Raw genomic sequence first — 72089 nt, 5'->3', positions numbered from 1 at the left:
AATAAAGTGATTAAATTGATAAGGGTGAATTACCCTCACCTTCCCCATCGTTTCACCTTTTCACTCTCAGATGAAACTTTGATCAAAATGGTGGTCAACCTTCCCTAAGGTTTTGAAAAAATCACAAATTTCCCCCCACCCTCAAGTGATCATCTGATGGGTTGCAAAAATGCACTGAAGTGACCAAACTGCCCTTAAGTGTTAAATTTGCAAGAGTAGTACCCTTCTAGTTGTTTGTAATGACTTATATACCCATTACAATTTGGACCAAAATACCCTCAACTTTTGTTCTGTATGTGGGTGTGTGTGTGCACGTATATCCATTTACTTACCCTTTTACATTTATTAATATACCACTTCATGGAGGTTGATTTTCTTTTTGATTTTTTAATAGATTTAGAAATTAGTTTTGCTTTTAATAAATATATTTATCTCCTTTTATTTACCTTCATATTGCATACAAATATATATTTACATACATATATATAGTTTTTATAATTATTGGTTTCTTGTTTTATGGCAAAACTGTTTCTCTTGAGTCTTGACTCGATATATTTATACATGTATTTCATTCTATTGAGAACTGTGTTTGTTTTGTGTGGTGAAATTATGGAATTCACTCTTTGTTGCAATATAGACACACCAGTAATAAAGGGATGTTTTTGAGTTGCTTTTCCTTTTCTCTTGCATATGATATGACAGTGTCTATGTTTTGAGTAATTTGACAGGGCATCGATAGTTCTCCTAAATCTGCTTTCTTGATTGCATAAGTAAAATAATATTTTCTTGAGCTATTTTGAACGTCTTATGATTGTTGAAGCGTCATTTGTTACGTGTTGTATAGTTATTTTTTCTCTTGAATATGCTTAAATAGCATCCTATTGGAATTGGATTGAAGGATTTGTGTTTGCAGATGTTGATTTTTGAAGAGAGAAAACATTTTATACCTGTCCAATTTTCTACATTTTTACCGTGGGTCTTTCTTAATCTGGTTGATGGTCCTGTTCCAATGAAAAATGATGGGTCTTTAAAGGATGCCGAAAATAAAATTTATAGGCCAGACATTATAAGGTTTCTGAGATAGAGATGAAATGTTATAGAGAGGTGAAGAGTCTAAAGATATGGATAGAGGATAGACATATTTTTGGTTGTGTAAAATTGGTTCAAGGGCATTTTTGTCCTTTTAAATAAAGTTAATTACATCTACAAAATATCAGCAACTTTGTTCTTTATTGTGGGCGTTTATAATTTCTCAGATTTTGTTTGACACAATTAACGGTACCAATTAAGCTGAGAAATTATCTTCTTACTTGTAAAGTCGCTATGGTTTTAGAATGAAAAACTACTGAAAAAGGCTATTGCTTAGCCACTAGGGTAAGGTGCTAGAAAGGCAGATTGGATGCAAATCTAACCTTTCATATTAATAAATAAAGTGGTTACTATTGGCCTTAAAACAGTGGTCACAAGAGAACAGCTTGGCCTTTTACCATTGCACAAAGGATAATGGATCCGAGCTACCGTATTGCCATTGTATTACTTTTAGTGTTGGGTCTGTGCAGTTAAATAATTTTTATTTTATTATTATTATTATTATTTTTTTTTTTTGGGGGGGGGGGGGGGGGGGAGGTTAAGTAGTTCTGTAAAGTTTTACTATGATATAACCTTTAAATGGGACTCATTATTTGGTTAGATATGATTGTAAATTATTAGAACAGAGAAATTTTGCTATAAAGTTGTATTTCTGGCCACTAATTGCAAAGGTAAGACAACAAATCTTATCCCCTTATGTTTTTAACCTTTTAATTGGATTAGGGGGTGGCGTAATTGAATTTTCGAAACATACTTGGTTAAGGGTGAGGTCTGGGAGGCATTTTAGGTTTTGGTCTAATCCATGGTGTGGGGATAGGCCAATAGAAAGTGTTTTCCTGAGGTTTTTCAGGATATCTCTAGATGGTCATGTTTTGGTAGTTGTTTGTTATAGCCTTGATAACAGAAAGATGACATGGGATGTGCAGTTTGTGAGATCTCTCCCCAGGATTAGGAGGTGGAAGACATTGTTGGGTTCTTGGTGGTGTTGTACCATGAGAGGGTGGTAGGTAAGGGGCAGATGTATGGGTTTGGGATGATTCCAGGCAAGGTAGGTTCGAGTTGTGCTCTTTTTACCGGAGGCTTCCAATAACTTGGGGATCTGCCTTTCCTAGTAGGGCAGTTTGGAATACCAAAGGTTTCCTCCAGGTTTTTTTTTGGATGGACGGTTGATTTGGGGAGGATCTTGACAATCGACAAGAACAAGGCTTCAAATTAAATTGGTGCTCATGTGCAAGAGGGATGAGGAATTGATTGATCATCTTCTCTTATATTTTGCAGTGGCTAGGGATGTGTGGTCATGTTTGTTGCCCTTTTTGGTTAGCTGGGTCTTGCCAGGTTCCACGTTGAGCATGCTTAAAGCTTGGAACAGGTGTATATCGGGTCGCTAGCCCAGGATGCATGGAGAGTGATTCGACTTTGTATTTGGTGGGGCTTGTGGTATGAAGGAAAAAGGAATGGAATCTTCTATTTGATATTAAAATCGTCCATTTTTTATTCTCTTTTTTGTTGGGTTAATGGGAGAGATTGTAGAGGCGTTTGTGGATAGTTTGAGGGTATAGGAGAAATTTTGGCTTTGAGCTTATTGTTTTGTACATGTTCTCTTGGCCGCACCTCCCTTTTGAGTCCTTTTAATGAAAACATTACTCAAAAAAAAAAAAAAAAAAAAAAGTGTTAATCTAAGGACATCAATATATTCTCTTTTTGCTATTCCTAAAACCTTGCATGATGCGCTTCGTGGTCTTTCCCTGAGGAATAAACTCAGATCGTTTAAATTTTGTGATGTTCCTAAGCACATTCAAAATCCTTGTACTGGTGGAAGTAAATTTGATAGAGAACTGTTCATTTGAATCCTCCCCCTAGCATGAAGTAAATTTTTTTTCTCATAATTGACAATGAATAGAGATTGAATTAGAATGTGAGTGAGATTTGATAAGATTCAGTCTTTTGTAGCATAGTAAGGAATATTATTTTACGGAGTAGAAACCACCTCAGCTACTAATCTACAATTTCTTTCTAGGAGTCGCTATTATTAGAGTGTTTTGTACCTTCCAAATGGCAGTTAAAGCAATAGGGGACAGTTTCTGCAGGCATATTGAAATTAACCAAATTGTGGTGTTGTTTCCTGATGGATTTTTTATATGGATGATTCCTCATGTTATATCCAATATTGATGACAAATATGTAACTGAGTTTTTGTTATTGTGACATTGCTTTTGGCACAATAGTTTGTAGCATAATCCGGTGGCATTGCGTGAATCATCATTGCAAATTTTTTTTTTTTTTTTTACCTAGTACAGTAGGTTGCTACATTTAGCGGGGTCTGAAAGAGGTGGATGGTAGGCAGCCTTACTCCTACTTCTAGATAGGCTGATTTAGGGACTCGAACCCGCGTAATTGTGGGGAAAAGATGAGCACTTGAATCACCATGGGAATGATAAAACAAGCTCATTTGTTGATTTTCTTAGAAACGTTTTGGTAAATTATTGAGAAAAAAGTTTTTAATTTTTATTGTTAATAGATACAACTGGCATCTTTCAAATTCAGTGCAGAACAACATGCAATTTACTTTTCAACCAAACTTCTTGTGTTAACCGACCATTGTTCTTAGCTTCTAATTCTCTGTGTAATTTTTTCTTATTTATTTTATCTAATCTTCTTGTGTAAACTAGTTGTTGTCTGATCTTCCTCAATGGCAGATGACTATGTTAGTGAATGGTGAACAGGTACTAAAATTACAAGTCTGTATTGGTTTATGAGTTTGTTATATTCTTAACCTTGTCTGCAAATAATGCCTTCTCTTGTGGTGCTGGTCGGTAATAAGGGATGGTCAAATAGATGCTGCAAAAGAGGCGACTAAATGTCATCATCAATGCCTTGAGGTGGTGGAATTAATTGGGTTTGTTGGAAGCAACAGCAGCGAAATTGATCTTGTTATGCACATACTCGAGGTTGCTCCATCATTGGAGAAGATAATAATTGATCTCCGTCCTGAGGTATACATTGAAAATCTAAGGATAGTGAGGAAAATGGAAAGCTGCTAGAGAGCATGCGCGTCAATTAAAAACAAGATTACCTGCGCAACAGTTACATTACCTGCGCAACAGTTACATTAGTGATTCTTTAGTTTAAAAGAAAAAAAATCCGGTTAGTTGCGTATTTTAGGTAACTGTTTTTTGTTAGACAATTTGGAAAGTTTTTTGTTTACAATTTTGTAAATTTTTTGGGAGCTACAATCATGCAATGTATTTATGCCTCAATTGATATCCAAGCGGAAAACTATTACCAACATAAAAGAAATTCTCTTTTCACAGCTTCCGAAGCTCTGTCCCTTTGTGGACGTTCTTTTGTGTTATCCTCTCCCTACGAGTCACCAACTTCCATTTGCCTTTTTCTCATGCATTTGTCAGGTCAAGTTATAGCTTAATGAACAATGCTAATTAGCTACTTCGGCTTTGCTTTTGGAATGCTTTGGTCCCAAGAAAAGCTAATTAGTACCGTCAATTAGTTTGTCTGGTGATGTGGTGGGTCCTAAGTACCTTGGGCCTATAAGATTTTGAAACACAAACTTGTACAAAGTGGAAGGTTCACAAAAGGTATTGCAACACCGTCCCAAATTTAACTTGCCATATTTACGCTTTTTCTCTTTCTTCATTATTTATTTATATGAAAAATCTCTCTCCAAAAGTAAGTTTAATCAAACACCAACATTGAAAAAACTCATTATTAAAAAAAGGCCCGTTATGTGTTCTTCTATATATATATATATATTAAAGGCCATCTTTTATTAAAAAATACAAGGGCAAATTGCATAAAATTTCCTTCTAGTTTCAATTTTTGGCAGAAAACACCCTGCAAATAAAATCCCAACCATTTGAAGGCTTTTTTTTTTTTTTTTGGTTTATTTTTTTCTTAATAATTGAAACAATGTCACTTTATTATTATTATTTTTTAAAAAAATCCTTCAAATGCAATCAGCTAGTGAGTAATTTTTTCCTAATAATTGAAATAAGGTCACTTTAAACCTTTTTTTTTTTTTTTAATAATTGAAACAAGGTCACTTTAAATTATATGTATATAGTTTAAAAAATAAAATTTCTCAAGGGGTTGTTCTTAAAAATTAAAAGTTCTTAGAAACTTTTATGTGATTATGTGAGTAGGGAATTTAAAAAAAAAAAAAAAAAACAGCTATATATGCATATAGTTTAAAGTGACATTGTTTAAATTATTAAGAAAACATTATGTACTAGCTGAAGTTTTTTTTTTTAAAAAAAATATTTAAAGTGACCTTGTTTCAATTACTAGAAAAAATAAAAAAACAAAACCTTCAAAGGCATTTTTGTCTAAGCTAATTGCATTAAAAAAAAAAAAAAAAAAAAAAAAAAAAAAACCTTCAAATGGTTGTGAGGGGCAATTTCGTCTCATAAAAGGATTTTTTTTTTCCTGAGGGGCAGTGTTGCAATATCCAAAATATTTAGGGAGCTTTATGGCAACTTCTTTTTGCAGGGGATTTTCTGCCAAAAATTAAAACTAAGAGGGGTTTTATTGTAATTTCCCCAAAATACAAAGAATAATATACGTGGTATCTTTGTATCCAATTGACGCAAAGTCTCTGACCAAACCAGGATCAACAGGGAAAGATCGCAAAGTCTGATGTGCCGGAAATTTCAGATCGGCATAGAAGAAGATAATATTGGCGAAGGGGAAGACGATATTGAATCGATTCATACTTCATAGTATGATATATCTCTGCACATGTGTGTGCATATATATATATATTGCATGTGAATGTATAATAACTATATATATGTCCGTGTTACAATTTGCTGATTTTTTAACTTCGGAATCATTGTTATTTTTTATTTTATTCTTTTTGTAGGCGAAAGCAAATAAGGGGAGATCTCTGAATGATCGTAGCAAGCAAGCAAGCATATTGTTATCTAAATTGTGAAGGGCCCCAATTTTGTTGGGGCTTGATAAGTTGTAATCTTCGTTTGTTCTTCGCTTATTTTCATAGTTTTATATTTTCTGTTCTTTTAATTTTGTAATTGTGTTGTTGTTTTTGCAGTATTTGTAGTAACATGAATTATCTCCAGTTAAATATCGAATAAGGAACGGTATGGACAACTGTATCATTAAAACGAGGAAGATGGCACGATGTACCTCTTCTGACAAGCAACAAAAGGTGAGTTCTACTCCAAACGCCCGATGAAATTAACTGTTGTCAGGAAAAATTAAATCTTGTCAAAGTGTTTTTTTTTTTTTTTGTCAGCAAAAATTAAATCTTGTCATTCGTAACTATCAAGTTCTTAACTCCACTGGTATCGACTCCTCCTCCTATATGGGAAATTGAGGTTTGAGTCCTAGCAATGGGCGTTTGTCTTACATACCACAAAATAAAAAAGTAAAAAAAAAAAAAAAATCATTGCTTAGTCGAACAACCAGAAACTCTTGTGATGTTCTTTTGGACATTGTTAAGAACTTAGTGTGGTGGTTATTAAATTTTTGACAGATTAGTAGTAATTAATGTATGCTGGTCCTTAATTTTTTTTAGTAGAATAGTGGTTTCCATTTATTTTGTTGTTGATGGTTTATTTTTCTTGTTGTGTTTACTATTATTTGGATGTTCAGAGAGAAGAGCATATGAAGGATGGAATCAGTGGATTGCCTGATGAAATCCTCATTGCCATCTTGTCTCTTTTGACGCATAAGGAAGCTGCATGTACTAGTATTCTCTCACGCAGATAGAGATATTTATGGAGATATATAACTGCTAGTTTGAACTTTGATTCGAAGACATCACTAAGAGCTCCTGCAGATGATGATACTTATTTTGATCAAGCGGGACCTATAGATTACGATGCTTTAGCATCTAAACGCGAAGAAAAGTGTCTACTTATGTAAGATGTGTGAATGAAGTCTTGAAATTGCATCTTGGCTCCTATATAGATGAAATGAGGATTTCTTTTGAATTCCGTGGGCGCTACCCTCGTGATATCGATGATTGGATCAAGTTTGCAATGGAAAAGGGTGTTCAAAGGTTTGAATTAGATTTGTTGGCTGGCATTCACCCCGGAGACTGGATGCAATTTTACAATTTTCCAAGCATGGAAAACTTCAAATTCTCATCCATGACTTCACATAGGAATCATGTGCCACTGACTATTGGTTCTGCAGCTGGCTTTTGTTCCCTAACAGTCCTTCGTCTGCTTGGTGTTAATATCATGGACGAGGTGATTGAGAATTTCCTGTCCAACTGTCCATTTCTTGAACAATTATGCATTGTGGGTACAACATGTCTAGTAAATCTAAAAATTGCTGGTCCATCACTGAAATTGAAGTGCTTAGAGATATCTCACTGCCACTATTTGAAAAATCTGGAAATTTCTGCAATAAATCTTGTTTCATTCACCTACTTTGGACCAGATATAAGTGTCCCTTTTAAAAATGTTCCTCTTCTCTCTGAGCTATCTATCGGGGGACCATTCTGTTCATCCTTTGTTTTTGGATCTTGTAAGCATTCCAGCTACATTCCTCAAATAGAAAAGCTCAAGTTAAAAGTGTTTTCTCAGGTTAGAATACACAATCATTGTTTATTTTTATTTTTATTTTATTTTATTTTTGGGTTATTTTTGTTGTAAACATCATTATCAACTTGTGCTTGCTTTTGGTAGGACTTTCTTCAGTTCCCCAAGTATTTCCCCGAGCTAGGTAATCTCAAGCAAGTGGAATTGTTTATCCTAGGATTTGCTGGTTGCAGCCTTCTAAGTTTCACTTCTGTGATTAAGGCATCTCCTAATTTGTCTAAGTTTTCTGTTCGGGTAAGTATCCTTTCTTTGTAATCTAAGGTATGTATGCTGATGGAAGTATTATTATTGATTTATTTATTTTTTCTAAATTACATGTATGATTTTAAATAGTCTTTTAATGTAGAAAGATAAGAAGAAGAGAGTGAGAGGTGAAAGCGGATAGAGACATAAGATCTTTGTTGAAGAGGCTGAGGAGGTGAAAGAGACCATCACCCTACTATTCTTGCCTCTGCAAGTAAATTCCCATCTACAATTTAAAAGAGGAAACATATCGAACTTGATTTCGTACTAAAAATTTAACCCAAATTAAATTTAAAGAACAAGTTGAAGATGAAAAAGATAACAATTGAAAGTAATGCATTCCTAAAAAATGTCTTTCCAAGCACACGGTTAATTTTGAGAAGGTTGGTTTGTGCTTGTGGAGGGAAAAATCTCCTCCAATAAAGGCCCGACACCTGTACAGCAGCGTCCTCAATCACGATATGACACGTGTCAAATTCATGGACCCAAACCAAATACAGATCAAAATCAAAGAGACGGGTCGAATGGCCAGTCAGACAATCAATCCAATGAAATGTGACCAACTTGGCTGCCCAACATGGAAATTCGTAATGACCTAATATGAGCCGACGAGAAAGCCAAATAAGAAACAGCTTTTACCCCAAGAAAAGGGGATTTATTATGGTTATGCATGTATAAAAAGAATACACAGCCCCAAAAGAGGCAGCTCTGAATAGAAGAAGGATCTTTTCTCTTTATGGAATTTTCTCTGTTTTTCCTTCTGGTTTGAATATTTCCATTTGGAGTGGTGGAGTGAGGTTTTGTAGAAATTTTCTGCACCTACAGTGCATATAAGATTTGAGTAACCTAAGGAAAATCTTTCATGGAGGCCTTCTGAATTTACGACATCTGTGCATCAAGTGTTAGGGAAAAGTAGATAGAGAATGGAATGGGATAAGAGGCTGAGAAATATAAGAATTTGAAAGAAAGAGGCAAATATCTTAAGTTGTCCTCAATTATGAAAAAGGAAATTAAGGAAGAAAAGAGATCCATTGATCCTATCCACTGTTATCTAATAGCATCAGGAAACATATTTTCTAAAGAGATCCATTGATCCTATCCACTGTTATCTTGCTTAACCTTAGTTGCCATGTGTTTTCATGTGATTAATGTGTGATTACGAATGAAAAAAAGTAAGTCTTGCAATATGTGACTAGAATATGAATAATATCAATATGTTATTGCCGGCCATAATAAAAAGTAAGCTGTAGCTAATGCTTAAAAATATAAAGTGATTAAATTGAGAAATCACAGTGAGCTAACTTACAATAAAATTTTATGATAAAATGAAGGGTAAGTAACACGGACTCCCCTTCAGGTTAGGTCAAATATCACATAGATAGACATTTTGGTTTTAACTTTCACTCACACTACAAGTATTTGGTCCCTATTTCACTCGCACCCAAACTGATAGCTGCAGAGGTCTGACCCTAGGTAAAATGACTTTGATACCCTTTGACTTTGTCAAAACACCAAAAATGATGTAAAGAGACTAAAATACCCCATATATTCTTTATAAATTTACAATCATGCCTACCCCATCACCACCACTACAATAGCCCACCGAATCAGTGTATTTCGGCACACCAACACCACCATAATCGGCACCGACTCCACCAACATCCCCACCCCACAACCACCACCATCACTGTGGATTCCAACACACCAACACCACCACAATCGGGCTCATCACCACCATTATTTACAAACCCATCTTTCTCTTGTATACAAGAATTAAAGAAAGAGATGGGTCTATTGATAGACCCATCGTTTTTCTATCGGTACAATATATATATATATATATATATATATATATATATATATATATATATATGCTTCATCATATTTAGGAAAGAAATATATATGCTTCATCTTCAATGGAGACTTATGCATATCTCTAGTTGGGTCTCGCTAAAACTTTATCGATTGGGCCACAGTGGCTTCACAGATTTGGCTGCTTCTTTGTTGTTGACTTCTCTGGTCGTCGCCGGACTGAGGCTTACTGATATTGAGGTTTGCCTGAACTCAAGCACGCCGGACTGAGGCACGTTGGATAGTCTCTGGTCTGAAAATCTCGATTCTGGGGTCTTCAATGGAGCTCACTGTTGCTTTATCTTCAATAGAGCTCTTTTTCAATATATATGCATGTGTGTATATATATATAATTTTGGGAATGTCACAATTCCATTCAAATACATCCACTAATGAACTCTTGGTGAGAAAAATTTTAGGGCTTGAATTGTTTGACCCATCAACACTTGTCCCTCGAACACATCATTGTTGAATCGAATCAGATTCTCAATACTTTGGCGATCGATCCAGTCTTGGATCTCCGACTTGATAGAGCCGACGACTTGGGAGATCTTGTGGGTGGTGACTCGGCGAGTGAGGAACGACTGAGGCCTCGATATTATTGTAACTTGTCGAGTATGGATTTGAAGTTGGTGAGGTGATGAGAGAGGGTGGAGAGGCAAGTGTCGTTGGAGAGGATTTGGTTGCCCTCGGTTTCAAGCTCGAGCAGAGCTTTTACTTATCAAAAAAAAAAAAAAAAAAAAAAGAAGCTCGAGCAGAGCTTTAATGGCAGAGTAGAGGTTTGGGTTGGTTTGTAATTCCTCGTTTGTAGAGAGAGAATGGCAGAGGAGTAGAGGTTTGGGTTGGTCTGTAATTGTCTGCAGAGAGAGGTTAGAGAGAGAAAGAGAGGAGAGAATAAAAAAGGAAAAAAACTCAAAAAATAATAATAATAATAATAATAATCACGCTGTGTGTATCTATATATATATATATATATATATATATATATATATATATATATATATATAAGAGATATTTTTTCTTATAATTCAGGGCACTTTTGACTTTAAAAAATTGAATTTTTTTTATTAAAATATATTAAATAAATGAGGGCATAAATATATTTCACACCTTATTTTAGATAGAAATCTAACATGGGGTGTGAGTGAAAGTTAAATCCAAAATGTTCATCTATGTGAGATTTGACCTAACCTGAAGGGGTGTTAGTGTAATTTACCCTAAAATGAACATGAGATTCCTTCTTTACTCTTGCTTTATCCTTTACACACTAATGTGATGTTTGCATGGTCATTTGATTGACGAATTGGACCTTGCAAGAAGCAAAAATCTGTGTGTGCAAGTACTATTTGCACCTAAATAAAATGGAACTTGTATTAATGTAGAATTATGTAAATAAACATTGTTTTATCTTTTTGCTTGTAAAGTTGCGATGATTTTAGAATTAAAAAGGCTATTGCTTAGCCACCAATGTAAGGTGTTGGAAAGGCATATTGGATGCAAATCAAACCTTTCACGTTAATAAATAAAGTGGTTGTTCTTAGCCTTAAAACAATGGTCACACACTAACAACTTGACCTTTTACAGTTGCACAAAGGATAATGGCTCTGAGCTACTATATTATCGTTGTGTTACTTTTAGTGTTGGGTTTGTGCAGTTCTACAACTTTGTCTTTTGTGGGTAAGTAGTTTTGTAAAGTTTTACTATTATAAAACCTATAAATGGGACTCTATTTGGTTGGATATTACTAAATGTTATTAGAAGAGAGTTAAATTTTGCTATGTAGTTAAATTTGGCCAATGATTACAAAGGTAAGACAACAAATTTTAGCCCCTTGTGATGGGGGAGGGGTAATTGAATTTTCCAAACATACCCAATTTAGGGTGAGGTCTGGGAGGCAGTTTAGGTTTTGGGCTAATAAATGGTGTGGGGATAGGTCAATAGAAAATGTTTTCTCAAGGTTTTTCAGGATATCTCTAGATGGTCATGTATTGGTAGCTGCTGTTATAGCCTTGATAGCAGAAGGACGACTTGGTATGTGTGGTTTGTGAGATCTCTCGAGGATTGGGAGATGGAAGGCATTGTTAGGTTCTTGGAGTTGTTGTACCGTCAGAGGGTGGTAGTTGACGGCACATGTATGGGTTTTGGGAGGATTCTAGGCTTTGTAGGTTTGAGTTGTGCCCTTTTTACCGGAGGCTTTCAATAACTCAGGGGTCTGCCATTCCTAGGAGGGCAGTTTGGAATACAAATGGACGGTTGTTTTGAGGAGGATCATGACAGTCGATGAGGAAGAGGCTTCAAAACTTGGTAAATTGGTGCTGCGTGTGCAAGAGGGATGAGGAGTTGATCGATCATCTTCTCTTCCATTTTGTGGTGGCTAGGGATGTGTGGACATGTTTGTTTTCCTTTCTGCTTAGCTAAGTCTTGCCAGGTTCCACGTTGAGCATGTTCGAAGCTTGGAACAGGTATATAGTTGGGTCGCTAGACTGGGATGCATGGAGATTGATTCCACTTTGTATTTGGTGGGGCTTGTGGTGCGAAGGAAAAAAGGATGGAATCTTCTAGTTGACATTAACATCGTCCATTTTTTGTTCCCTTTTTTGTTGTTTTATTGGGAGAGATTGCAGAGGATTTTGTAACCTATGTGGATAGTTTGAGGTTATAGGGTATATTTTTGTTTTGGAGCTTATTGTTTTGTAGATGTTCTCTTGGGCGCGCTCCCTTTTTGAGTTCTTTTAATGAAATATTACTTAACAAAAAAAAAAAGGTGTTAACCTCAGGACATCAAGATATTTTTTTTGTGCTATTCTAGAAACCTTCTTGCATGATTCACTTTGTGGTCTTTCGCTGAGGAATAAACTCAGATTGTTTAAATTTTACGATGGTCCTAAGCATGATCGATCTCCTTGTACTGGTGGAAGTAAATTTGTTCACTTGAATCCTCCCCCTAGCATGAAGTGAATTTTGTTTTCATAATTGACATTGAATAGAGATTGAATTAGAACGTGAGTGAGATTTTATAAGAGTCAGACTTTTGGCATGGCACAGTAAGGATTTTGATTTTTTTTTTTTTTTTTTTTTTTTTTTTTGTAATTTATTTTATAAACAATCTCAACTACAAATCTACAATTACTTTGGGGAGGATCTTGACAATCGACAAGAAAGAAATTAATAATTTTAGGGGGGGCATTACCTTAAAATTTTCATATATTTATGCATATACATTTTTTTTTTTTACCATATATATTTAAAGGGCACGGCCAGGCCAAGGGGGTAAGTGCCCCCCCGGGCATACACCAGTTCCGCCCCTGCATCTTCTCATACATTTTGTTGTGGCTAGGGATGGGCATGTTTGTTTCACTTTTTGATTAGCTGGGTCTTGCTAGGTTCCACATTGAGCACGCTCGAAGCTTGGAACAGGTGTATAGTCGGGTCGCTTGCTTGGGATGCATGGAGAATTTCCACTTTGTATTTGGTGGGGCTTGTGGTGTGGAGGAAAAAGGGTTGGAATCTTCTAATTTGGTTTTAAAATCTTCCATTTTTTGTTCTCTTTGTTGGGTTAACGGGAGGGATTGTAGCCTCTGTGGATAGTTTGAGGGTATAGGGGATTTTTATTGGCTTGGAGCTTATTGATTTGTACATGTTCTCTTGGGTGCTCTCCCCTTTTGAGTGCTTTTACTTGACCGGGAAAAAAGGGTGTTAACTTGAGGACATCAAGATATACTCTTTGTGCGATCCTAAAAACCTTCATGCATGATGCGCTTTGTGGTTTTTCCCTGAGGAATTAACTCAGATCGTTTAAATTTTGTGATGGTCATAAGTATGTTCGATCTCCTTGCGCTGTTGGAAGTAAATTTGTATAGAGAATTGTTCACTTGAATCCTCCCCTAAGCATGAAGTGAATTTTGTTTTCATAATTGACATTGAATAGAGAGATTGAATTAGAATGTGACTGAGATTTGACAAGAGTCAGGCTCTTGGCATGGATGGTAAGATTTTTTTTTTTGTTTTTTTCAATAAACAGCCTTAGCTACTAAGCCTACTAATCTACAATTACTTTCTGGGGGTGGCTGTTATTAGAGTGTTTTGTAGCTTCCAATGCCAGTTAAAGCATTAGGGGTCAATTTCTGCAGGAATACTGAAAATAACCAAATTGTGGTGTTGTTTCTTGATGGATTTCTTATATGGATGATTCCTGATTTTATATCCACTATTGATGACAAATATGTTACTGAGTTGCTCTGATTGTGACATTGCTTTTGGTGACAATAGTTTGTTGCATAACCCGGTAGCATTACTTGAGCCATCATTGGGAAAAAAAAAAGAAAAAAAAAATCGTACCCAGTACAGAAGGTTCCTACATTTAGCAGGGTCTGAAAGAGGTGGATGGTAGGCAGCCTTGCTCCTACTTCTAGATAGGATGATTTGGGGACTCTAATGTGTGTCATTGCGGGGAACAGACGAGCAGTTGAATCACCATGGGAATGTTAAGACAAGGCCATTTGTTGATTTTCTTAGAAACCTTTTGGAAAAGTATTGGAAAAAAGAAAGAAAATATCTTATTGTTATTTAATAAAACTCCTGGCTTCCTTCACATTTAGTGCAGAACGAAATCTTCTCGTGTTAACCAACCGTAGTTCTTAGCTTCTAATTCATTCTGTAGGTGGTTCTTAATTATTTTTTCTTATCTTCTTGTGTGAACAAGTTTTTGTCTGACTATCTTCCTCTATGGCAGATGATTCTGGGAGAGAATGGTAAACAGGTACTGAAATTACAAATCTGTAGTGGTCTAAATTTGTTATATTCTCAACCTTGTCTGCAACTAATGCCTCTTTTGTGGTGCTGACAGGTAATAAGGGATGGTCAAATAGATGCTGAAAAAGAGGCGACTAAATGTCATCATCAATGCCTTAAGGTGGTGGAATTGGTTGGGTTTGTTGGGAGTAGCGGCAGTGAAATTGATCTTGTTATGCACATACTTGAGGTTGCCACATCATTGGAGAAGATAATAATTGATCCCCGTCCCGTGTTATACGTTGGCGATTCATGGCAAGTCAGGACAATGGAAGCTGCTAGAGAGCGTGCCAGTCAGCTAGAAGCAAGATTACCTGCAGCAGTTGAATTAGTGATTCTTTAGTTTAAAAGAAAAAAAAAATTGCAGTCCTATGTCTACTAGTAGGGAGGGTAACAATTTCTAGTGATTATTTAGTTATTAGTCTCATATTATTCATCATCTGGAAGGCTTGGAAATGTATCTGCGGGATTCGATCGAAAGTAAAGGTGAGCTTCTATGACTGGTTTTGGAAAGTGTAACATAGTATTGGATTATAAAACCTTTAATGGAAATTATAAATTTCTTCTTTCTGTTGCAGTTCAACATTTGTATGAAATGATCTTCCCTATTTCATTTCTTTTGCATGCTGTTGGACCTTAATAATCACTTGACATACCAGTAAGCTAATGTGGCGAATTTTGTGTCTGAATTTAGATGACTTCCATATATAAAGGGTTAGTGTTTCAGACACCAATGACGAGGTGCAGCATACCAGTGACATTTCGCGTCGGGTCATAATTATGTGTCATCATAGAATTATTTTGCTAAATAAGTCGATAAGAATATGACTCCTTTGATAATCGTGAGGACTCTTGACACGACACGAACTCAGCGAGTATATAAATTGATAACACGACTTATGTAATTCATTTAATAAATTCGCGGATAACATGACTCGTGTAACTCATTTATTAATAAATGGGTCATGTATGTCACCACTCCTTCAATGGCTTCTTCAATCCATTTAACTTAAATAAGTCATTTAACCCATTTATTATGTTAAGTATAAAATGCATATAATGAAAATTTTGAGATACTGAATGACTAAAAAATTATGAAAATGAGAATAATTGAGACAATACAATTTAAAAGGGTCAGGTAGGACATGGCATTCTTCCTCGCACCAAAAGCTAAGTTATTAGGTCAGAAGTTTAACCAATTAGGTCATGATCTTAAACGTTTTTTGTTTTCATTTTTTTGTTTTCTTTTTCCAACTTGGTTGGGAAGTCAGTCTGGAGATAAAGATCGAAAATAGGATTGATTTTTGGTTTCTTTGAACTATACTGATCTAAACTGTTCACAATGAGATGATGTATTTTAAAATGAGATTGGAAAAGTTTCACCTTAAGTCACAAGCGGGAGCGGAAGCGAGAACGAATTTGAGAGCGGGAGAGCGGCAGAATTAAGTCATAAGCAGTAAGAATTTGAGAGAGAGCGTGCGGAGCATGAGTGCGGGAACGCGTTCGGAACGTGAAAATGACATCTGTTTGAAAAATATTGTGTGACTTAGGTTTCACCTCATTAATTATTGTTAGACATGTTTGGATAATCTTTTGACCCTTTTATAACGGAGTTAAGTCCAAGTGATTTATGAAAAGTTGGTCAAATATATATAAAAAGAAAAGGGATTTATGAACAGTTGGATTTATTTAAGCCCCTTATGTGGTGCACCATTTTTTTCTTGAAAAATATCGAAATTTAATAAATGAAAATCTAATTGGAGAAGGAAATATATAATATTAAAAAATTTATTTAATAATATAATTGTAGAAAATACTAATGATAATGATATATTAGTAGGAAATTTAATTAGTAATATTTAAAAACTGAATTACTGAAATTCAATAAAAGCTGATAAATCTAATTATAAGGAAATATATAATATTAAAAAAATTATTTATTGAATTTAATAAAAGAAAATCTAATTAGAAGATAAATAGTATTTCCTTACTATTATATATTTCTTTCTTGAATTAAATACTAATACTAATAATATAATTGTAAGAAATATTGAAATTCAATAAAAAAATATTAAATTAGAGAAGGAAATATATAATTTATTTCAATAAATACATAACAACAATTTTATATCAAAATACATCAATAAAATCCTAAACTAAGAATTTTATGTAAAAACTTATTTTTACATTTAATTTTTTATTATTTATTTTAAACTTGTATAATGTTATTTATTTCAATAAACAATATATATTTTTAATAATATTTATATATAATAAATAATAATACAAAATTATTCTTATGCATATATTTTATCCTTTACAATTTTTTTAGTTTACACATACTTCCACTCAATATATATATATAAATATGATTCACCACTTCATACAAATCCCAATTAGACATAAATATGATTCTATGAATAAACTTATCAGGCAAGTAATTTCATTTCATTTTAACAAAAAACAAAGGTAATTTCATTTCAAGTTGCCGCCAAATTTAGAATTCAATCTGCTCGAGAGATAACTACAACGATAGAATTCTAGCACTTTAGGTCTGGCGGTACAGATTTCTTTCGAAGTGATCGTCGCTTTGCACCCATCTTATTTCTTTACAAAAGTAAACCGGACAGATAGTTCCACGGCAAAGCCAAGAAGGTCAGAACATGGCCCATTGAGACCAAGGGCTCGCCCCTGAAAGAAAAAGTCAGTACGAAAGCCGTCATTGCCAGCATCTTCTTTCTGCCTTTTGTTATCTAAATCAATAAAGACCAGATATCGATTGGCCCCCATTCGTCCACCTGAAGAAAGAAGGTGACGGCGTCGGCATAGGGCGATGCTCGGTATATCCGACCACCTATCGACGGGATCGATCTCTTTCTTGTAAATTTCTCCCTGGTATCGATCTCTTTCTTGTCAATTTCTCTCTGGTATCGATGATCCCTTCCTGGCAATTGCAATGGTAAGTTGAATCTTTTCTTTCTTCGGTATAACTTCTGTGCACCAATTTTAGGGTTTAAGATTTTATTACTATGACTGTTTAATTGCAAAGTTAAATTTTTGTACGAATTTCATGGTTTTAAATTTTGATTCCAGGATCGTAACTTTTGCGCGAATTTTAGGGTTACGATCTTTTATTCAACAGTTAAAATTTGATTCTAGGATCTTAACTTGTTTGCTAGAATTTTAGGGTTACGATCTTTTATTCAACAGTTAAATTTGATTCCAGGATCGTAACTTGTTCACACGAATTTTAGGGTTACGATCTTTTATTCAACAGTTGAAATTTGATTCTAGGATCTTAACTTGTTTGCCCTAATTTTAGGGGAATTGTTCGATTGCAATTATGTTAACTGTTTACACGAATTTTTTCTTTAAAACTTGAATTGACGGTACGAATTTTAGGGTTACTGGAAACAATTGATTAGTATAAATTTAATGTTTTTCACTCTCCCATAGATAAGATCTATTTATAATTTATTTGATTTGCTTTTTTATTTCAAGCTATAGGTTTATTTGTTTCTACAGAGAATATATATTATATATATACGTGTATATATAATTGTTTAATTTTTTAATCACAGGAGGTGATACTTCAACTCCCAAATTTTGGGTTTTTCTCTCTTACCATAGGCTCTGAAAGCATTGATGTGGTTAAAAAGAAACTTGAAAAATCTGCTCGGATACCTTTTAAGTCACAAGTTTTACTCTACAATGGCCTTCTTCTCGAAGGCCAACTGGATTTGGCGTCCTATGGAATTTTGGAAGGTTTCATCATTGATGTTGTAGACTTACGATAAAATGAGGTAGTTTTACTAGACCACAATAAAGTAAATTTATTTGTAGATTTTTTATTTTTTTATTTTCTATACCTAATGTATGTGTATATATTTATTTTTACAGAGTGTAGCCCTGACAGTAGAAATGTCAGGGCAGGGTCCACTGTTTCTCCCAGTACGCCGGGAGTGTGTATTTGAAATTAAAAAGAAGATCGAAAACCTCTCTGTTGCAGCTATGTCGAGTACGTTGCAAATTCTATTTCTCAATGGCATTGAGCTGAAAGATGAACAGAAGATTTCTTCTTATGAAATTACCCATGGATCCATGATTTACGCCTATAACACACTGACAGATTTACCTAACCCAGAAGTCCCTCCAAGCAGTTCTCCAAGTAACTTCAATTCACAGCCTTCTGCACCAATGCCTCGATCAGCTCCTTCCATGGATCATGAGGTAGTTTTATTGGACCACAAAGTATATTTATGTAGGGTTTTTTTCTTTTTTTCTTTTTTCTATACATAATGTATGCGTGTATATATATTTTTACAGGCTGTGAAGGTGACTGTAGAAATCTTGGAGGAGGCTTCAGTGCATCTCACAGTACGCTGCAACGAGAGCATTTTTGATATTAAAAAGAAGATTGAACAAATCAGTACTGCACATATGCCGACTAAGTTGCAAATCCTAGTCTTCAATGGAACTGAGCTGAAAGTCGAACAGACAATTTTGTCTTATAAAATTACGGATGGATCTGTCATTTACGCAGCAAAAAGGCTGGTAGATTTACCTGCCTCAGAAGTCCCTCCAAGCAGTGCTGGACTTCCAACACAATTGGGTATAGGATTAGTCAATTCCCAGCTATATGCAGACGTGGGATCTTTCATGGATGATTCTGACTTGGTGGATTCTGACTTGGACCCTGTAGCAGTGGATAATTATGCTGCTGGCCTGAGTGCTTTTTGCCAACCACAAGAATCAGGCTCTTTTGGGAAACCAGGGAATATTGTAGAAGATGAACCAGACATGACGTTGTAAATGCACCGACATTCTTCTTCAGGCATGACTTTGTGGATTCTGACTTAGACCGTCACCCTGTAGCAGTGGATAATTATGCTGCTTGCCAGGCATGACATTGATGATTTTTTTTTTTTTTCGAAAAGTAATGACGTTGATGACTTACTTTCAGGTGATAATAACTGTTGTGGATCTCAGCTTAGGTGCTTTATTTTCCACTTAGTTGGCTGTAATCCACATTTCAAATTTTATACGCAGATAATTAGCAGCTTCGAAACACAAGGATTTGCTAGTAGAATTTGGTGTCAGAGTTTGTATGAAAACATATAATGTGATGTTGGATTGTTATCAAATTCTTTTACTTAGTTGTTAAACTTAGAAATAATGAGGATCGATCAAATTCTTTTACTTTTGGACCTTGAAATAATTTCTTTAGTTGCAGGGACTTGGAACCTTTGGTACCCTGCTTCGACGTTTGCCATAAAAAAACCCACACAATAGACAGCCCTAATGGACCAGGTAAGTTGTTAAAGTTAGAACAGCAAAGGAAAAAGTATTTTTCCCCCCGACAGGTCTTGATTCAGGGTAAAAGGAAAAAGTATGTTCCTATGGAGCTGGACCGGTCTTGATTGATGATTTGTTATTGTATGGACTTGGTGATTTAGGATGCTTGATTTTTCATCACTGCAGGTGGTGCTAACAAAACATCAAGCACCAGAGATAACCCGACAGCATCATTGTTGTCCACTCCATTTACATGGAGAAATTGTTAGATGGTCCCGAGCTGCCACACCACCAAATGTGTCAGCTTTATTAGCTTTTTGGTTGCGCGGAATTTTTTATTATTATTATAAATTTTTTGGAGAATATTACTCTACTTAGCGGTGCTTGTGATTCCCATCTCTTATTTACTTTCTTTGTAATTGCTCTACTCTAGTTCTTAAATTACATAAGAGTGCCTCTGGAAGCAATGCTTGGACTTGCACATGACCCTGGTGGTATTCTCCAAGTTGTCTAAGCACTCATTTTTTTCTTCCTAATTTGACATTCTGTGCTATTATCGTTGTTTGTAATTCTGCAGAATGTTTCATTACATCATGCCCCAAATTTTTTGTATGGCGGAATATATTCTTTCGTGTTTGCATAATTTATGGCGGTAGAGAAATGCTTTAAAACACACACACACACACACACACACACACACACACACACACACATCACACATAATTTTTTTTTGTGGCTTTGCTTGTATCATTATAGGATCCTATAAATTTGATGGCAATATAATATATGATGCAAAGTTTCGGGAGCCCTTTTGGATGGAGTAGTAAACTGTAATGTTTTTTATACAAAGCTCTTTTTTCTTCAGAACTACAGAGAAATTGTATTAAGCATACTAGTATTTACAATGTCTGCTGCTTTGGCCTATACTTCAACAGCCAATTTTCCATTTCTGTTCTGCCACAAAACAATCACTTCTGCAAATGTAGTAGGCGTGGGACACCAAGCCGTATGAAAAGAAGTAGAACCCTATTACCAAAGGACCAGTGGCCTAGCGGTATGGGCTCAAGTCTCAGCGGAGGCATGTGTGTATGAGTACCAATTAAAAAGAAGAAAAAAAAAAAAAAAAGGGAAAAAAAGTAGAACCCTGTTGTCACCTTCCCTTGGCAGATAACGACACATGGAAAAGCTAAAAACCCTTTCCAAGAGGTACATGAGTCTTGTTACATTCTGCAGAGAAGCCAAACACAATAGAGAATGTAAGCTATTAATATCCCTGTAATTATATACATATATTCAATAACAGGATTTCAATATTCATAGGGACACTCGGGCATTATGGGTTTCACCATAAATGTTACTTCTGATGGGAAATTAGAAGAATTAGAAGATAAGAATTTTGAAAAGGAAACATGTCATAAATTAAAATTTGATGAAATGTGATTCCAAAAACAGACCATATATACACTGTGGTTAAGATTGAGCCTACTGTTTTCTTTTTCTTTGTTTGTTTCGAAAGTTAAAGCAAACCCACTTTATATATTATGCTTCCACGGAGACTCGATCAATTGACTTCCCCAATTGGTAGATTGAGCATACTATCTTTCCATGGAATGGTTGGAATGCTGAAATGAAGTTGCAAATGCAACGACATTCTTCTCCAATTATGTACAATTCACTAATGTTTCTGTTCTTAATTGCCGCATATACTTGAGTACAGTTTCCACATCTCTCTCTTCTTCCTCTCCTTATCTCATGTTTTCTGTACCACAAATGTCACAAGAAATAAAGCAAACATGGAGCAAAGCACGCTAAGGATATTTCTTAAAAAGTAGCAAAAACCATGTGCAATGTAATCACACATGAGAACCATTCACGTACTGTACAATGTTATGATCACCCAATTTAAGTTTTTCATAGTACGGTTCTACAAAATCAGTAAAAACTAGGGTTTATTGTCGGACCAGTTTTAACAATTACCCTGTTCAAGCAATGACCCCTTATTTTTTCCTTTGAAAAGTTTGTATGTTTACTTATTAAAATGCATTAAAAGCCCATTATCAAACTTCACCATACACACGATGGAAAATTAGAATTAGAACCAAAAGGAAATAACATAAAAATGATCATTTTGGCTAAAGAATAAATATTAGCATTCACGCATTTACTTTGTTCATTTGGAAACTTGGAACTTGATACCTCACCATTCACTTTGGGTCCATTTGGTTAGCAAATACTAGCTAGAAAGGAAAAGAAAAGGAAAAGAATTAAAAAAATTATGCGTTTGATTAGATAGAAAGTGAAAACTTTTGGGAAAGTAGGATTCTACGTTGCGAATTTTTCTTAAAAAATTTTCTGTACAAAATACGCGAAAATTTACTTTCTCGCAAAACTTAGCCACTTTGTATTTTAGCTTCCTCTTATGCCCCTGTGTTGTTTCTCCCCCACACTCTTCTTAAATTTTTCCTTGTTTCTCTCCACTCTTCGGTTTCTCCACAAACTTTATGGAGAGGAGGTAAATTTTCTTCTGTAAATTTGTGTACTCCTAATTTAATTATTTATATTTCTATATATGCATATAAAATTATTTTTTTATTATAATTATTTGGGTTCTATAATTAATAATGATTGAGATCTATTGGTAGGTTTTTTTTAGTTTGATTGGAAAATTAGGGTTACTGTTGGTATTGTAAGCCATTGGGATTCTTAGTTTAATTGGAAACTTACTAGCTTGAGATTTGAGTTTTTCAATTGTTGCGTTGGTAAAAATAAAATTTAGATATTAATGGAAATAATTATATTATTATTTTTAATGATATAGTATTTTACTTTTTTTATTTTTTTTTTTATTTTTTTTATTTTGGGTTAAAAATTGATATAAACAATTAGGTATGAGGGTGAATCATCAAACATAATTTTATTTTATTTTAAAATATTTAAATTCATAAGGGTAGTTTTGGTAATAGAATCATTTTCTTTTCATTTTCATCTTATCCAACTAACAAAATAATATTTTTTTTATAACTTTCTTGAAATTTTTTCCTCTTAATCAAATGCACACTGGAAACTTAATTTTCTTTTCTTTTACTTCATTTTCTTTCCCTTTCACTTTCCATCATAAATTTCTATTTAACCAAACGGACCTTTAAGAAGTAGATGAGATACCACTGGGCCGCAAGACCTTACTTCAAGTACAATTGAAGATGATGTTTTCAATTTCCTTCAATTTTCAATACGCACCACCAAATAAACCATAGAATCCCTAGAAATCGAACATTCGAGACCCAAAATCGCACTAAGTTGGTTCGAAACTCTAGAATCGTGATTCCCTCTTTTCTTCTCTAACGAAAGGAACTGAAGTTAACACTTATGTTTCGTTTGGTAGGAAGGAAGAAATTGGATGGAAGATAAAGAAGAAGAGATAGATGTTTCATTCCTTCATCTTATTTGGTTGGATGAACAAAAAAAAAAAAAAAAAAAAAAAAAAAAAAAAAAAAAAAAGAAGAAGAAGAAGAAGAAGAAGAAGAAGAAGATAATTACCTTATATATTTTGTTTGTTAGGAGAGAAGAGAAAAAAGTATAGTAATTATAATGAAAGTTTTGTAATTTAAAAACTTACAAATTTGAAAGGATAAAAATTTAAGAAGAAAGAATGAAGATTTGTCCATCAACTTTTCTCCTCTCCTTACCAAATGAAAAACTAAGCATTAGTTAATTTGTGATGGTTAGCATCGACGGTATTTAGGATATTTTTTATTATTTATTTATTTTTTACCTTATAATATATATATATATATTTTCATTATACGGGGTAGTTTGATATATGCACATTGTGGTCGGAAAGAAAGTAACCTCCACTCAATTTTAAGGGACAACTTGCTCACCTTTAAAAATTTAATTTTATACCGTATGGATATTGTGCTCATATGCTAAACCCTCAAGGGTTTACGCTGCCCTTTGTCAACAGGTCGTCTTTTTTATACTTTTAAATTTATAGAGAGCGCAAATGAGCGAGAATCAAAATAATGAACTTCTAACCATACTAAACACGGATTCAAGTCTTATCCGCGTTGATGTTTCTTAAAAATGAACCCATCTAGTATGGGCTGGGTTAGGTTATGCTTTCCTTTTGTGTATTGGGCTGGGATGTAGCCCTATGTTTTTGTTCTTCTTTGGTTCGGGTTTTGGCCTTCATCTTATCTTTCCAGAAAAAAAAAATATATATATATATATATATTACTTATAAATAAGGGTTAGGGTCAAGTGTCTTACATAATAGAATAGTTTATTTTAAAAGTTTATTTAAATGCGAGGGTGGAAGGTCTAAACTGCCATTTATGAAGGATGTCTATTGCGATAATGCCATTTTTTGGTTTTCTACAAAGACCACCGACGATTATGAACGACTGGAGTCAATGGACTGGGCAAAGTGGCAGGCAGAGAGGGAACTGGTGTTTTGGGAATCTTGAGTAAAATGACTAAACTGTCCTGATGTGAAAAGGTGAGGAACTTTTGGCCTTTTCTGACTTTGGATTTATTTGAAATTTTGAATTTTTTTTTTCCTCCTGAACAGGTAATAATACTACTCAATAATTAATAGATATTTTCATATTTTGTTTTAAAATAAATATGTAGATATTTATTGTATGACTTTGGGGTTCTCATAATAAGTTGTTTAATTATGTTGCACGACTTAAAAATAATAAAAGATAGTTTCATGAGTGGATGATACTTATATTAAACTTGTTTCGAACTCTTCTTTTTTTTCTTAAATTAATTTATTCAATACTTTTATTAACACATAAATCATACATTAAAAAACAAATGTTACCTAATTTAAAATAGGAGTAAATGATAGAGAGTTGGACCGTGGACAAATTCAGAAGGTGACGTAAACTTCACTCACATAAATAAGTAGGAATTGTTCTACTTTCGAACTCCCGATCATTATTCTTTTCATCTTGAATTTACTCTTAGTAATTTTAATTAATTTATATCAAGCAAGTTTTCATAATCTTTCAAGTCAATGAAAGAAAGTGCAAGCTAGTGTGAGATTTGGAAAACAAAAACAGGTGATCTGGTAACATAATTCAAGCTCAAGCAAGCCAAATTGGAATAAGAAATCATGTTGTGTGGTTCATTTTATAACCAATGGACGTGAAGCCGATGATCATGGGTTCAAGTCTATAAATGAACAAAAATAAATGTGTGAATGTATTTTTTATCTTGAAATTTTTATTTGATTCATTTTATCGGTTGAATTAGCAAGGATTGAATTTTTGAAATCGTTTCAAATAAATTTTACTAAATTTAATAATCCACTTATTAGGATTTAATGGATTGTTTAATGAGTACCTTATGGATTTATATGCATTTTTGGTTGTTGAGAAACAGGAATTGACGGGGTTGGTCGCTTGAGACCGAAGTAGTTATTGTAAAACAGTGTGCCAACAAGTATCTACTGGGCCCCATTTTTAGGTTGCAAATCTGATCTTCGTACCATAATTTTTTCAATTTATGTACTTCTAAAATTTAATTCAGTTAAATGTGTGTTGACCAATAGTTTACATGGGTCTAGGTGTCCATAGCTTGCACTATAAGAATTTGTGGTCAATAACTCAATATGAGTCAATTATAAGGATATTTTAGTATTATTTTATTTTAAATTATTATTATCTCCGTTTTAAAGTGAATGTCTCTTTCAAAAATAGTGGTTCTTTAATTTGTAATTGTCATGGTTCTAAAATAAAAAAAACCCAAAAAAAAAAAAAAAAAACTCTCTTTTTAAAAGTTAATTACTAGTCCATTGTCTAGTGAAGTAATGCAGGAAACTTGTATGTGCAGCAAGTGTCACAATGGTACCACAGAGAGGTACATAGGCCATAAATAATCATTATTATATTATTATACTTCTCCAAGAGTGGAAGTTATTATGTATATGTATATATGTATGCATGTATATGATAATATATATCTATATATGAATATATATGAAAAAAGAACTTTACCATTATTGCTCTCATAATTAAAGGAAAACATATAAAATTTATAAGTTTTTCTTCTTTGAAAATTTCAACTAAATGAATTTTCAGACTTACAAAATTAAAAATAATTTTTGGTTCTGATCTTTAAAAAAATATTCTTGAAAACTAAAAATTGAAAACCTACTCAAGCAAACTTCTAACTTCTGATGTTATATTTAGACAAAAATGACTTCCTTTAATTTTATAATTTTATCATTCTACCAAATAATAGCAAGTCAGCTGTAAGGTTATCAGCTATCACACTATCCTTAAACCAAACTTTAATAGATTGATAGATGATCTTAGCGATTAAAAAAAAAAAAAAAAAAAACTTCAAAAATTGCTCACCACTCTGCTCTCTCCAATCTTATTGCCGAAGGTGATTGTACGAATATAATTTTTGTGCACATTTTCTTGGAAAAAGTCAATCCACAAATATATATGTTTGTGTGTGTAAAGTTCCTGTATTTGTGTATGCATTGATCATCATTCTCCAACTTCTCACTTGGAAGAATTTGGGAACCTCTGTATTAAGCCTTTCTTGATCTTATTATGCACGGAGAATGGAATGGACAAAATTAGCCACATTAGCTTACTGGCATATCAGTAATTATTAAGGTTCAACAGCATGCAAAAGATATGAAATAGAGATGATCATTTCATACAAATGTTGACTTGCAACAGAGAGAAGAAATTTAATAATTTCCGTTGTGGGTTTTATAATCCAACAATACTATGTTACACTTTCCAAAGCCAATCATAGAAGCTTCGCTTTACTTTCGATCGTAATCCCGCATATACATTTCCAAGCCTTTTAGATGATGAATAACATGAGAAGAATAAGTAAATAATCGCAAGAAAATTGTTACCATTCCTATTAGTACACAGGCTAAAGAATCACTAATTCAATTATTGCAAGTAATTTTGCTTTTAGCTGTCTGACATGCTCCTTAACAGCTTCTGTTGACCTGACTTACGCTGAATGTCCAACGTACAACACAAGTTGGGGATCAATTATTATCTTCTCCTAATAGAACATCTACAAAACAATAATCTCAAAGCCAAAAAAATGTACCCAATACTCTCAAACTATCCACAAAGGCTATAAAATTCTCTACCATCTCTCCCATTAACCCAACAAAAAAAAACCATAAATAGACTGTTAATTTCAAATAGAAGATTCCATTCCTTTTTCCTTCGCACCACAGGCCTCATCAAATACAAAGTGGAATTAATCTCCTTGCATCCCCGTCAGAAGCAATTAATTAGTACATAAATACATTTGAAGTTTTTTTTTTTTTTTTAATAATCGAAACAAGGTTACTTTAAATTAGGGGTGATAAATTATAATACGACACGAGTTAAAAGGGTTTAGGTTTGGTATAAACAGGTTTGAGTTATAAAATGATCGACATGATTAACCCGTTTAATTAACCGTATCGGATTAGGGTTGAGGGTTCAACCTGTGTAACCCGTTTATGACCCATTTATTTCAACATGTTATAATTGTAAATATAACTTATGTAATATATTACATATTTAAACCCAATTACTATGGATAGTTAAGTTATTTCAACATAAATTTATTTTTCTTCTTATTTTGAATATTTAGGTTAATTGTGACAATTTTTTTTTAATTATTTAGTATTTGATCAGATATTCAATATTTCGTTTTGATAAATAAGTCATTAAACGGGTTAACACGTTTACTTGTTTAAAAAATGGGTTGGGTTAGTGTTGAAAGTTCTTGATACGATTATTAAATGGGTTGGGTTTGAGTTTAACTATTTAGTATAATATCCTTACATTGATAAGATACGATTATGATCCATGAATACGAATTGCTATCCCTACTTTAAACTATATGCATATATAATTTAAAAAAAAAAAAAAAAAAAAAAAAAAAAAATCTTTAAGATTTAAAGGTTCTTAGAAACTTTTATGTCAAATTTTTTTAAGAATCTTTAATGCCTAAGAACAACCCATTGTGAACCCATGGGAGGTTAACCGGAAATGGTGGTATGATTACCACAAGTAATGGTTACTTTATCCGCTTACTTTGTTTCTTCATGGACTGGGTCTTTCCCTTGGTTTTGAGCCCTTTATTTGGGCGTCTGGATTGTTCATGTCCATAGGCCATTTTTCACTTTTGTAATTATCTATTTATAATATCAGTTGCTTAAAATTTTTTTTAACCGGAAATGGTGGTATGATAACCACAAGTAACGGTTACTTTATCCGTTTCCTTTGTTTCTTCATGGACTGGGTCTTTCCCTTGGCTTTGAGCCCTTCATTTGGGCATCTGGATTGTTCATGGCCGTAGGCCATTTTTCACTTTTGTAATTATCTATTTATGATATTAGTTGCTTAAAATTTTTTGTGAATAAAAAAATTAAAAAAAATCTATATATGCATATAAGCTTTCAAATTAGGGCAAATTGTAATAAACTCCCATCAACTTAAAATGTTTTGTAATAAATCCTCCTCGACTAATTTTTTTTCCAAAAAACCCCCCTCAACTATCCGAGGGGTAAATGAATGGATGAAAAATCAAATCCCGTATTTTTTAGACAAAAATGCCCTTGTTCCTATTATATAGTTCAAATTGCATAAAACCCCCCTTTATTTTAAATTTTTTGCAAGAAATCTCTGTGAAGAAAAAAGTTGACATAAAACTTACCTAACTATACATACAATTTGTTGCAAAGTGGTGTCATAATGACTAAAATGCCCCTTAATGCAAATTTAATAAAATGATGCCTATTAAATTAAAATTAATAAAAACAACTCATTTAGCATAGTGTTAATAAAATTAAAAAAAAAAAAAAAATTAAATGGTGCATCTATACGGAAACAAAAGTACCTTGGAACAATTTTTCAAAATTTTCTTAAATTTTTATTATAAAATAAAAAGGAAAAGAAAACCTAAAATGAAAATCATTTTAAAGCAAACCTAAATTTTCTTAAATTTAAATTTAAGTGATGCTATATTGACGAAAATTTCATTTTTAATTTTATTATAGCATCACTTTAATATAAATTTCATTTTTAATTTAAATAATTTTATATTAATAAAATTTTCTCCTAAAATAAAATAAAATTTTCGTTAATAAAAAATGAATATAATTTTATGTTAAAATGATGCTATAATGAAATTTAAAATAAAATTAAGTTATTTTCCCTAATATTAAATTAAAATGAAAATCATTTTATATTAAAGTGATGCTATGATTTAAATTTAAAATAAAAATTTATATTAAAATAATGCTATAATTTTTTTTCAAGACAACAAGTGTTAGAAGTTAAATTAGTAGATGTCGAGAGTCGAAGCCTGATACTCCAAAATCCAGCGAATGTATTAATTGTTACAAAAGGAGAATTGCCCCACATTGAATTTAGATGGGAGAGTGATTAGGTATAACTGGGTGGATATGCAGCACTACCTAACATCTTAAGCTTTTGGGTAAATGGGCAAGCGCCCACCCGTTACAGTTGGTATTAGAGTCAGATCCAATCCTTGATTCGGTGCCCCGCCAAGCGCTGACCCAGAAGGTGTCCGAGTGAGCCACTCATGTAGGCATGATGACCCGATCGCAAAGAGGGCGTTGCAAGTTTGAGTGGGGAAGAATGTTACAATGGGAGATTTGTCCCATATCGGATCCGGATGGGAGAGTGATTGGATATAAATGGGTGGGTATGCACCACTATCTAATAGTTTAACCTTTTGGGTAAATAGGTAAGCACTCACCCGCTACACTAATCCATTGAGCTATCAAGACATTTGTTAATGGTGCTATAATTAATGTGATGCTATAATTTTATGGTTTACAAATTTAATGAAATTTAAATCATTTTATATTAACAAAATTTTCCCTAATATAAAATAAAATTTTAATCATTATAGCATTACTTTTTATAAATTTAAGAAAGTTTAGGTTTACTTTAAAATGATTTTTATATTTAGTTTCTTTTCTTTTTTAATTTTTTTAAAATAAAAATTTTTAAAAAAATTGAAAATTGTTCCAAGGTACTTTTATTTTCTTATGGATGCACCATTTAAGTTTTTATTTTTTATTATTAGCACTATACCAAATAAATTATTTTAATTTAATATTAGGAGGCACCATTTTATTAAAGGTTTATTAAGGGTATTTTTGTCATTATAACACTACTTTGCAACAAATTGTATAGTTAGGGAATTTATGCATGTCAACTTTTTTTTTCATCGTGGTTTCTTATTAAAAATTTAAAATAGAGGTAATTTTATGCAATTTGCTCTATATAATAGGAATAAGGGCAATTTTGTCTAAAAAATATGTGGCGTGATTTTTCATCCACTCAATTACCCCATTGGATAGTTGAGGGGATTTTTTTTTTTTTGACACTTTACTCTTTAAATTATTAAGAAAACATTATGTACTAGCGAAAAGTTTTTTTTTGTTTTTTTTTTTTTAAATATATTTAAAGTGACCTTGTTTCTATTACTAAGACAAAAAAAAAAAAAAAAAAAAAAAAAAAAAGAGGCCTTCAGATGCATTTTTGTCTGATTGCGAGGGGCAATTTCATCCCACAAAAGGATTTTTTTATTTTTTGTACTGAGGGTGCAGTGTTGCAATAACCAAACTAGTTAGGTAGTTTTATGGCAACTTCTTTTTTAGAGGGGAGTTTTTGCCAAAAATTAAAACTAAAAGGGTTTTATGCAATTTCCCCAAAATACGAAGAATAGTACTGGTATATATTTGTATCCAATTGACGCAAAGTCTCTGACCAAACTATGATTGACAGGGAGATAAGTTCGCAAAGTCTGTTGGGCCGGAAATTTCGGATCGGCATAGAAGAAGATAATATTGGGGAAGGGGAAGACGATATATATAGCATATATCTCTGCACATGTGTGTGCGTGTCTATATATATATATATATATATATATATGTCCATGTTACAATTTGCTGATTTTTTAACTTCTGAATCATTGTTATTATGGAGATCTCTGAATGATCGTAGCAAGCAAGCAAGCATATTGTTATCTTAATTGTGAAGAATTGGCCTGAATTTTGTCAGGGCATGATAATCTGTAATCTTCGTTTGTTCTTCGCTTATTTTCATGGTTTTATATGTTCTGTCTGTTTTCTTTTGTGATTGTGTTGTTGGTTTTGGTTTTGCAGTATTTGTAGTGAAATAAATTATTTATCCACAACCAGGGCCGGCCTAAGATAGAAAAATTCTTAAGCGGCTCCATACGAATTTTAAATGTGAGGCCTTAGCAGTAAATGATGGCCCATCATTCTTGCTGAATTTGGAGGCTGGTCCATCATTCTTGCTCCATTTTGATGGCCCTAAATTTGGAAGCGAGTTTCAATTGCTACGGTTTGGTTAGAATTTTTTTTGGTGGCCCATCATTCTTGAGGTCCTTTATTTGTTGCATTTTGGTTATAAATTTTTTTTTGGGAGCCCAACATTAATGGGCTATAAAATTTGAGGCTTCTTAAATGATTTGGTACATTTAGTTACAATTTTTTTTTTTTCTTTTGTAGCCCATTATACATGGGCCTATAAAATTTGAGTCCCTAGGCGACCGCCTTGGTCGCCTTGGCCAAGGCCGGCCCTGTCCACAACTGTATCGTTAGAATGGAGGAAGATAGTACAAACAGCATGGAGAGTTCTATTCCAAGCACCCGAAAAAAGTCATTGTTGTCAGGAAAAATTAAATGCTGTCAAGTTTTTATTTTTATTTTTTATATTATTATTTTGGATTTTGTAGTTCAAATTTCAAGTCTTCTCGTCCCATATGGGAAATTGAGGTTTGAGTCGGACCAATGGGAGTTTGTCTTACATAACAACAAAAAAATAAAAAAATAAAAAAGTAATGGCTTACACAAACAACCCGAAACTTCTTTTGGATATTGTTAGTGTGGTGGTTACCGTGAGAGGGAGCCAGAAATTTTTTTTAGGGGGCACATTATAAGTATGGTATATAGTAACATATGTTTACAATAGGGATTATTACTAATACATAGGCTTAAGGCCCAAATGTTACTCAAAAATGGAAATAAAGTCTTAATTTTTATTAAAAGGATTGACCTAGAGATCTAGAGAATATTTCTCTAAAATGGATTCCACTTTATACTTTATGCCACAAAAGAATTTATATTATCAAAATGACCCAAAGTAATATTTTAATATAACAACAAAGCCTTAGATCGTGAAATAAAATTACAGCAAGGTCTTTGAACAAAATATTCAATATATATATATATATATATATATATATATATATATATATATATATATATTAATTTTCTTAATAAAGACTTATAGACTTCTTTAGACAAAAGATCGCATATATAAATTAAATTTAACGAAACAGTATAACTCTGATACCAAAATTGAGTTGGATCTAACCGGATAAAAGCATGCAAAATAACATAGAATCAATTTAACAATTAAATCATAGAAATGATTGCCGAACCTGATAACGCTCTGATAACGTCCTGTAGAAACGCTTGAACACCGGTAAAGAACAGGCCAACAAGCCAACAGTTCGAGTTAACTCACAGAAGAAATTGATAAATTAAAACTAAGGCTGCTTGTACTGGTTAGATTCAAGAAAATTTTAAGATTTACACTGTCTGGCTAAATAAAATCTATATATTTGATCTATTTGTCGACAGAAGTCTTTTGCCCGAAAGTACTGAAAATACTAAATAAGGAAAAGAAATTTGTTGAACAGGAGCAAACTGGATGATTTATTTTATGAAAAATATATACATGGATACATACTATTTATACATGGATACACTCTCACAAAATGTTACAAAGGAAATATACTGAAGGAAGTCACAAAAGAAAACACACTGGAAACAGAAGGCTGGGATGCTTGATGGTTTGAGACTTGATGGCTCTAAAACTCGATGATCCTTTCTTGAGCAAAGAGGCTCCTTTTATAGCAGGAGAGAGGGATGAATCGGCGGTTGAGCTTGAAGATGCTACATGGATGGTTGAGATTTAAGATGCTTTAGAGATAAGATATCCTGAATTATTGCTGAACTGTTAATGTAGTCTTCTGGAGAATTATTTCTGCTTTTGCTGTTGAGAATCTGCTTCCAGTGGATCTGCTTTTAACTGTACACTATTGAGAATCTACTTTTCTTGAATACCGAGGCTGCTTTTTCTGTATACTGTGGAGAATTTGTTTTTCTCTAGAATTTTTGCATATTGGACAAATTTCTGTCGGTAGTGCTATCTGTTGGGCTGTTAACTCTTGCTCTGGCATGCCTGCGGGCCAGGTATTCATCAGTACTGTCTGGTGAGCTGGTTTCTTCATTTCTATAGGCAAGATTAAACTGTTCTAACAACATATTTTCTTCATTTATTATTTCTTCAACTTCTGGGGATATCTCAATCTCTGGAGGAGACTTAATGACATGAGGAATTCTTGCTTTAACAAATATTTCCATGTTGATATTATGATCATAGAGTCTGAAACTAGGATTGTAGCTTGGGTTAATTTGTCGATAAGCTTTATAGTACACCAAATGGTTAAAGGTGGCTGGTTCAATCTCATTGCGAAAGTTATTTACAAAATCAACATGTTGGGTAAGAATTTTGACTTCAGTATGATCAGAATGAATGTAAATTTGATGCTATCCTAAAATTATAGCTCCATCTTTTACCCATTCTGGGGGAGTACTGTGAATTTGAAGGAAAATTGGACTTTCTGGAATAAAATTTTGGGTTAGTTTCTGTTCGAAGGTAATGGCTTGGTTTAAACGGTTGGGAAAATTACATAAAGAAATTAGATATTCTAAGGGAGTATCCTTGGGTATACACTATAGATCATTCCTAGTTCTAATAGCTTGCTTAAATAACAAATGGTTGTTTTGGTAGAGAAAAGGGTTTTTCTGGGTATTTCAAAAGGAATAAAGAAAATAGGGTCTATATCTAATAAGATAATGGCTATTGGTATGTCAGTGCCTGTTTGTATTAATCGTATGAAAGTATAGTTATAACGGGTGCCTTTGGGTGGACTGTTGTATCTGAGGTAATTTTGGATATCAACCAATTCCTTGAGCCCATCTGACTTAATTTCTTCAAGGATAAGATCTTTGATGTCATCTGGAAAGAGCTCAACTTGTTGTCTCAGGATTTCTCTGTATGTGGGAGAAAATATGGGTAATAACTTGGCATACTTGGTTTGTACCTGTAAAAGTTGAACCTTCTGAAGATTTTCATCTTCATTAGTCCGTTACTCAGAAATAGTTAGTTCTGTGGGATTTGCTGTCGTCTTTTGATAAGCTAAATTTAACTTTTTATAATGAGATATGAGCGTCTCATGTTCTTGTTGTAAATTCTGATATGCTTTATTAGATGATACGAAATATTCACTTAAGGTGTTTAGATTTCTGACGAGGGTTCTATCGGGGTTGTTTCTCGAAAACCAAATATTATCTAAAATAAGTTTTTGGTCAGGAAAAAGATTATGTCTAGCGCGGAACTGTTGAGCTGGGTTTTGGATAATTAAAAGAGGATTAGAAGTGCCTGGTATAAGGCTATATATATTGTTGATCTTGATCTCTATTCCTGCAAAATTTAACAATCGATTAGTAAACGAGATAGAATATCTGCTAAATAATTATCTTTCCCTTTGACATGTTCAAATATAGGTTTAAAACCTCTTCCAGTAATACAGTCAATAAATGAAATCCATCGCTTAGCAGACATCCGCTGTTGTTTTGCTTTATTTGCAAATTTAACTATATTATCACAATCCGTTCGTATAAGAAATTCTTTATCAAGGAAAATCTGAAATTTTTTAATAGAGTTGGTTACCCTTAGAATTTCTAAGTCTGTTGAGGGTAAAATAGATTGTGCTTTATTAAAAGTTCCACTAGCATGGCGACAAATTTGTTCTTCATCTCGGGAAGACTCTTTTGTTGGTCTTTGAAGAAGTAACCCTGCCCATCCTTGAGCTGATGCATCTGTTTGAATAATTTTATAACTTTTTTCAAGTGGGAGTTGTAAAGGTTCTAATTGAGAGACTAAAGATTTAATTTTCTTAACTAACTCTATATCTTGGGTATTGAAATACTTTTGATCATGTTTTCCTAGTTTTGAATATAAAGGTCTTACTAATTGTCTTAATTTGGGAATAAAATTACGACCATAGTTTAATAATCCTAAAAATACTTGTAACACCTTGGTTTTTTCTAATTTATCAGGAAAATCTAAAATCTTTTTAACAATATGAGATTGTAATTCTATTTTTCTACCTTTTATGTATAAACCTAAGAATTCAATATCTTGTTTTTCTAATATCATCTTTTTACTACTTATAATGAGTCCTTATTTTATAAACTCATTGAATATAATTTCAAGATGTTTTCTATACTCTTCTTTAGTTTGACTGAAGACTAAGATATCGTCGATGTAAACACAACAAAATTTTGAGTGTTTATTAAATATAGTATCAATTTTACGCTGAAATTCTTGTGGCGTATTTTTTAATCCAAAAGGTATAACAAACCACTCATAATGTCCTTCAGGACATGTGAACGCTGTCCATTCAATGGATTCATCGGCCATTCGGATTTGCCAAAATCCTGATTTATAGTCAAATTTAGAAAACCATTTTCTATCTTGGATTCGATTTATTAAAACATCTTTATTAGGGATTTTATAACTATTATCATATGTATTATCATTTAATCTTTTATAATTTGTCTTTGGAATTCCTCTTGATCGTCTAAGGTACGAGGATTATCTTGTGTCTTTATAGTTATAAAAGGATTTATTATATTTAATTTTGCTTCAATTTTATTTTTATACCAGGGTTTCTGGGGTCTCTGTGATACCCCTTAGATCCGAGACACTGGTTGATCAAGCCCAGGCTCAAACCCAAGGGATATCAAACAATTAATATATAACCGAACACAGAATACACGATAAAATAAGAAATAAAAATAATAAGCTGAAAGAATCTAGAAATAAAATCCTTTATAATTAAATACTTAAAACCTGATAATCCAAAACTCCATAAGTTTACAACTCGGGAATCCATCCATTGGACCCCTTATTAAAATTCTCCAAAAGATACTGAAATAATAAAAAAATATAATCCAAAGCTAACATAGAGAAGAGTCCTACATAATCGGAGGAATGAATAGCTATATCTGTTCTGCACGTCCAAACCCTAACCCTGGAACTGACGAGCACCTGAAAAATAAAGAAGTGGGTCAGGCCCACATGCAAGTCCTGATCTACTACAATCCAAACAGTAATTCGATATGCAGATACATTCTAAGAAGACTCAACAATATCTAGAGTAGTCCATATATGTATATAGTACACACTATAGGACGCTCACTAGTCCAAAAAGGTTTGTCTCAGCCTGAATAGAGATACCATGCAAATTGCACATACTGTGGTCATGTGTATCTAGACCTACCAGGGAATAATACCTCTGTCCAGCTATCCATCCTAGGCGATATACGCACCCTAACCATGGTCCTAAGACTCAAGATCATACCATGATATATAAAATAAATATATAAAGTCCATACCCCTCCTAGTACAAGATACCATCCATCTGTGTAGTGATCTGGTATATGTATATCCATCCGTCCTGAAACCATATTAAGTCATTCAACTATTTTGTTGACATGACACAAGTAGGTGATGGACTTAACTCATAGGGTTAATCTATACCTTAATCCAACTTAGGTAGGATTTAGTGTTTGACTAATCCATACCTAGTATGTCACAGTCCCATACCGGTACATACAAATCCTCCATATAGCATAGTTATTAAAATAACACTATATAATCAACAACCATACTCCAGAATATGCATTTGTATAAATTCATACATATATCAATATTAGGTATTCATTAAAAAACCTAAATATCATGCTCCAATCATTTAAACTGCTAAAATAAATCATAGCGTTTAAATCCTCCAAAACAATCCATAAATTGATACAAATTAAACAAATTAAATATCAATTAAATCCAAATTAAGTATAGTTAAATATAATTAATTCGCCATACTTATAACATTATAAAAATATAGGATTATATATAATTGAATTATATATAAAAACTTTGCCAAGTTCCCGTCATATAAACCTAGCAAAAACAGCGCAACGTATAGCCATTGTTTGTGTTGTTCATTGCTCCTTTCCCTAAACCATTATTGTATTAAATGTTTTCAATATTTATTTAAGTCCCTAACATTTAATTACATCTCACAGTAGTTTTTAAACAGCTTTAGAAAACACTGTGCAGCCTAAACAGGCCTTAAAACTCATTTTAGTGCATTTCAAGAAAGAGCAGGCTCAATTAAAACATTGAGCCTGCTCCATTTTTAGGTTAGAGCCGGCTCCTTCAGCATTGAGCCGGCTCCAAGTTCCTAATAGAGATGGCTCCATCATTTTTGAGCCGGCTCTAAGGAAATTTTAGAGCCTGCTCCTTCTCTTTTGCAGCCGTTGCCCGTTCCAGCTTCGTTTTCTCAAACTCCGGTGATTACAGAGCCTATGTGGTATGTTCTAATTCTTATTCTAGGTTCAATCTTAGTCCTAAATAAGTTTAAACCACTGAGATCCAATCCTAACATGTGTAGGAACACAAGTTTTAAAACAACAATTACAACACCTCAGTTAACCAATTTTAAGCAAGCTGCGACAGATTTAATTCAGATTAATTTGATGCAATTAAATATTATTCTAAGCACCTGTTCTAGGGTTCAAACTCAGTCCTAGATTAATTACTAGGCAACCATATGAATCGTTGATCTCAATTAAACAAGAAAATAAACATGTTACAGGAGAAAACCAACTAACAGAAACCTAAAGAATTTTGGTAAAACAGTTCCATTCAACGAAGTTAATTATCAGTTTAAACATGCAAAATAGATTGTTTAAGCATTAGTTTAATTCCTGGAGTCTTCCTAAACATGCACAGAACACAGGTTAAAGAGATAGAGAAGAACAAGACTTGCCTCTGAGAGTTTGAATCAAAAACTCTAACTATCGTCTCTATAAATTCCGGTAACGTCAACTTGTTGTTATCAACCTCTGCCACTCCTAGTTAAGACCAGAACTCCTCCTTGAATCCGTTCCTTAATCTCCTAATGTTTCTCTCTGTAAACCACAAAAGCTCCCTCTCTGTTTCTCTGCCCTCACAACTTTCTGTCTGATTCTATTACGTGACTCTGTTATTGAAGGTGGTGAGTAGGGTTTACCAAAAACCCTAGGCAGACGTATACCTATATATTTATAGAGTTATACCAAACCCTAAATTAATTCAAGCCCTAACTAAATCCTAACCAGCCCATAGAACATAATTAAAACCTGTGTCAGCTAAATAAACTAAACGCTAAATTTTAAAACAGTTAATTACATAAGCACGTAATTAAAAAAACTTACGAAACATAATTAAATGATCAATTAACCCAAAACAGTTTTATTTAAACAATTAATTCACGAAATGCAAATAATCAAGCAAATAATTTATTAACCAAGTATTTAAAACAATTTAATTCAAGTAATGCAATTAATCCAGCAAATAATAATTTTTTTAAACAAACAAAATACAATTTAAACAATAAATTTATTAAAAACACACATACATAATTAAAATAAATGCCAGGACTATCCTTTTTAAAATTAGGGGTAGTACAGTCTTCACCTAAAATTTCTGTGGTTTCAGCTAATCTTATGAGATTATCAATGTTTAGTTTGGGTTTTTTTTTTTAATATAACTTTATTATTAAGAAAAATCTTTGGTTCATCAAGATGACTAAGAAACATTAAGGCTTCAGAAACGTCTTCTAAAAATTCGAATACATCAAATAATTTTTCTGTCGTTTCTTCTGTCATAGGTAAAGTATTAACATATGTAATGGCTCTTTTATCTTTTTGAGGAATATAAGGATCTCTAGATGGAATAAAAGTTCCTTTCTTAAAAAACTGTAACCTGTAGGGGTACACATAAATCCTCCGGTAAGTGAGTTTATAAAATTTAATCCTAAGATGAAATCATAGGTGCTAGGAATATTATTAACTACATAAGTCTGGGGTAAAACAAACTTTTCATTATTAATTAATATAGGAATGTTTTGAACACAATGAGTTATTGGAAGTTTTTCATTATTATACTGGCTGATGTTAACATTATAATTTAACTTTACTAAGGCTTCGTCAGGGATTAAATGTTTTGAATTATACTTTTAGATGCTCCAGTATCAAGCATAGCTGAAGTTTGAACTAATTTTTCTCTAAATTCTAATGTTACTGGGAATCGAATTAGACTAGATGGTTTATACATTGAATTTATAGATTCAACTAAAATATCTTCTTACTTATTTTCATATTTTGTATAGCAATTATGAGATAGTAGCGTTTTACAATGGTTTTTACAGTAATGACATTTTTTTTATAGATGTATTGCACTGTTTGTAATTATAAGAAGAAAACTTAAAACTAACTAAGCTATACTGACATGATGGATTACTTATAGTGTGAACGAAATCTTCTAGTGAATGAAGCCCTTGTTCAAAGTCTTCATCATTATCAAAGTTGCTATCTAAGCTCTCGATATTATAAATACTTTCATTATCATCGTCAGAGTCATAAATACTTTCTAGTTCATATAATTTCTCTATATGTTCTTCAATATCTTCAAGGATGTTGATCTTTTCTTGTATCCTTTTAGTAGGATTCTGTTTGTATCGATGAGGGCAATTTGGTCTAATGTGTCCTGGATTTCCACAAATAAAATATTTGAAGTGTCTGTCTTTTGTGGGTAAAGTGTTTACCTTATTATCCTTGTCTTTGTTGTCCTTTTTATCTTTATTTATCTTTTGCTTTTTATACCAAGGCCGCTTTCTGAATTGCCTAGGGTTAGTTCTGACATATGATTTTTTATTGCGAAAGTTCTTGTAGGTCTTGCTTTTACGCAGATTGTATTTTTTAGGTTTATTATGCTTGTAATTGTGATTTTTCTGAGGCATACACCCATACTGGGGTGGAAAATCTATTTGTCTACACGTATAATAAAATTATTTTTTGATTTGTTTAAACTCTTTACGTTGTCGACATTCTACTTTTAACATGTTATATACATGATTAACTCTATCTCCTATGGTTAGCGTATCGCGTCTAGGACTTTCTAACCATTTTTCCCATATTTTAGTTCCTACGCTTCCGGGTAACTTCTGAAGATATCGATCAAGTAATGTTTTATCACCGGTTTTCCCAGTGGCTGCAAAATACTCAAAAAACTTATTGGTGTAGTTCTTTATGTATCTAAAATCACAGATCTGTAATAATTCTAAATTACGTAAGGCTTCGTTTTGTTTTATTAAGGTGTCATCTAATAATCTATCTTCACCTACTAATAATTTTTTAATGAGGCTGGTAAAGACTTGAATGATAAAATTATCACGTAAGATGGCATAATCATTGGGATAAATTACTTTATAAGCCTGCCACCAGTCATGAATGGTTCCTTTTAATAAGGTTTCACAATAGGTTAAGGCTTGAGTTCTATTGTCAAAATTGGTCAAAATAGATTGCCGAATATAATCTTGTTCCCAATTTTCGATTACCTTTGCCCAGTGGGGATCGTGTCTTGCTATGTCTAATATTGTTCCTGATGGTTGTGCTGGTATATTATCATATTGTCTACGATATTGGGTTAATGTATAAATATCTGGTATATTTCTATTTTCTACATAAGTTTCACGTGAAGGATTTAATCTTTGTCCAGTAGTAAAGTCATCACTTAAGGTATTACTACCTGAGGTGTTAGTCTTTGTTTGGTCACTCATTTCTTGGTCGATTGACTGAGAGCCTGTTCCTTCCGGTGTTTTCCCTTCTCTATGCTCTATTACATTTAATTCTTCTTTTATTGTGTTTAATTTTAATGCTGTATAAAATGATTCAAATCCGACAATTAGAATATTTTTCTTAATATCATCATTATTTCCTTGTCCTAAATAAATACTTTCGATAAGTTGGTATTTAGGTTCTGGATACTTGTCTTGCAATGCTTCTAATTCTAAATTATCAAAATCATACATTATTTTATCTAGAATTTCATCTTCTAATCTATCATAAAGGACATTTATTTCCTTAGGAGATTCTTTCTCTATTAGTGTAGTTAAAAAGTCTTCTTGAGTATCTCAACTAAATTGTCTTGTCTTTTATAATTACTAAATCTTATGCTAGCATCTCCGCTATTTGAAACATATATCATATTATTTTCGGGAATCTTTTTAGGTGTAGTAGTAAGTTTAGGTTATTTCCATTATGTTCCTTCATGGGTAATACTGTTTACCTTTCTGGCTTCTATCATATGGACATATTTGCTACTAAAAGGTTTAACTATTTCACTAAATTAGGCTTTAAATTTTAAGTTATACTGATTAACTGCCTTTCCCATAAATAAAGTATTAACTAATAGATTTTCAAATTGTCCTGTCATATTATATCCTTTTGTAGATATAGCTATCTTAATATGTTTACTGAATTCTCTAGTAGTCATCGTATAATTAGGAATACATCCTACTATTACGGCATTGTCGACTAAGTCTATTTCGGCGCTGGCTATTTCTGCTTGTTGATGGTTATTCCATCGGTCATCATAAATATAAGCAAGTGCTCTAGTTCCGATTTCTGCTATGTTTAATCCTACTAATCCTATCATTATGACGCCTAAATGCATAAGTTCTAAATTATTATCATTTAGTTCTTGGCATGCTTTGGGTGTTATAAGGTCTAAAATAATTTGATTGTTATCTGCACTTATTTTTCTTTGGCTAAAATGATTATATAACTTGCTCTGAAAATATAATAGATTATTATAATAAAGATTAACTTTATTTTTTACCTTTTTCATTCCTTGTTCTATATATTTTTTAGCATCATGTTCATTATCAGATAAATCTTCTACTCTCATTATTTCTTTGGCTTTTCTAAGGATAATGGCCATTGTGGTATTTGCTTATAAGGTTGAGGTTGTAATAAATTTACACGCTTGGTTGTTCTAGGAGAGGACTGGTGTGACAATTTTATTTCTTTTATTTTATCTGATAATTCTTTGGAAGATTCTCTGGGAATACTTTCTTGTATTACTTCTAATTTCTCTTCAAGTTTATTAACTTTATCAGATAACTGGAGTAATAACTGAATTAAAAAGTTATTTTGTCTAATATGTATATTAGTTGACTGTACGTCTGTTTTAAAGCTAGTAAATCTTATAGGTTCTTTATCAATTTTGTAAAGTTCAGCTAACGCGGTTAAATAATCAGGACTACTGGTGCTCATAAAACTATTGTAATAATTTTTGGATATCGGTTTTAAGGATTTTAAAGAGTTTAGGATTATTTTCTGATTTTCAGCAATATTCTTAATATCACTATTGATATCTTTAATTGCGACTAATATTATCTTGTTATCCAAATTATTTGGACTAGAATTCTGCACTACTTATTCTTTAATATAATCTAAATTTTCTCCTAATCGTTTTATAGAAGTATCTAAATTATTAAAGTCAAATCTATTCATAAACTAAAATCGTTGCAGTCTAGCTTCTAAAATATTTTGTATTAATATAATTCTAGATCTAAGTTCTTCAATTCTTCTTTGTAGACTATGTGTTGTGTCTTCTAATTCTAAAGCTATGTAGTAGTTCCTAAGTGCTGTTTGACAAAATTATAATACTTGAATAAGTTGTTCTTTGGGTAAATTGTGCATAAATTAAACTCCTAGGGGTGAAAATATAAATTTTGCTTTATAAAGGGCTAAAATAGAACTTAGTTCATGTATTTGTAAATATGTAAACTACGTTTGGCTGTGGGTAATATACCTACACTAAGACCACTTTACTGTAAAAGTCCCTTTACAATATAATGTATATGCATATAAGTGTGTGTGTATATATATATATATATATATATATATAGAGAGTTATTTTCATTAAAAAAAGATATATATTATTATAAAATATATATAGAATATAAGAGAGGGAGAAAATTCGTACTCCTTAGGTGGTGTTACTAAATTTTTGACAAAGTAGTATGAGTACTTAATGTATGTATGCTTGTACTTAATTTTTTTAGTAGAATAATAGAATATTGGTTTCATTATTTTTGTTGATGATGGTTTATTATTATTGTGTTTACAATTATTTGGATGCTCAGAGAGAAGAGCATATTAAGGATGGAATCAGTGGATTGCCTGATGAAATCCTTATTACCATCCTGTCTCTTTTAACGCTTAAGGAAGCTGCATGGACTAGTATTCTCTCAAGCAGATGGAGATATTTATGGAGATATATAACTGCTAGTTTCAACTTCGATTCAAAGACATTACTAAGAGATCCTTTAGATAATGTTACTTCATCATCTGAACGTGACCGTGACCGTGTACTTGACTATATACTTGACCTTTTTCCTCAACGTGACCTCAACCTTGAGCCTGGCTGTGAATGTAGCCGTGACCATGAACTTGACCGTGTACTTGACCGTTTACCTATACATATATGTGAACGCATGCGTACACGTAACCGTGAACATTTACGTGAACATGGAAAAAGGCGTACTAAGTTGTGTGAATGAAGTCTTGAAATTGCATCTTGGCTCCTCTATAGATGAATGAGGATTTCTTTTAATTTCGTTGAGCACTACCCTCATGATATCGATGATTGGATCGAGTTTGCAATAGAAAAGAGAGTTCAAAGGTTTGAATTCAATGTGTTTGCCGAGACTTTACCCACTTGTCGGCGTCAATATTATGATTTTCCAAGCATGGAAAACTTATTTAGGACTTCACACAGTCATCATGTGTTAGGGAGTATTGGTTCTGCAGCTGGCTTTAGTTTATTGACAGCCCTTCGTTTGGTCGGTGTTAATATCATGGAGGAGATGCTTGAGAATTTCCTATCCAACTGTCCATTTCTTGAATAATTATGCATTGTGGGTACAACATGTCTAGTGAATCTAAAAATTGCAGGCCCATCACTCAAATTGAAGTGCTTAGAGATCTCACTGCTTGCATTTGGAAAATCTGGAAATTTCTGCAACAAATCTTGTTTTATTCACCTACATGGGACAAGATATAAGTGCGCCTTTTAAAAACGTTCCTCTTCTTTCTGAGCTATCTATTGTAGGACAATTCTGTTCATCCTTTGTTAGGGATCTTGCAAGCATTCCAGCTATATTCCTCAAATAGAAAAGCTCAAGTTAAAAGTGTGTTCTCAGGTTAGAATACACAATCATTGTGGTAGTATGCCTTCTTCTTCTTCTGTAAACATCATTACTAACTCGTGCTTACTTTTGGTAGGAGTTTCTTTGGTTCCCCATATATTTCCGTGAGCTAGGTAATCTCAAGCATGTGGAATGGTCTATCACGGGATCTACTGGTTGCAGCCTTCTTAGCTTTACTTCCGTGATTAAGTCATCTCCTAATTTGTCTAAGTTTTCTGTTTGGGTAAGTATCCTTTTTTTTGTAATCTTAAGGTAATGTTTGCTGATGGAAGTATTATTATTGATTTTTTAAAATTATGTGTATGATTTTAAATAGACTATAAATGTAGACTGATAAGGAGAGAGAGTGGTGAAAGCAGAGAGAGACATATATGATAGAATGTAAGATCTTTGTTGAAGAGGCTGAGGATGTGAAAGGGACCATAACCCTGCCATTCTCGCTTCTGCAAGTAAATTTCCATCTAGAACTTAAAAGAGGAAACATATCGAACTTGATTTCTTACTGAAAAAAAAATTGACCCTAATTAAATTTAAAGAACAAGTTGAAGATGAAGAAGATACAAATTGAAAGCAATGCATTCCTAAAAAAATGCCGTTACAAATACACACTTAATTTTGAGAACTTTGTGGTTTTGTATTTATACGATTTGAGTAACCTAAGTAAAATGTTTCATAGAGGCCTTTTGAATTTACCACATCTAGGCGTCAAGTGGTGGGGAAAAGTAGACACAGAATGGAATGGGATAAGGTCATGTTTGGTGTAAGTGAATGGAATCAAATGAAGTGGGAATGGAATACTTTTGTTTCCATTCTTTAGTTTGGTAACTTACTTTAAAGTTTGGTGTGAGTGAATGGAATCAAATGAAGTGGGAATGGAATACTTTTGTTTCCATTCTTTAGTTTGGTAACTTACTTTAAAGTTTGGTGATTCTCACTAATTCATTCCACTTTTTAACTAAAGGAATGACCATTCTATTACCACTTTAAAAATAATAATAATAATAAATAAACGAATAAAAAAAGCACTTAATGAAATGTTGGCTATATATATACACACACACATATTTATATATGTTTTACAATAATAGGATGTTTTTCTGTACAATCAAACATGGAAACATTCCCACTTTATTTCATTCAACCACACCAAACTAGTCCAAGAGACTGAGAAATATAAGAATTTGAAAGAGAGGAAAATATCTTAAATTGTCCTCAATTATGAAAAAAGGAAATAAGGGACAAGAAAGGAGAAGGAAAATATATCTAATATCATCAGGAAACATAATTTTATAAAGAATCCATTGATCCTACCCACTGTTATCTTGCTTAGCCTAAATGTGATCACAAATGAAAAAAAAGTTGGAAGTATTACAATGTGTTACTAGAATGTGAATAATATCAATAAGTAAGTTGTACCTAAATAAAGTTATTAAATTGATAAGGATGAATTACCTTCACCTTCCCCGTTGTTTCACCTTTTCACTCTCAGATGAAACTTTGATCAAAATGGTGGTCAACCTTCCCTAAGGTTTTGAAAAAATCACAGATTTCCCCCCGCCCTCAAGTGATCATCTGATGGGTTGCAAAAATGCACTGAAGTGACCAAACTGCCCTTAAGTGTTAAATTTGCAAGAGTCGTACCCTTCTAGTTGTTTGTAATGACTTATATACCCATTACAATTTGGACCAAAATACCCTCTACTTTTGTTCTGTATGTGTGTGTCTCCGCGTATATCCATGTACTTACCCTTTTACATTAAGGCTGCAACTCGGGAGGGTTGGGCGGGTTGGAGACTTAATTTAGGCTCAGCCCATGTACAAAATCTTTTGCCCAAGCCCAGCCTGAGCCTGCCTAAAGCCCAGTCCCAGCCACCAAAGCCCAGCCCATAATTAACTTCCCCTGCCCAAGCTTGTCCATGAGCCCACGCCTCTGTATTCAGAATGTAAAAAATAAGAAATTTGTGTAGCTACAAGGACTCAAATTCACATTCCTCCAAGAAAAATCCCAAACACACTACCAACTAAGCTATTATATACTTGTGAAATAACATAGTTTTGAAATAAATATACCATTTCCGGGCTCGGGCTAGGCTTCGGGCTTTATATAATATCAACCTAAGCCCAGCCCAAATTTAATTCGGGCTCAGAATATCTAGCCCAAGCCCAGACCTAGAACAGAAAAATACTGCCCAGGCCCTGAAAATTTCGACCTGGTCTCGGGTAAATTCGGGCTGGCCCAGCCCAAGTTGCAGCCTTATCTTACATTTATTAATATATCACTTCATGGAGGTTGGTTTTCTTTTTGATTTTTTAATAGATTTAGAAATTAGTTTTGCTTTTAATAAATATTTTTCTCCTTTTATTTTCCTTCATCTTGCATACAAATATATATTTACATACATATATATAGTTTTTATAATTATTGGTTTCTTGTTTTATGGCAAAACTGTTTCTCTTGAGATCATGCATATATATAGTCTCGACTCGATATATTTATACATGTATTTCATTCTATTGAGATCTGTGTTTGTTTGTGTGGTGAAATTATGGAATTCACTCTTTGTTGCAATATAGACACACCAGTAATAAAGGGATCTTTTTGAGTTGCTTTTCCTTCTCTCTTGCATATGATATGACAGTGTCTATGTTTTGAGTAATTTTACAGGGCATGGATAGTTCTCCTAAATCAGCTTTCTTGATTGCATAAGTAAAATAATATTTTCTTGAGCTATTTTGAACGTATTATGATTGTTGAAGTGTCATTTGTTACGTGTTGTATAGTTACTTTTTCTCTTGAATATGCTTAGATAGCGTCCTATTGGAATTGGATTGAAGGATTTGTGTTTGCAGACGTTGATTTTTGAAGAGAGAAAAAATTTTATACCTGTCCAATTTTCTTCATTTTTACCGTGGGTCTTTCTTAATCTGGTTGATGGTCCTGTTCCAATGAAAAATGATGGGTCTTTAAAGGATGCCAAAAATAAAATTTATAGGCCAGACATTATAAAGTTTCTGAGGTAGAGATGAAATGTTATAGAGAGGTGAAGAGTCTAAAGATACGGATAGAGGATAGACATATTTTTGGTTGTGTAAAATTGGTTCAAGGGGATTTTTGTCCTTTAAATAAAGTTAATTACATCTACAAAATGTCAGCAACTTTGTTCTTTATTGTGGGTGTATATAATTTCTCAGATTTTGTTTGACACAATTAACGGTACCAATTAAGCTGAGAAATTATCTTCTTGCTTGTAAAGTCGCTATGGTTTTAGAATGAAAAACTACTGAAAAAGGCTATTGCTTAGCCACCAGGGTAAGGTGCTGGAAAGGCAGACTAGGTGCAAATCTAACCTTTCATATTAATAAATAAAGTGGTTACTATTGGCCTTAAAACAGTGGTCACAATAGAATAGCTTGGCCTTTTACCATTGCACAAAGGATAGTGGATCCGAGCTACCTTAATGCCACTGTATTACTTTAGTGTTGGGTCTGTACAGTTAAATAATAATAATAATAATAATAATAATAATTATTATTATTATTATTATTATTATTTTTTTTTGGGGGGGGGGGGGGGATAAATAGTTCTGTAAAGTTTTACTTTGATATAACCTTTAAATGGGACTCATTATTTGGTTAGATATGATTGTATGTTATTAGAACAGAGAAATTTTGCTACAAAGTTGTACTTTTGGCCACTAATTGCAAAGGTAAGACAACAAATCTTATCCCCTTGTGTTTTTAACCTTTTTATTGGATTTGGGGGTGGCGTAATTGAATTTTCCAAACATACTCGGTTAAGGGTGAGGTTTGGGAGGCATTTTAGGTTTTGGTCTAATCCATGGTGTGGGGTGTGGGGATAGGCCAATAGAAAGTGTTTTTCTGAGGTTTTTCAAGATATCTCTAGATGGTTATGTTTTGGTAGCTGTTTGTTATAGCCTTGATAGCAGAAGGACAACATGGGATGTGTAGTTTGTGAGATCTCTCCCGAGGATTGGGAGGTGGAAGATATTGTTGGGTTCTCGGTGTTGTTGTACCATGAGAGGGTGGTAGGCGAGGGGCAGATGTATGGGTTTGGGATGATTCCAGGCAAGGTAGGTTCGAGTTGTGCTCTTTTTACTAGAGGCTTCTAATAACTTAAAGGTCTGCCTTTTCTAGTAGGGCAGTTTAGAATACCAAAGGTTTCCTCAAGGTTTTTTTTTTGGATGGATGGTTGTTCTTGGGAGGATCTTGACAATCGATAAGAACAAGGCTTCAAATTAAATTGGTGCTCATGTGCAAGAGGGATGAGGAATTGATTGATCATCTTCTCTTACATTCTGCGGTGGCTAGGGATGTGTGGTCATGTTTGTTGCCCTTTTTGGTTAGCTGGGTCTTGCTAGGTTCCACGTTGAGCATGCTTGAAGCTTGGAACAGGTGTATATCAGGTCGCTAGCCCAGGATGCATGGAGAGTGATTCGCCTTTATATTTGGTGGGGCTTGTGGTGTGAAGGAAAAGGAAATGGAATCGTCTATTTTATATTAAAATCATCTATTTTTTATTCTATTTTTTGTTGGGTTAGTGGGATAGATTGTAGAGGATTTTGTAGCCTTTGTGGATAGTTCAAGGGTATAGGGGATATTTTGGCTTGGAGCTTATTGTTTTTAGTACATGTTCTCTTAGCTGCGCCTCCCTTTTGAGTCCTTTTAATAAAAATATTACTCAAAAAAAAGAAAAAAGAAAAAAAAAGGTGTTAATCTAAGGACATCAATATATTCTCTTTTTGCCATTCCTAAAACCTTGCATGATGCGCTTCGTGGTCTTTCCCTGAGAAATAAACTCAAATTGTTTAAATTTTGTGATGTTCCTATACACATTCGAAATCCTTGTACTGGTGGAAGTAAATTTGATAGGGAACTGTTCACTTGAATCCTCCCCTTAGCATGAATTGAATTTTTTTTCCTCATAATTGACAATGAATAGAGATTGAATTAGAATGTGAGTGAGATTTGTTAAGATTCAGGCTTTTGTAGCATAGTAATGAATATTATTTTACGAAGTATAAACCACCTCAGCTACTAATCTACAGTTACTTTCTGGGAGTCGCTATTATTAGAGTGTTTTGTATCTTTCAAATGGCAGTTAAAGCAATAGGGGACAGTTTCTGCCGGCATATTGAAATTAACCAAATTGTGGTGTTGTTTCTTGATGGATTGTTTATATGGATGATTCCTCATGTTATATCCAATATTGATTACAAATATGTAATTGAGTTTTTGTTATTGTGACATTGCTTTTGGCACAATAGTTTGTAGCATAATCCGGTGGCATTACTTGAGTCATCATTGCAAAAAAAAAAAAAAAAAAAAATTTTTTACCTAGTACAGTAGGTTGCTACATTTAGCAGGGTCTGAAAGAGGTGGATGGTAGACAGCCTTACTCCTACTTTTAGATAGGCTGATTTAGGGACTCAAACTCGCGTCATTGCGGGGAAAAGACGAGCACTTGAATCACCATGGGAATGTTAAAACAAGCTCATTTGTTGATTTTCTTAGAAACCTTTTGGTAAATTATTGAGAAAAGTTTTTAATTTTTATTGTTATTAGATACAACTGGCTTCTTTCAAATTCAGTGCAGAACAACATGCAATTTACTTTTCAATCAAATCTTCTCGTGTTAACCAACCATAGTTCTTAGCTTCTAATTCATTGTGTAGTTTTTTCTTATTTATTTTATCTAATCTTCTTGTGTAAAGTAGTTTTTGTCTGACTATCTTCCTCTATGGCTGATGAATATGTTTGAGAATGGTGAACAGGTACTGAAATTACAAATCTGTAGTGGTCTAAGAGTTTGTTATATTCTTAACCTTATTTGCAAATAATGTTTTCTCTTGTGGTGCTTGTAGGTAATAAGGGATGGTCAAATAGATGCTGAAAAAAAGCCGACTAAATGTCATCATCAATGCCTTAAGATGGTGGAATTAATTGGGTTTGTTGGAAGCAACAGCGAAATTGATCTTATTATGCACATACTCGAGGTTGCTCCATCATTGGAGAAGATAATAATTGATTCCCGTCCTATGTTTTACCTCGAACATCCAAGGATAGTGATGTCAATGGAAATTGCTAGAGAGCATGTGCGTCAGTTAAAAACAAGATTACCTACAACAGTTACATTAGTGATTCTTTAGTTTAAAAGAAAAAAAATCCCCCGTCAGTTGCATATTTTAGGTAACTGTTTTTTGTTAGACAATTTTGAAAGTTTTTTTGTTTACAATTTTGTAAATTTTTTGGGAGCTAAGTTAGAGGTGGCCGTGCATCAATAAGAGAATTTAAATTAGGTTGGGAAGGTAGAATCATGCAATGTATTTATGCCTCAATTGATATCCAAGCAGAAAACTATTACTAACATAAAAGAAATTCTCTCTTTTCACAGCTTCAGAAGCTCTTTCCCTTTGTGGACGTTCTTTTGTGTTATCCTTTCCTTACGAGTCACCAACATCCATTTGCCTTTCTCATGCATCTGTCAAGTCAAGTTATAGCTTAATGAACAATGCTGATTTGCTACTTTGGCTTTGCTTTTGGAATGCTTTGTTCCCAAGAAAAGCTAATTAGTACCGTCAATTAGTTTATCTGGTGATGTGGTGGGTTTTCCACACGGACTAAGATCCTTTAAGTTAAAAACTTTTTACATTATCTTAAATTGAATTACTAAGATATAGGCATATAACGTTGTATACAAATCAACAGTTTATATCATGCCACATCAGTTTATTAAATAAAATTATAAAAGTGATGTCGTTTTAGGAGCACAAGAATGGACGCCATCCATTAAAGACGTTGTCACCAACACTTTCTCCTCGATGTTCTTTCAATCCTTTGCAAATCAATCTCGAGAGGCTCCCCTATGGATTTCTTCTCTTCATTTATGTGGCATGATTTTAGAGCCCGATTTTGATTACAACAACCTTACTTGTAAGCCTTTGTTACAAGTTATCAAATTTGTCTTGAATTTTAGGATTTTGATTTGCTTTTTTTTTTTTTTCCCTACAAAATCTTGAGAAGGTCTGTATTTTAAATTCTATATAAGAATTTTGTTGATAAAGTTCTTGCTTCGAAAAAATATATATATTGTGCATATAAGGTTGTGTGTTTTTTATTGGGTGAATTTAAGTGCATATGGTTTTCCATTTCATAACATGAGATAGGAAGCACTTTGAGGAACTAGATAATTATAAGTTTTTAGAAGTGTGTAGAGAGAGAATGAATTGGAGACGCGTTGCGTTAGTGGACGGTGTGTTTTTTGCACTTCTAAAACAATACCATTTTTGAAGTTTTATTCAATTTTATGATGTGTAATATATAAGTCCTAGATATACTAAGAATGCCATTTGTTCATGTCCTATTAATTCAACTTAGGATAATGTAGAGGGTTTTTAACTTAGAGAATTCTAGTCCCTTCCACACCGACCCAACTTAGGATAATTTCAGCTTTTGGCTACTCTAGGGAGTCCGAAAATTGTGACCCATTTTGAATTTTTTTTTAGGGTTTGAGGTGAAAATTGGGGGTTTTGCATAAAATAGAGGTAGGGGTTCCTAATTCATTTTTTCTTGCTCCTTTATGAATCATCTTATTTGATTTGTTGTCAAGCATGTTAAATTGTGTTAGTTTTTCCTTGAAATGATCATATTGTTGTAATGAGATATGTGTCTATGTGTTTTAATTGGTGTTACATGAAATATGCGCTTATATGAATTTAATTCCATGTCTTACTTGCTTACCATGCTAGAATTTTGTTGAAGGAAGTATGTTATTTTTTTTGAAACTTCTTGTGAAGCATGCTAAGTAATTAAATCTTAAAATTGGCATGTGATGATAAATGTTGCTATGACCAAAAAGGCATGAAGTATCTATGTACTTCATTAAGAAAGAGATGGGAACAGGAATTTGACAAAAAAAAAAAAAAAACAAAAAAAACAAAAATATATACATATATATTTTTGAATTTTTTTTTTTTGAAAAGAATTTTGTGAAAAACCCGGTCGCCTAGGAGTTTGTAACAACCCAAACTCGGAGGTCCGAACCGTTAGCTGGGTCCCTACTCGAACCCGAGGTCTTCTAGGTCAAACTTGTCGTTTCTAGTGTCAAACATTATCCTTAGAATCAAAACTAGGTCCTCCCAAAGGCTCTGAACATAATCCAAGAGTCAAAAGTAGAAAAAAACCAAGGAGGAAGGAGTAAAGTGGATCAAACAGGGGCACTTCGGTCGGCCGAAGCAAGCTTTCCAGAACCGGTCTATGACGACCCGAACCCGGAGGTCTAAACCGTTAGCCGGGTCTTTACTGGAACCCGAGGTAACCTATGTCAAACTCAACATTTCTAGTATCATGACATTACCTTTAAGGGTGTCCCTAGGTTGTTACATGGCTTCAAAATGAATCCCCGAGGCTAAAAGTGGAAAACCAAAGAAGGAAGAGCAATACGGATCAAACAGACTCACTTCGGTCGGCCAAAGCAAGCCTTTCCAAATCGGTCGACTAAAACCCCCCTTCGGTCGACCGAAGCAGAGGTCCTGAGAGCATGTGAATGGTTCGGTCGATCGAACCCTATTTCGGTCGACCGAAACAGGAGATCCCGAGAGCTAACAAAAGGGGTTCCGTCGACCGATGCACCTTTTCGGTCGACCGAAGTGGCTTCTTCAAGCCTTGAATCCTGAAAATTGACCTGCTATGCTTAGAAATGAACTAATATGGCTGAGGGGACTTTTAAAACAACCCAAACCCGGACAAAACCATCGATTATGAAATATTCAAGCAATCGTAAACTACTATGCCATCAATTAATCATCTTACAACATCACTTGCTATAACTTCATGGAGATATACATGGTGGTCACATTAATTCCATTTACATACGAAGGAAACTAAGTTTCATTCTTAAGTTACAAGGCCATGAATATTAACATCTGTTACATTTTCAAAACTATGGTTATACATTGAATGGCCAAAGTACAAAATAACAAAATGGTCTTCTAACAACTTTCAAGCTTGCGGTGGATTATCATCCGCCAATTCCTTTCCATGACCTGAAAAAATGATAAATGTATGGGGTGAGCAATTTGCTCAGTAGATGGTACTTAAGACACGTCTTTTATGTCCCCGTGAATCCATACAAAGAATAGAGCAATAGGAATTGGGGATTATACAATGTCGGGACAATATCACATAACAATCAATCACAAGTATACACAATATGATGCAATGGGAATGCAATGCATGTCGATGTCGCTCCCCATTTTCACATTCAAAATCATCGCTTTCAAACGGTTAATATAACCTGCCCTTTAGTGACCCCGCAGCGACACGAGAGAAGGATTGGCTAGTGTCCCTGACCCTTGGTACCCCCGCGGAGTCATTTTGGGCCCAGCTAGCTCAACCACGCTAGAACAATCTCTCTAGTTCCCATTAAGCTATATTAACCCTCCGGCCCTTTGGTACCCTCGCGGCGACCGGGTTTTCATAAAACTAATTCCTTAAAACCATGCTCCCAAAATTTCCCATTTTCATTTCGAAACGATTCCCTTCATGCATGCCCAATGTTATGTATATGAGTCTCATGCTTTCATTGTAATAAATACTAAGAGATTTCTCACAACACCATTAAACAGGTTCTCATACATCATTTATAGCATGTTAACAACATAGTAGATTTAAAAACTCACATACAAGCATGCTTATCATACAACTTAAATTAATACACATCATCATACATTCATACTTGTTCCATCAAGTCAAAGTAACTATAATCACTACAATTAAGCATGCTAGAACACAAATCAAGTAAATTAACTCACTAAAGCACAAGACTTTGTGGATTAAGGACCCATACCTTGAATTGATGCAAACCCCTCAAAATGGGTTTAGATTTTCAAAATTCCTAGGGAGCATCAAAACTGGAATTGCTGGTATGGATTCAAAGGCCTCGTCGTGGGCTTCGATTTGCTGCAAACGGCTTCTAAAAACTCCAAGAAATGAGAGAGAAATCTAGGATTAAAGTTTGACACAAAAAGAAAAAGAAAAATGAAAAAGAGGAAAAAGAAGAAAGAGAGAGCTACGGGAGTGAGAGAGAGAATTCAGAAAGTGAGACTAAATTGTGGTCTCTAACATATGAAGACATTAGTGGTGGGTCCCACCACTTCCATTTTGACTTTTCCTTTTCTTTCATTTACTTTCTACACCACAATTATACATATAACACACCACCATACAGTTGTTACATAAATCAATTAAAATGAGATGCATCAAATGAGAATGGACCAAACTAAAATACCTATACGCAATCAAACTGGTAGCGGGTCCCACACAGAACCGTTCGGCCTCAAAAAAGGGAAAATGCAAGAATAGTTGCCCTTGCATTTCAAAGAGTCCCGGACCCAATGAAATGCTCCAAACAACTCTCGGATATAATCGACACACTCCGCAGTGTTCGGTACGAAAAATGTGAAAAGACAAAAATGCCTATGCGGCAACAAAATTTCTGGAACAAAGAAAAATGGTGAAAATCGGAAACATCACAGAGTTGCTTAGGGACCGCGGCGTTAGTGAGGCCTAGAGGGGACTAGGGAGACCGCCTTTGTGTGGTTGAGTTACCTGGGCCCCAAATGACACCATGGAGTTGCCATGGGTCAGGGATAGTGGTCAATCCTCCTCTCGTGCCACCATGGAGTTGCCATGGGACGGGTTCACTAACGGTTTGGAAATGATAATGGAAATGGTTTTGGGAAAATGGGGAGTGACATTGCATGGCACGGCATTTCAGTGCATGGCATATTTATTTGTGGTATTGGATTAATGATGTGGTATCGTAGTTATACTTTTACTCCCGGTATGGTATGATCCCAATTTCCTTATTCCTATTCATTGTGTGGATTCACGGGGTCTCAAGAGGTGCGCCTTAGACACTACCTACTGAGCAATTTTGCTCACCCCTATTATTTGATATTTTTCAGGGCTCGGAAAAGAAGTGGCGAATGACAATCCTCCGCAAGCTTGAAGAAGATTAGGAGTTGTATTTTGTTATCTTTTGTATCTTAGCCCATTTTTTTTTTTTTTGTTTTATCTCAAAATATGTAAAAGAGTATTTATTTTTGCAAATCATGGCCCTGTAACATAACTAAGATACTTGATTATTTTTGTTGTAGACTGAGACCATATAAATGCTTAAGTTGAAGGGGATGACGATGATGGGCTAATTTGGGAAGGTTGTTGATGTTGTGGTATTGGGGAATGCATTATATTTCTTTTGTACTGTGTGTTGGGGCAGGTTGGATAGGTCTTGAAAGGCAGTTGTTGTTGTTGTTGTTGTTGTTTTTTTTTTTTGAACAAGTTGTTGTAGGACCATTTTTAGCGGAGGTCATGCCGAAATTTTTTAAATTTTTTTATTTTTTTTATTTTCGGTATTCAGTTTAGGGTCGTTACATAAGGTCACTTTAAACTTTTTTTTTTTTTTTTTTTTTTTTTTCCTTAATAATTGAAACAAGGTCACTTTAAATTATATGTATATAGTTTAAAAAATAAAAAATTATCAAAGATTGTTCTCAAGAATTAACTTAGTCAGGTCGCTTGCCTAGGATGCATGGAGAATTGATTACACTTTGTATTTGGTGGGGCTTGTGGTGTAGAGGAAAAAGGGTTGGAATCTTCTAATTTGGTTTTAAAATCTTCCATTTTTTGTTCTCTTTGTTGGGTTAATGGGAGGGATTATAGCCTCTGTGGATAGTTTGAGGGTATAGGGGTTTTTTATTGGCTTGGAGCTTATTGATTTGTACATGTTCTCTTGGGTGCTCTCCCCTTTTGAGTGCTTTTACTTGACCGGGAAAAAAGGGTGTTAACTTGAGGACATCAAGATATACTCTTTGTGCTATCCTAAAAACTTTCATGCATGACGCGCTTTGTGGTTTTTCCCTGAGGAATTAACTCAGATCGTTTAAATTTTGTGATGGTCATAAGCATGTTCGATCTTTTTGTACTGCTGGAAGTAAATTTGTATGGAGAATTGTTCACTTGAATCCTCCACTAAGCATGAAGTGAATTTTGTTTTCATAATTGACATTGAATAAAGAGATTGAATTAGAATGTGAGTGAGATTTGACAAGAGTCAAGCTCTTGGCATGGATGGTAAGACTTTTTTTTTTTTTTTTGTTTTTTTTCAATAAACAACCTCAACTACTAAGCCTACTAATCTACAGTTACTTTCTGGGGGTGGCTATTATTAGAGTGTTTTGTAGCTTCCAATGCCAGTTAAAGCATTAGGGGTCAATTTCTGCAGGAATATTGAAAATAACCAAATTGTGGTGGTGTTTCTTGATTGATTTCTTATATGGATGATTCCTGATTTTATATCCACTATTGATGACAAATATGTAACTGTGTTGCTCTAATTGTGACATTGCTTTTGGTGACAATAGTTTGTTGCATAACCCGGTGGCATGACTTGAATCATCATTGGAAAAAAAAAAAAAAGAAAAAAAAAAAATCGTAGCCAATACAGAAGGTTCCTACATTTAGCAGGGTCTGAAAGAGGTGGATGGTAGGCAGCCTTGTTCCTACTTCTAGATAGGATGATTTGGGGACTCTAATGTGCGTCATTGCAGGGAACAGACGAGCAGTTGATTCACCTTGGGAATGTTAAGACAAGGCCATTTGTTGATTTTCTTAGAAACCTTTTGCAAAAGTATTGGAAAAAAGAAAGAAAATATCTTATTGTTATTTAATAAAACTCCTGGCTTCCTTCACATTTAGTGCAGAATGAAATCTTTTCGTGTTAACCAACTATAGTTCTTAGCTTCTAGTTCATTCTGTAGGTGGTTCTTAATCATTTTATCTAATCTTCTTGTGTGAACAAGTTTTTGTCTGACTATCTTCCTCTATAGCAGATGATTCTGGGAGAGAATGGTAAACAGGTACTGAAATTACAAATCTGTAGTGGTCTAAGAGTTTGTTATATTCTTAAACTTGTCTGCAAATAATGCCTCTTTTGTGGTGCTGACAGGTAATAAGGGATGGTCAAATATATGCTGAAAAAGAGGCGACTAAATGTCATCATCAATGCCTTAAGGTGGTGGAATTGATTGGGTTTGTTGGGAGTAGCAACCATGAAATTGATCTTGTTATGCACATACTCGAGGTTGCCACATCATTGGAGAAGATAATAATTGATCCCTGTCCCGTGTAATACGTTGGAGATTCATGGCAAGTTAGGACAATGGAAGCTGCTAGAGAGCATGCCAGTCAACTAGAAACAAGATTACTTGCAACAGTTGAATTAGTGATTCTTTAGTTTAAAAAGAAAAAAAAATTTGCAGTCCTATGTCTACTAGTAGGGAGGGTAACAATTTCTAGTGAATATTTAGTTATGGAAAATGATAGGGTCACCGAATGATTTCCCCGAATGAGTCTCGAATCTGATATGTTTTTGTCCACATTATCTACTTAAACAGTTTCTAAAATATAATTGTTTAACAATAGCCAACTACGTCAAATTCGGTGTTAATTCGGGGATATCTTTTTGGTTCCCTTATCATTACTCTTTAGTTATTAGTCTCATATTATTCATCATCTGGAAGGCTTGGAAATGTATCTACGGGATTCAATCGAAAGTAGAGGTAAGCTTCTATGACTTGTTTTGGAAAGTGTAACATGGTATTGGTTTTGCATGCTGTTGGACCTTAATAATCACTTATATACCAGTAAGCTAATGTGGCGAATTTTTTGTCTGAATTTAGATGACTTCCATATATAAAGGGTTGGTGTTTCAGAAACCAATGACAAGGTGCAGCATACCAGTGACATTTCGTGTTGGGTTATAATTATGTGTCGTCATAGAATTATTTTGCTAAATAAGTCGATATGAATATGATTCCTTTGATAATCATGAGGACTCCTGACACGACACGAACTCGGCGAGTATACAAATTGATAACACGACTTATGTAATTCATTTAATAAACTCGCAGATGACATGACTCGTGTAACTCATTTAATAAATGAGTCATGTATGTCACCACTTGTTTAATGGCTTCTTTAACCCATTTAACTTAATTAAGTCATTTAACCCATTTATTATGTCAAGTATAAAATGCAAATATAATGAAAATTTTGAGATATTGAATGACTAAAAAATTATAAAAATGAGAATAATTGAGACAATACAATTTAAAAGGGTAAGGTAGGACATGGCATTCTTCCTCGCACCAAAAGCTAAGTTATTAGGTCAGAAGTTTAACCAATTAGGTCATGATCTTAAACGTTTTTTGTTTTCATTTTTTTTTTTTTTTTTTTTTGTTTTCTTTTTCCAACTTGGTTGGGAAGTTAGCTTGGAGATAAAGATCGAAAATAGGGTCGATTTTTGGTTTCTTGGAACTATACAGATCTAAATTGTTCACAATGAGATGATGTATTTTAAAATGAGATTGGAGAAGTTTTACCCTAAGTCACATAAAGCGGAAGCGGAAGCGAGAGCAAATTTGAGAGCGAGAGAGCGGTAAAATTAAGTCATAAGCAATAAGAATTTGAGAGAGAGCGTGCGGAGCATGAGATCTAGAGCGCGCTCAGAACATGAGAACGACATATGTTGAAAAACGATTGTGTGACTTAGGTTCCACCTCATTAATTATTGTTGGACATGTTTGGATAGCCTTTTCTAACGGAGTCAAATCCATGTGATTTATGAAAAGTTGGTCAAATATATGTATATAAAAAAAGGGATTTATGAACAGTTGGATTTATTTAAGCCCCTTATGTGCTGCACCATTTTTTTTTTACGAAAAATATCGAAATTTAATAAATGAAAATCTAATTGGAGAAGGAAATATATAATATTAAAAAATTTATTTAATAATATAATTGTAGAAAATACTAATAATAATGATATATTAGTAGGAAATTTAATTAGTAATATTTAAAACTTAATTACTGAAATTCAATAAAAACTGATAAATCTAATTATAAGGAAATATATAATATTAAAAAATTATTTATTGAATTTAATAAAAGAAAATCTAATTAGAAGATATATAGTATTTCCTTACTATTATATATTTCTTTCTCAAATTAAATACTAATACTAATAATATAATTGTAAGAAATATTGAAATTCAAAAAAAAAAATTTAATTAGAGAAGGAAATATATAATTTATTTCAATAAATACATAACAACAATTTTATATCAAAATACATCAATAAAATCCTAAACTAAGAATTTTATGTAAAAACTTATTTTTACATTTAATTTTTTATAATTTATTTTAAACTTGTATAATGTTATTTATTTCAATAAACAATATATATTTTTAATAATAATAATAATAATAATAATAATAATAATAATAATACAAAATTATTCTTATACATATATTTTACCCTTTACAATTGTTTTAGTTTACACATACTTCCACTCAATATATATATATATATATATATATATATATATATATATCTATCAGGATTCACTAATTAATCGTATCTTGTGAAAATAATAATAATAATAATAAATAAATAAATAAATAAATAAGAAAGAAAAAAGGAAAAACACTCACCGATTCACTAATTAATAGTGTCTTGTGAAATAATAACAATAATAATAAAAAAAGAAAGAAAAACACACTCACCACTTCATACAAATCCCAATTAGACATAAATATGATTCTATGAATAAACTTATCAGACAAACTAATTTCATTTCATTTCATTTCAACAACAAAAAAAAAAAAAAAAGGGTCATTTCATTTCAAGTTGCAGCCAAAATTTAGAATTCAATCTGCTGGAGAGATTACTACAACGATAGAATTCTCTCCCTTTTGGTCTGGCGACAGATTTTCTCTCGAAGTGACCGTCGCTTTGCACCCATCTTATCTCTTTACAAAAGTAAACCGGACAGATTAAATTGAATTTCCACCACGTGGTCAAAACAATACCTCAAATGAGCCACCATGATTCAATGGGCCGGCCGCCTTCATAATTGAAGCTTAAATTGAATTTCCATACACAATATCAATTTGCATCTGTTTACCTGATTTAACTCATACAATCTTCTTTAATATATGTCATTTTGTATATGTTCTGGCTCAAATTTATGTGACTTAGGATAGAATTACCCTGCTCAAACTGTTAAAAATATTTTTATTTTTTTATTTTCTCTACATAAATTTGAAAATATCAAAAAGGCCAACTCGTTGAACACTTGCCTTCGTTGATAAGGCCGCATAATCTTTCAGATAGGAACACGTCTACAACCCTAGTGGCAAAGTAACACCAGAAATATTATTTGACTTTATACAATTCGGTCTCAAAATTAGCTTAGTAGAATATTGGATTGAATATGATTCTGACACGCTCCACGCAGACCCGATCTCGCTTTAGGCCAAACAAGGCATTGTGTTTGCTTAAACTTTTTGGAAAGAGTAAAAAAAACCTGGATCTCATGCACAACGCTTTTTCCAAGCACAGAAACCACGACTTCAGCTGGGTTTGATAGTTTTCTAATATTTTTGGTATTTTGGAATGGACAAAATTTGGATCCTCCATCTGTATCTAAGTGGATAAAGTTCATTCTCCATATGATGTGGTCCAATATCATTAAAACAAGCATCTAAAAAATAAAATTAAAATTAAAGAGGGGCATTACTCAATTTTTTACTGGTTAAACCGTTTGTTTTTTTTTTCTTCTTAAGGTTCAGCTATGGGCGGGAGTCCACTCTATCTTCCTTTCTCTCTCCATAGCAAAACAATTCTCTCTCTTTTTCTTTTTTTTTTGATCTCGTAGCAATGCAAATCTACATATCATACCTCTGTCGAAATGCTAGTCTTCTTCCTCCAAGGCTTACCTCCACCACCTCCTCTCCCTAACTTGTGATTGCCTCCATTCCAAAACCCTAAGTATAGACTGTAGTACCCAAGAATATAATTATGTAAGGGGCGGATGTAAGGTCGGCTTGAGTGTACAAATTTTTTTTTTTTTTTTTTTTACTACACTAATTTTAGTCCAACTAAAAAAAAAGATTTTATTAATAAAATTAACCTATCCCAATCAAGCCCAAGTTAGCTTAATCACAATTCTAAAATAAAGGCCCAAGCCAGATAAGCTCAAGGCGGGCCCTGACCTAAGGTGACAAAGGGGATCGCCTAAGGCCTCAAAATTTTTAGGCCCATGGATGATGGGTAACCGAAAAACAAAATATTTTTAGGGCAAATCATTTCAGCCTCCCCAATCGCCTCCATCTCTATTCTCTCATTCTCGACTTTGAACTTGCCCTCTGTCTCTCTCTCTGCAACTGCAAACTACAAAATCTACAAGAATCAGAAGTTCAAAACCCATATATTTCAGTTTATCTATCTGTCTGCAAGACTTAAAAGTTCAAAACCCATATCGGCATATCATTTCAGATTGTTCAAAAAATCAAAACCCATATCTTTCAGTTTCCATCGCCCGCTGTTCCAGTTCGGGTTCGCCGTTCGCAAGCTTTAGCCGCTAGATGTCAACTTTCAAGCTTGCCCCCCTCTCTCTATGCAACTGCTAACTTGTATGTATGGGTTTTGTTTTAAATTTTTTTTTTCTAAATCAACTAATCAAGTCTATAATTCTTGTTTTGCAAACTAAATCCTATTTGGTGAAATTTTTTATGATCTTTTGTAAATAAATTTTTTATATTTTTTTACAATATAAAGTAACAAAATTTGCATTGCATTTTGAGGTAATCACCCTAATCTACATTTTATTTCAGCAAAACAAATATTCTTTTTTATTTCTATAACTTCTATTTCTGTTTTTTTTTTTTTTTTAAATTTATTATTATTTTTTTGTCAATTATGCCTACAGGAAATTTTGAATCTGGGCATGAAAAAAGAAAAAAAAAGAATCTGAATTGGATTACAAATCTGCAGAGATTGAATCTGAAACAATTTTTATCAACATGCCAAGCTTTGTGAAGACGGAAATCTTTTCAGAACTAAAAAAAAAAAAAAAAAAAAAATCATAACAAGAACTTTGACAAGCAAAAGTACTTAATATAGGGTAAAGCTCTAAAGTTGCTTCTTGAAAATTAAAATACTTACAAAAAGCATGCTTTTGAGCGAATTCCATAGTGTTGGAAGGGGCTTGCCATGAACTACCTCACACTGTGCTTCCACTAGTAGATTCTCAAATAGGATTAGTAAATTGGTCAAAAGAAGAGATAGGGTACTGAGTGGTGAATTGTTCAGAAATAAATTGGTAATTTTTTTTTTTATTAATTACCCAAATAGGATTTTCTATACCTTAATCAGTCAATTGTCTAAAGAAACATTATTAGTTAACTAAAATTGAATTAAACAACAGTTGATTTTGGTTGATCTATTTTGATTTAGCCCACCCCATTGAGAAATCTTGGATGTTTTGTTTCACATAGAAATACAATATGTGTAATGCACGAAGGATATATTCAATCTTTCTGTCATATTTTTATTTTCAAATTTTGGTTTTTGATTTTCTTTTGTTGTTAGAATGCAGAATATCAGGATATTGATTTGTTAATTTTCAAGATTATTCCTAAACTGATGCATTGTACTTTGTTATTGGATTAATTTAACACGAGCTGAGCATAATATGTGCTAATCACACCTATCTATAATCACACCTCTTTCCATGGATAGGTGTCCAACATGTTAACTGAAAACATAATTGGGTTGGGTCGATGCGTGATACATATAATACTTAGATGGTGGTGTTTTAATTGTTATGAATGAGATTGTGAAACCACTTCCTCACAACTTGAGTGTTTTCTTATTTTTAGGATTAGCATCGGGCCTTAACATTTAGCAAGAACAAGGATTAAGAAACATGCCTCCTCAGTCATCAAGTAACAAACTCTTAACTTTTTCTAAAATTTTAATTGGCATTTTTAGCTATTGGTTACGTTTATTTATTCATATTTTACATACTGATTTTTTGTTCTTGTTTTTGTTTCTACATACATATATATAATATTGTTATGATGTGATGCTCGAACAATTTATTAATGGGAATTAAAGACTTGGAAGTTTAGTTTTCAATTTCAGAATATATGTTTTACAAGTTTATTAACGCTTTTAAAACTTTTCATCTTTTGTCCTAATAATACAGGTCTCTTTTCTAAAAGAAGAGAGTTGATGGGAATGAGTGGAGTAGGGGAAAAAAAAATACGTATGCTCCTTTTGCCTAACTAATTGAATTATATAAATCCCCTTACCGTTGTAGCAGTGATGTTAGTTTTAAAATGACCAATTATGATAGGAAGTTTCTTTTCTGTTTATCTTAATCAAATGTATATCTATGCAAGAGGATTATGAGATTCTAGATGACGATTCTAGATGAGGATGTTAATGTCAACGTTATGAGGATGTTGATGTCAACGTTGACTCTAGTGATGACGACTGATGATGTTGATAATATGTTGATAATATGTTGATAATATGTTATAATATGTTGATGCACTCAAATTAAGTCAAAGCACTTAGAATTGAAGGAAATTTAGAGTTGAAGACATACTATTGAGCATAGTGTCTAATTCTTTTAGTTACAAGAATCTTTGGTCACTTCACACAGAATTTTTCAGTTCCCGAAATTCTGAAACAATGGTGTGTAATATGATTCATCTACTTGGGCTCTCTTCTTTTTCATCTCTTTAAACCCTAATTTTATCTATGAAAAAGAAAAAGAAGACTGCAATTTTAATTTAACTTTATTAGTTTGAGCATTGACAGAGCTTCTGAAATGTTGAAATTAAAACAACGAAGAAGAAAGAGTTCAACAATAAGAATTTCCCAACTTAGGACAAAATAAGCTCTCTGAGCGTCTTGACTAATATTGGCATGGGAGACTTCTATAGATATGGACTTGTAGAGAGAAAGATATATGGTTGGGGGCACAAAAGTGTACAACTGTGAACCAACGATAGGGTTATGAGCTTTTGGCTTGTTTCATGCATTGGATCTAGGAAGTGTACAACAATGAAATGAAAAGCTCTAATGCACTCAAAGTTACAGACAGAGACAATAATTAATATTCTTTATTTATAACTTACTTTACTAATATAATATGATACTACATATATCATACATATATACATACATACATACATACATATATATATGTTTGTAACTTTATACTTAGATATATTTTGATTTAGCCCACCCCATTGAGAAATCCTGGATCCGCCCTTGTAATCATGGGCACCTATTGGGTGCATTTGTTATTACACTCTTTGAAGCCCTACTCATCATATTGACTCTATTGCCATCCACAAATTTTCATGAGAATAGTTTGTCATTGAATGAGCTACAGAAGGAATTTTTGTTCCAAGTCCAATATGAGATTCCTGTCAAATATAAATTAGATATTAATTAGACAATAATTAAAAGTTCATAAAATAAAAAAAATAAAAAATTTAAAATGTGACAAAGTTTTAAAATAAACCATTATTCCATCTACTAAAACATGCTAATCAATCGAATCATATGCATTAGAAACTAACTGCATGTGAATACGAGAGCTATGCAACATAGTCCATATTCCCTAATTCATGTCAACAAACCCAACACAACAAGTGTAGGTATGCATTAAATATATAATCGATATGATTCTAGCCTTAGTAGTACCAGCATAAAACTTTAGCCAAAAAAAAAATATTACAAATAAGAATGAATTACCTGAGTAAAAAAATCAAATGTTTGAACTACATCCTTAACTTGTTGCTCTTGTGTGTTACAACTAGTGGAAATAAGCTCCTATAGTATTTATTGTAAAGAAAAAAACAAGTACAGCATTAATCACACTTTAATCAATTTATAAAGTTTCAAAACATACCTTTGTGGCCTTTTGTTGTCTTGTCGAAACTTTGGCAGTTTTGGCATTTGATTTTTTCCTTCGTCTTTCAAGTGCGCCTATCAATCGACTACGTGGACGTCCAATTGTGCTTTTCTTTTAACCACACAAATTTCTATTGGCACACAATTATTTGGTGGAGCTATCGTTTCAACTTCCTCATTTCGACTAAGTAAACTTTTGTAATCACTTAAATTGTTCAAGTAAAGTTTTTTCTTCGTCTCCTCCAACTCATCATGTAACACGATAGCACGCTCATTTGCATATGCAAATAACATCTCATGTTTCGATGCTAAAGATGAAATTTCACGAAAATTACGACACAAATGACTATAACGTTTTCCCACAGACACCTTAGGACGTTCATTCGCTTCAATTTCATGATAGTTAGTGATAGTCCTTGCTTTTGTATCTCTTGTCCATCGTTTCATGATATGTTAGGATGGAATTCTTTTAATATTCTTCTTGTCCAGCACTTTCAATGCATGCACACATAAAATCCCGATAAAAGTGAACTTCATACAACTACCTAAACGATTCAGTGGTTTCATCATAAAGTAAAGCTGCACCATACACAAACACCCCCCCTCCCACCCAAATAAATGGTGCAAAAGGTCAACCATATTCATTTGTCCGATACCTTCTGTCAAAGCACACATCTCCAAAGAGGTCATAGTCAATAATTGATGCATCGGCCAAAAAAATATTAGTGATCATATCATCCTTATCAAGCTGTATTGAAGAAAAATATGATGAATCTTTTAGCTGCATATTGTGAAAATATTGTAATATAGGTCTAGCATCTCCTCTTTCCATTGCCATTTTTCGCTTTCTATGTATGTAATTCCGATAATCCTTATTTAAAAACCAAGATGCTCTCTCCCCCCAACTTCTCTGCTCATCAACTCCATTATAGCTTTTATTGATAATCCTGGCTTATCTGTATCTTTAGCATGTGCTTTTTGAGCTTTAGAAATACTTCGATTAATTAAGTCATGATTATGGCTTTTGTTCAATGACACAATTTTGAATTTGCCATTGTTTTGAATTTAACGTTTCATATGAGCCATACAACCAACCCTTATAACAGGTTGATGGTACAAAGGAGTTTTGCTCTTGTTGTCTCTTCTTTTACCTTCTCTTGAACAACAAAAGGTAACCTTCGTGATGAGCCCCTTTGTATTTTTTGTTTGATGATTTCTCCTTACATTGAAGCCAAGTTTGCCACCATAGTTGAGGTAGAACTTATGTGCTCCCTCATCGGAACTAAACTCCATTTCAAGTTCGGGTTCATTTTCTTCTTTTTTTATTATTATTGATTTTCTTTTTTTTTGAGAAACATTCATTAGTAGGAGAAGGACAATGTCAATCATCATCAACTTCCATATCAACTTCAGAACTATCAGATGGCTTACTACTTAAGCTTACATAGTCCATCTCCTCCATTAATATGCAATATAATTAAATAATCAAAATAATTTGTATGGTAGGAAAATTTTCTAAACAATTCTTTAAATGTACAGAGAACTATTAACTAAATCAAGAGAAAAAAACAAAAACTAAGCTTTGTAGAAAAAAGTAAATAAATAATCATTCATTGTCCAAACTTGCTCCATAAATAAGTAATTATTTTCAGCTCCAAAACAAAATAATCATTAACTTTTTAGTAAAGAGAAAAAAAATATCAAAATTATATAGAAGTCATAGAAGAAGTAATTATTCATTTTTTTTTTTTTTTTTTTTGCCATTATCATGTTTTGCATGAATTCTATTAATTTTTGTATTTATGATTGTCTATATGTAATATTGGATTGCTAGGCATACATCCCTACGAATTGATAAGATTCCATAAGTAATTGAATTGAAAGTGATGAAAATAAAGATAAAGAAATTTAGATGATAGCAATGATAACAGTAAAGGAATGGAGCATAACCTGAAAATTATAGTAAGAATGAAGCTAAAAGCTTGTGTATGATTTGCTCAACACTAGAGTTGGTAAACTATAGTCCGCACTTGCGTATCCGAATATCTCCTTAGTTAAAGACCTGTTAACCAGCAATAAATAAACAAATTATACATTGGATACACACCGAGTTCTTGACTAAAACTTTTAGGTTTTTAAAAGTAAATATATATATATAAATACAGGTTTCTATTATAGTATTTCGTGTGAAATTATAAAGATTTTACACTTATTGGTGACTGTATACTTAGACTCACACTTAGGGTTTTGGATTGGAGGCATCCACAAGTAGTAGAGGAATGTGGTGGCGGCGAGGAAGAGTACTAGGGTTTCGGATGGAGGTTCGATATGGGGATGGAGAGAGATTTGCCTTGTCGTGAAGAGAGAGGAAGACAACAGATTTGCCAGATCGTGTTGCAGAAGGAAAGGAAAAAAAAAAAAGGAAAGAAAAAACGGTTTAACCAATAAAAAATGAGTAATGCCCATCTTTAATTTTTTTTTTAAATTTTTTAGACACATGTTCCAATGACATTAGACCACATCATATGGAGGACCCAAGCATTGTCCAATTATAAATACACACATTCTCTGTTATTTATTAGGGGTTAAAGCTTGTCCCCACAAAAATTTGGACACCACCACCCGGTCCACCCCACTAGAATTTGCCAACTCATTAAAACAGTGGGTGTTTATGTAATTTTAAAATTTTCATCTCTCTAAACTTTTCTCTCTCATTCACAAGTAGAATTTGTGTGCGTCGGACATATCAAGTCGTTAGTATACCCATCAATCACAATATGACATTGAAGGTGCTTGGTAACAGTTTTTATAAATGAGTAATGATAGGCAACACCAAGCAATAATACGGAGGAGTCCTTGAAACCTGGCCACGTCATACTTCAGAAAAAAATAAAAAAATAAAAATAAAATTCCCCCTCTCTTACGCAACAAATCGATCTCGTATATGTACTTGTCAGACGACTTGATAGCTCCTAATTTCTAAGTGTGAACCTGATCAACCCATGCTTGGAATATTAGGGGGTAGCACATTTATAATTGTAAAAAAGTTATAAGTTACATTATATATTATGGTGGGCATTGAGACGTGGCCAAGTTGGTGGAGTGCTCATCTCTCTGAGCTGGTATGCACTTGTCAGAGCCCCCTTCTCCCTAGTTTGCCAGGATAAAATAAAAAAACATAATATACTATAGTAGATGAGTAAATTAAATTTGCCTGCCAAAAAAAAATAAAGAAAGAAAATATAAACAACTTTTTTATTTTACATAATTAATGTAATTATTCTTATATTTTGGGTTTAGAGAGATTTAACCCTTGATCCGGTACCATATACTTTTCACTTCTCGCTAATCAGTGACTTGGGTTGGATCAGTTGGCCCCTGCCATGCTCTCCACTTCTCGCGAATAAGAGACTTGGGTCGGATCACTCGACCCCAGTCGCCAATGCCCCCAAGTCTCTCTACTACATGCAACACTTTTTGACTTCTCGCGAAGACTTTGGTCACAAGAAAATAAAATCAGAGACTTAGGCCGCAAGCCATTTCGGCTCTCTGACTTAGGTCGCAAGCTATTTCAGCTACAGAAGCTCCATAGATGATCTCTTTCTTGTGACCATTTCATCTCTCTATCAGATCAATGGTAAGTTATTAATACTTTTATTTGCGAGAATTTTAGGTTTGCTGAATTGATTGATTTTTTTGTTTGATTATAAGTTTGTAAATGTTAGTTATAGGCACATGTTTGCTTGAATTTTAGGGTTTGAAAAAGTTGATTTGAGGTTTTTTTTTTTTTTTCCTGACTACATGAGGGCTTGAAAAACTTGATTGGAGGGTTTTAACTTTTGCACGAATTTTGGGCTTGCTACATTGATTGATTTTTTTGTTTGATTGTAGGTCTGTAAATGTTAATTTTTTGCACTGTTTGCTTGAATTTTAGGGTTTGAAAAGGTTGATTTGAGGGTTTGAAAACGGGTTTTAACTTTTGCACGAATTTTAGGGTTTGAACTTGATTCAAGGGTTTTTTTTTCACAGGCCATGAATCTGAAATTTCTACTTCCAGATCGGAGGACAGTGGTGCTTAAGTCAGATCTTGAATCCACCATTAGAAAGATAGTGGAGGATTTCTGTTTGATACCAATAGGGTATCAAATTTTACAGTGCAATGGTGTTCATCTCCTGACCAAGAGAATTGTGCGTCTTATGCAATCACAGAGGATTCCGTAATTAATGTTAGTGAGGGTGCCAATCACTGTAGAATTTCAGAGACTTCGTTGTCACTGCATATAAAGGATTTTGAAACAGTAATTGATGTGAAACAAAAGGTTGGAGAACCATTAGGGATACCGATGTTGAATCAAATTATGGTCTTCGAAAAGGCTCCACTGGAAAACTGACACAAACTTATGTCCTCTGGCTATGGGTTAAGTGCGGGTTCGGTAATTAAGTGCTTTGATGCTCGAACACTGCCTTTCCCACTTGGATTTTCAGCGCCACACTCAGGACAAGATTTGTTGGATGGGCCACCACCACCTAACAAGGTAGTTTGGAAAAGTATATTCATTAGTTTCTATTATTGTTTTTATATTTGTTTCTATGCTTATATATCCAAATGTTTTGCAGAATCCGGTTGTTAAGAGTGATTTTATTGGTGGAGGATTTTATGACGGATCCAGTGCCTATCTCAGTTGATGATGGTGATAGGGTGTTTAATTTGAAACAAAAAATTGAAAAAATTGGAAGAACGGTTGGGAACGATGTTTTGCTGTAGAAATGTGGGAAACAGAAACATGCACAGTTATGGTTTAGGACCATAAAGAGTTGTCAAAACAAGAATAATTTTTTTTTTTTGATATTTTGGTTTTAGAGTGTAATACCCCTAATTTAAAAAGGATAGTTTCGGTATCATTTTAATAGTTTTAATTGCATTTAATTATTTAGTTGTTTTCTTGGCTAATTGTTTACTTGTTTAATTGATTTAATTATTTGTTTAAATTGAATTGTATGGGATGATGTGTATTTATTTAGGAATTTAATTGTTTTATTTTTATTTTTATTTTATTTTTATATTTTTAAGGAATTGGATATGGATAGTAGTAATTGACCAATCAATTGAACTGACATAGACTACTTGGATAAGGGGTTTAATGGGTATGGATAATTACCCATGTATATGTATATTTAATAAATATATATATGATAGGGAAAAATATAAACCTACCCTACCCTCGATAAGATTGATTAGATTTCATTATCAAGGATAATGAAATCAAATCCGACGTGGTTCAACAGGTAAGAATAATCCTACTATAACTAGAGGAGGTCAAAAGGATTAAATCATATCCTAATAAATCTGGTAATAAATCTCTTATGATTTCGCATAAGCGGAAGATAAGGTCAACCATCGACATCAGCAGAATGATTTTGATTCCAATCGACAGCCATAAATAGGGCATCAAGCCATTAAAGAAGGTACGACGTAAAAATTATTATAAATCCCTGCCTTCTTTTTAAACCTCCGTGACTAATTTGATCGTCGGAGAGCTCTTGGCAGGCACCACACCGGTGCCGTCAAGGTTCATCGATCTTCTCCTCTCTTCCTTGCAGGAAAACGGTATCGTATCAGACTGTGTGAATTTCAGCCTCAACAGTTGGCGCCGTCTATGGGAACGACGATTCCCTTGAATCAATTAATTACTCGTTGGGTATATACGTTTGCAGTCTGGTATGGTTACCAAAGGAACACCGTCGCAGGGATCTAGTAAAAGGGTAGAGTCGGGTGAAAACCTGGACATCCCAAACGACCAGGCACGGCTTGCAGCGTTGGAACTACAGGTTCAAACTCTGAGTCAGGGTATGAACCAGTTGATCCAGCAAAATGCAACGCTCTTGTAATACCTTGTTCCACTGGCTCAACAAAACTTCCCAGGACAAGATCTTTCAAGTCCAAACGGAGGTAATGAAAATCTTGAAGAGAGGGATAATCATTCCTCCCAAAATGAGACTGAAGTGGAACAAAGCTAGGTGGGAACCCGACATAGAGAGGTGGTTCACCCATCTCTCCTACGGAGTTCCCGACCTCTTGAAAGCATAACCTTCTGTCTTAAGGAATAGACAAAGAAAGTTACCCATCTCGACTTGCAGATCTCAAGGGGAAAATGGAAAATGTAATGCAGGCTATGAAAGGGAAAGATCCTGCCACCGTAGATGACCTGGTACAAAGGACCAACTTTCCTTTCAGCCCCGCCGTTATGAAATGTCCACTACCTAGCAAGTTCAGGATGCCCTCGTTCGAAAGCTTCGATGGGACCAAAGATCCCCTCGATCACTTGGAAACTTTTCAAGCTCTTATGCATTTACACGCTGTGCCAGATGAAATCATGTGCCGAGCTTTTCCCACTATACTTAAGGGATCAGCGAGAGTTTGGTTCAACAAGTTGAAACCAGGAACCATCGACACCTTCGAAGAATTGAGTAAGTAGTTTGTGAGCCACTTCATTGCAGGTCAGAGGCATAGGAGGCTGGCTACCTACCTGTTTACCGTGGAGCAATAAAAGGAAGAGTCGATTCAGGAATACATCACCCGATCTAATGCAGAAATGTTGCAGGTAGAAGAGGCGGACGACAAGGTAGCTTTGACCGCTTTCATAGGAGGACTCCAAACCTCCAGATTCTTGTTCTCCTTATCAAAAGAACCTCCCACCAGCATGATAGAGTTGCTGGTCAGAGCGTAAAAACACATCAACGCTGAAGACACCATGAGTGCACGGAAGGAAGAAGAGGACAAGAAGAGGCCAACCCCTCTTGCCAGGGATGAAAATAATACTAAATATAAGAAATCGTTCTTCAGCCAGAGTGACAACACATATCATGAGAATGACTCAAATAAATATACCGACTAGAAATTGTCTCGCGGCTGGAATTAGCCTTATCAAGTCATTCACAATAAAGACTGGGGGCATCTTAGTTAATCATTTTAAATGGAGGGTAGCTCTATCACGTGTTATTTTGTTTTTAATAATGATGGTCTTTAATAAAATTCCTTTTAGTTTATACGTGCAGTATCCCCGTACTATAAGGGATAGTAAATGAGTGTCCTG

General features: G+C 33.5%; 1 protein-coding gene and 1 pseudogene across 1 annotated transcript; both read left to right on the top strand.

Moving 5' to 3' along the window:
- Nucleotides 1-5702: 5702 nt before the first annotated feature.
- On the top strand, nt 5703-15128 carry LOC132308673 (F-box/LRR-repeat protein At3g26922-like; annotated as a pseudogene).
- A 17640-nt stretch (nt 15129-32768) lies between these two features.
- Nucleotides 32769-57348, top strand: LOC132278519 (uncharacterized). The gene is made up of 10 exons (XM_059780328.1): nt 32769-32870; nt 33077-33187; nt 43074-43388; nt 44067-44132; nt 44215-44361; nt 48083-48229; nt 49874-49930; nt 50021-50251; nt 57050-57076; nt 57166-57348. Exons 1-10 carry the CDS (start codon nt 32769-32771, stop codon nt 57346-57348), a joined length of 1386 nt encoding a protein of 461 aa, XP_059636311.1.
- The last annotated feature ends 14741 nt before the right edge of the window (nt 57349-72089 follow it).

This window comes from Cornus florida, unplaced genomic scaffold (genome assembly GCF_030987335.1).
Source record: "Cornus florida cultivar Cherokee Brave unplaced genomic scaffold, ASM3098733v1 CherokeeBrave_3.0.0_Hap2_Chr01, whole genome shotgun sequence".
In the NCBI taxonomy this organism is placed as follows: Eukaryota; Viridiplantae; Streptophyta; class Magnoliopsida; order Cornales; family Cornaceae; genus Cornus; species Cornus florida.
This window is presented reverse-complemented; position numbering and strand designations above follow the sequence as displayed.

Excerpts from the sequence above, each read along its gene's own strand:
- LOC132278519 (XM_059780328.1), top strand. The coding sequence starts at position 32,769 with ATGGCTCTAAAACTCGATGATCCTTTCTTGAGCAAAGAGGCTCCTTTT. Across the intron at positions 32,871-33,076 it reads TTGAAGATGCTACATGGATG|AATTTTTGCATATTGGACAA; the intron begins GTTGAGATTTAA and ends GTTTTTCTCTAG. Across the intron at positions 50,252-57,049 it reads TGGAAATTGCTAGAGAGCAT|ATGATTCTGGGAGAGAATGG; the intron begins GTGCGTCAGTTA and ends CCTCTATAGCAG.